At 37.8% G+C, this 64052-nt stretch overlaps 2 protein-coding genes across 2 annotated transcripts; both read right to left on the bottom strand.

Annotated features, from left to right (window-relative positions):
• Positions 1–17768: 17768 nt before the first annotated feature.
• On the bottom strand, positions 17769–20893 carry LOC144371306 (uncharacterized). Its single transcript, XM_078033696.1, is given in 2 exon segments — positions 17769–19318; positions 20854–20893. Coding segments are annotated over 2 exon segments (1590 nt in total).
• A 40785-nt stretch (positions 20894–61678) lies between these two features.
• Positions 61679–62554, bottom strand: LOC144371305 (uncharacterized). Its single transcript, XM_078033694.1, has one exon. It carries the CDS (start codon positions 62552–62554, stop codon positions 61679–61681), a length of 876 nt encoding a protein of 291 aa, XP_077889820.1.
• Positions 62555–64052: the final 1498 nt, after the last annotated feature.

Here is a 64052-nt window from a genome sequence, read left to right as displayed (position 1 = left end):
TGAATAATGTCCCCATTTTCTGAGTAGAAGGTAGAGGCCACAATGAGAGAAAATGTCTATTCTTATCCTTGGAAGAGGAACATCTACTGTGGATTCACCTGCAACTTAGTATATGAGGATTTCCCAGATATTAAAAATATAAGCAAAAGAGACATGAGGTCAAGGCTCTGAGGAAGGGGGACTAGGTATTTCAAATTGTGAGGCATCAGACTGAGAAAAACAAAGCTAATGTAGCTGGGTATGGAGAATAGTGTCCCTCACATTTAACTGTAGGATCCCAGAAGATATAGAAGAAAACAAACCATTTACTGGGTACGTTTTAAAAAGATGATCATGGGTAGGACTTGGTCAGAAGCCATCATTATCACACCCCACACACATGCCCACACACATTACTTCCCTTTTACCTCTTCCCCACTTTAGCAGTCAAGTCAACATCCACTGCTCAAGGTGCATCCTTGCATGAAGAGAAAGGACTGAGCCACAGTACCCTGGGGATCACAATGGGCACATCTTTGCCTAGCTTATGGCAGAAACTAGCAAAGGAATGGCAGAGTTCAGGAACATCTCTCTTTTCTCTCACAAACAAATAACTAGAGATTTCAATTATAAATTGATGGATGAAGTGAACTTGGGAGTATTGGGACAAATATTTGGAACACTGAAAATATAAATGTTCAGCAGCCTAATGTCTTATTTCTTTATCTTTGTTTTTGTTTTTAATGCTGTGGATTGAGCCCAGGGGCACTGAACCGCTCAGCAACATTCCTGATCTTTTTTTTGTAATTTAGTTAGAGACAGGGTTTCACTGAATTGCTTAGTCCTTTCCTAATTGTTGAGGCTGGTTTTGTATCAGCCTCCAGAGACACTGGGATTACAATCATGCACCACCACACCTGGCTAAGGTTTTATTTCATGAATTGCACAAGAGCAGTTTTTCATGTAATATAACCTACTGAATGCTCTCAGAATATTGCACTTTGTGAAAGATTCAAAGAGAGAGGTTATTAACTTTATATTAACAAACTTAAAGAATATGATTTTTCTTATGCCTTGGCTTCTTTTCACTTGATAAAATCAGGCTAGGACATAGTTTTCTGGTTTCTTTATTTTTTTTGGGGGGGGGGTATACTAGGGATAGGTCCCAGTATCACTCAACGACAAAGCCACTGCCCCAGTCATGTTTAATTTTTTTTAGAAACAGGGTCTCACTGAGTTGTATAGGTCCCTATTAATTTGCTGAGTCTATCTTTGAACTCGTGAATTTCCTGCCTCAGCCTCCCAAGCCATTGGGATTGCAGGTATGTGCCCCCACTCCCAGTTTCTTCATTCTTTTGTAGTTGTTGCTTTCTTTTGTTACATAAATTCAAGTTGAATAACAGTATGTTTAACAATACAGATATAGAGAAAAGCCAGTGATGCAGGTAAGCAATTGAACATATCAATCAGAAAGTACATTATATATTCCATGGTGTATTACTCAGCCATCAATACAAACTCCTCTAACGGTCAGCAAAATGGATGGAATTGGATGATGTCATGCTAAGGGAAGACATACACAATAGTGTCACATCTCATATGTTAACTAATATAATATCATGTGCAAGTACAATAATGGTTAGTATGGCTGAGAAGTGTGTGGGGGGCATCAAGGGCAGAAGAGGGTGTTTGGATATTATGAATACATGTATCTGCATATGTATAAACATCACACTGCATCCCATGAGTATGTCAATTGCTATGTGATGATAAAACCCACCATCTCTCATAATTATCCAATTCTGCACTAAGAACACAATCCTACTGTCTTTTGGAATTTGCAGTATATGATGCGATATTATTGATGATGCTCCCTGATAACCACCAGGCTCTTCCTACACATCCATTCTATTTTCTTCCAGGCTCTGAACATAGAGTATACAATGTATTTCTGCATCTGGATCATCTCACTTAGCCTAAAGTCCTCCAGCTTGTCTGTGTTATTGGAGAATATTCTTTTGTTTCTGGGGTTTGGACCCAGGGTTGCCTTAACTGTGACAGAGATCCACCATCATTATCTTTTTCAGTTTTAAGACAGAATGTTACCAAACTACTAAGGTTGGCCTTCAAATTTTGGCAACACTGCCATATACACCATCCTTATTTTACAGTTGAGTAATAAGTGAATTTTGGAGGCACATTTCTTTTGTCATGCTAGGGACTCGATAGGCTGAGGGAGGAGAATCATGATCTTGGAGCCAGCTTCACATCTTGGTGACACCCACTGCACCTTAAAAGACCTTGTCTCGAAATAATTTTTAAAAAGTTGAAAAGGTTATATATGCATGTTGATACATTTGTGTGTAAACACAATGATAAATCTCTCTTTCACTATTATCTGTAATATACCACAGATTCTTCTTCCTGAGTTACTCTTTGGAAATTGAGGTTGTGGATTGTAAGCAGTTAACTTGGGAGGGTCGATATTCCTAACGATGGATTTTATTTCCTTCAGTTGTTGAAGTGGTTAATGGCAGCTGTCCATTTGAGTGGATTGAGATACCCAGAGAATTGGTGTGGAAGATCTCTGCGGGTGTCTGTGAGTGTGCTCCAGAAGGCTGAGTCAGAAAGCCTGGGGGATACCTGTAATGAACATATATATTGGTGTTCAATAGATTTGATTTAAAAAACGCAAGAGAAGCAGTCACTCACTTATGCTCCAAGCTTCTTGAAGTCCCCTTTGGGGACTTGCACCATTGGCTCTACCTGGGTCTTTTTAAAATTTTTTATTTGTTTCAGTTATCCATGACAGTAGAATGCATTTATATACTTTGATATATCATACATAGATGGGATATAATTACTCATTTTTTCTTGAGTATACATATTGTAGAATCACATGGGTCACACAGTCACATACATACATAAGGCAATCATGACTGTTTCATTCTCTTTCTTATCCCCACATCCCCTGCCTTCCCCTCCTTTCACTTTCCTCTACCTAATGTAAGTTAATGCGATTCTTTTTTTCTTTTGCATTACAATTTTAATACACATATATACCACAATTTTTGTATCTTTTTTTATGCAACGCATGTTGACACACAATTCAAGTCTTCATACATGTATTTTGAATGTATGACACATTCTACCAACCTTGCTAATTTCTGTCCCCCTCCCTTTTCCTCCCACCCCTCTGCCCTATCTAGGATTCATCTATTCCTCCTATGCTCCCCCTGCATACTCCACTGTAAGTCAGCCCCCTTATGTCAAGGAAATATTCAGCATTTCTTTTTAGAGGGAGGGCATTGGCTAACTTCACTTATCATTATCTTCTCCAACTCCATCTATTTACATGCAAATGCCACGATTTTATTCTTTTCTTGCTGAGTAAAATTCCATTGTGTATATATGCCACATTTTTTTATCCATTCATCCACTGAAGGGCATCTATGTTGGCTCCATAGTTTAGCTATTGTGAGTTGTGGTGCCATAAACATTGATGTGGCTGTGTCCCTGTAGTATGATGTTTTTAAACCTTTGTCCTTAGACTGAGGAGAGGGATAGGTGGGTCAAATGGAGTTTCCATTCCCATATTTCCAAGGAATCTCCATTCTACTTTCCAAATTGGCTGCACCTATTTGCAGTCCCACCAGAAGTGTATGAGTGTATCTTTTCTCCACATCCTCACCAACACTTATTGTTTTTTGTCTTCATAATAGCTGCCATTCTGACTGGAGTGAGATGATATCTTAGAGTAGTTTTGATTTGCATTTCTCTGATTCCTAGAGATGATGAGAATTTTTCATATATTTATTGATTGTATATCCATCCTCTCCTGAAAAGTATCTGTTCAGGTCCTTAGCCCACTTGTTGATCAGGTTATTTGTTTTTTCATCTACCATGATCATATAAGTCCTCTATTCTGGACCACAGCTGCTTCATTTGCTTCCTCATATTGTGAAGCTTCCAGCTTCTTGGACTGAGCTGTTACCAGTTTCCCAGTGTTGCCATCCTGTAGGCAAACACTTGGTGAATATTACTCCCATGATTTTGTGAGTAAATATAATAAGCTCCCTTCTGTATACACATGTACATTTTTGTGTATTCTACTTTTATGAAGAATCTTAAATATACAGGCATATTCTCAATGTCTGGGTCATATTGCATCTCTAGTTATAATTTTTTGAAAACCCCCCTTATAGTTTTTTTAATGTCTATTAAAATTTATGTTCCTGGCAAGGATGTCCAAGTGTTTCCTTTTCTGCATATCCTCTGCAGTATGTGTTACCTACCAACATTTTGAGGATTGAGCCCACAAGTGTGTGGTTATAGCTGATTGTGATATAACCTGAAAGCATAAAAATTCCAGAAGAAAATGAGAAATTTTTTTGCCATTGGTGTTGGCAATGGTTTTAGATAGAATATGCACAGACTGGTCAAGGAAAAACAGCTGACACTATATAAAGCTAAAAATGCTTCTATACAGCAAAGAAATCAATCAATGAAATGTAAAAGTAGACTTGGTTAAAGAAAACCGGTTCTAGCCCCATGTCTGAAAAAGCTCAACATCCAAAATATAAGAAACTTACACAACTCACCAAAATTTAATATAAACCCCTCATAACCTAATTTAAATATGGTAAAATACTTGGATTCTGCTCTAAAAATTAAAAAAGTGTGTAAAGACATATGAAAGTTACTCAAGATCACGTACTAGGCCACATAAAATGATAATTTAGCTTTTCTGCTTTATTTGTCTCACAGGATTATGGTGCACACTCTCCATCCTTCACAGAGCATCTTGAGATCAATTAGCAAAATGCCAGGTTCTCATTTTCCCACATTAGGCTTTTTCCTTATTCCATCTTAATTGCCAAGAAAATCTCGAGACTGGAAAACAAAAAAATACAGATAAATTGCTAGATAATCATCAACTTTGAAAATTACTTCAGAAATCAATAAATACATTAGTAGACCCAGATGTGAAGAAATATAAAATAGACCTACTATTCGACATTTAACTTACAGCTGCTCATAATAATACTTGCAGTTATGCTGATATGGGAGCACATGCCACTAGTCTTCACTACCTCGAGGCCACAGCAGGAGGAGGATTTAGGCTAAGGAATTTGAGGCCAACCTGGCAAAAACCCAGCTCTAAAAATTGACCCACCAAAAAACCAAACAGTAATCACATTTTTAAAAAGGAGCCTTCACGGGTGATTTCTATGAAACATGTAATTAGAATCAGTAACAATAATTCATGATCACGTCTAAATGTAGAAGAAGAAAATTGACTAACTCTTTCTGTAAGGCCAGAAATATCAGCTAACACAGCATAAGAATGGAAATTGCAGACCATCTTTTTATAGATGTTGACGCAGGCATTCAAAACCCCTAGCAAACTGAGAACAACCACAAAAAGAATGATTGGACTTCATGACCAAGAGGGACATTGTCATATGAGATGTTTCCAAAAATCATTTTGATAGAGCAAACCTTTTGGCAAATCACTTATCAAATTACTGTAAAACTTATGGCCAATTATGACCAGAGAAAAATTCTTTTTCAATCCACTAAAGGGCAGCTATGAACTGTTTTCATATTTAAAGTTGTTAACTGAAGTGTTTCACAATTTAGTTTTAGAAAAAGATAAAAATGTTTGCTTTGGTGGCTTCTAAATATTGTTTGAGAATATTAAACAGGATTTTCATCAAAAATCAAATAGCATATGCAGATGATACTATTATTTTTATAATGTCTCTAAGCAATTTCCATAAACTAATGAAACATAAGAATAAGTTCAATAATGTCATGGTCAACATTAAATCATTTAAATTATGTACAGTAGCAATTAGCAGTGTTAAAATCACAAATATAGGAAAATAATCTAAATGAAAGTATTAAAAGAATTGTTCACTGCAAAGTAAAATGTAAAGGTGAAAATAAAATGCAAATTAGATCATGGAAACAAAATGGGAAAACTGTTTATATTCAATGATTAAAAGTTTGATTTGGGGTTTTAAGGGTTGAAAGTCTTTCTCCAGACTAGTGCATGGGGTGGAGCCGGACTTCCTCCTCCCTCTGGCCTGGCGCAGTGCCGAGCTTCCTCCTCCTGTCTGATATGTATTCTATAAATGTCAGTTAAGTTATTACTTGTGTTATTGAGCTCTATAGTTTCTTTATTCAACTTTTGCTTGGAAGATCTATCCAGTGGTGAGAGAGGTGTGTTAAAGTCACCCCAGATCATGTTGTGGTCAATTTGACTCTTGAACTTGAGAAGAGTTTGTTTGAACATAGGTGCCCCATTGTTTGGGGCATATATATTTATGATTGTTATGTCTTGTTGGTGTATGGTTCCCTTGAGCAGTATGAGATGTCCTTCTTTATCTATTTTGATTAACTTTGGCTTGAAGTCTAATTTATTTAATATAAGTATGGAGACCCCTGCTTGCTTTCAAGGTTCATGTGAGTGGTATGTGTTTTCCCAATCTTTCACCTTCAGTCTGTCTTTTCCTGAGTCTCCTGGAGGCAGAATATGGTTGGATTTTTTTTAAAAATCCAGACTACTAGCCTGTGTCTTTTGATTGGTGTGTTAAGCCACTAACATTTAAGGTTACTATTGAGGCATGGTTTGTATTTCCAGCCATCCTTGTTCATTTTTTCTATTTGACTTGAACTGTTAATTATTATTCAATTTTTAATTGGTATCTACATATAGGATGCAGTGTTTTAATCGAACATGTGTAGTGATCAAATCTGTGCAATTTATACCTTCTAAAATATCATTTTGATGTTTGAAACCTGTGAACTCTTTTTAGAATGTCCACAGTCTAATAATTACTTATAGAGTTCAAACTATGGGCTATAAAACCTAAGAGTTACTTTTCCCTCTTAACGGCTTTTTGGCACTTCTTGCCAACTGTCTCTAAAAACAGATATAAAAAGCTTTTCTAGTTTGTGGCTCTTTGTGATCAACTTTCTCAGCTTCAACATATGAGTGCAAACACAAGATTTGTGAAATACAAAAAATCACTAGAAAAAGAGAGTCTCCCATGGTAAATCCAGAAAAAAGAATATAAATTTAAAAATTGTAGACTATAGTCCCAGTGCCTTGGGAGGCTAAGACAGGAGGATGGTGAGTTCAAATCCAGCAACAGCAAGACCCTGAGCAACTTGGTGAGATGCTGTCTCTAAATAAAATACAAAATAGGAGTGGAGATGTGCCTCACTGGTTGAGTGCCCATGAATTTAATCCCTGTTACCCCCCCAAATATATTAGGGTTCACGTTTAATCACTAGGCCTTAGTTATTTTGGGGTGAGATCTATATATAAATGGCATATGCCAATTCTTATGCATTTATTTTATGTAAGTCAAATATTAAATATTTTTATAGTATAAGCTTAAATTGATCTATATTAGCATGTAAAAAATAACTTAAAAATGCTTTTAGGTGAGGCTGAATGCCTGCAATCCCATCGGTTCAGGAGTCAGAGGATTACAAGGCCAAAGCTCAGTAGCTTAGCAAGATTTTCTCACAATATAAAAAATGGCTGGTGAGATAGTTTAATGACTAAATGCCCTGGGTTCAATCTGGGGTACAAAGGAAAGGAGGAGGGTTTTAAAATTGACTTGTTTCAACAACAAAAAGACATGTGAAATTTAAAACCAAAAACGGCATTCCATCACTTTTCTGTGACACACAGACTCTGCTTCAATTCATTTTAAACATTTGAATCTTACACAATCTACGTTTTCTAACACTCAATAAATGACATGTTTTAGTCACGTGTGTCTCCGGGCCATTGGATGAATTTAAGGTCAGTGTAGCTGAGGAAAATGCAGTCACAAAACTGGAGTGTGCAGGTGCCATGAATTTGCAGTAATAGTCAAGAACTCATGGACGGGTTGTTCATTGCCTTGAAACTGTTGGAAAATTGTTTTTCTGATGATCAACTTCTATACTAATATTGGGAAAAACTTAGACCCTTTCCTGATAGAATGCTTCAAAGAAAGGGACACAATTTCATGCAATAATGAGAACTAATCGTCATATAGGTAGTGGCCAGGAGAAAGCACAGTCTGGTGATTCTGTTAGCTCCAGTTTTGAACCACAATCACCACTAAATGATGTGCATCAAGTATGATTAAAATTGTGTAAATGCACCATGGAAGTGTTGTGAAGAAATATCTATAGTAATGTCCCTGCTGAGGCTCCATTGTTAGGAAGCATCCTGGGGAATGGGAATGATTCATAGATGACTGAAATCCTGAGCTATGTACCTTCCCAGCTGTGCACATTATGCCTGGCACAACATAGTCCAGGAGAGCATGAGACACAATACAAGCTCTCTGACATCAAGGAGGTAATCTGAGAAACACCCCTCAACCAAGGGTCTACGGAGTGATGCTTCCAGCTTGGTCCATGGATGCCCTATTGTACTGGGCACTCATGTCCTTTATGCACTGGAGAAATCCAGCTGCCCCCCTAGAGTGGGCATTCTGTGTGGAAGGATATGTAAATCACAGGGAATCTAGCACAGATTTCTGAAATAGGTTACATTTGAAGAATTCACATATGGTAAGAAGAAGGAAAGGCCAAGTGAGGAGATGAGAAAAAACAGATCACACACGAAAAGAAATTTTCAAAAAAAATATCACAAGTTTTGTTTGTTAGAGCTGATAGTAAAGACTCCCTCTAGTATCTGGATCCAGGAAGGAGTCGTTTTAGATATGGTGCTGTCACTAAAGTCAGGGGAGGCTGTGTGACACATGCAGCATCATCCGTGTGGCAACCATCTAGTGAGGACTGCTCAGGCAGTGGACACGAGCTGGTGGTCAGGACAGAAGTAGAGAGAATTACAGGAGAAGGACACCCCGCTGCAAGTTAGGGTTATTTGGACCCTCTGGGTGGGCACATTCCATGGTGAAAGTGAGGAAGAAACATCCTTTCTCCCATATGCAGTGTGAGCACCATCCTGTTCACAACGGGAGAGGAAATAGGATCTGTCACCCCTAACAACACACATGAAGACCTACAGCTTGAGGTTGTCCTCATCTCACAGCTCAGCTTCACCACTACTGCCAACCCTCCCCATGTCCTCTTGGTATTCACTAACATAAAAACAGACAAAGGGGAGATGGAGAATTGAGACTGGTCTTGCTTCAAGCAAGAGGGCTTGGGACTGATGTCAGCCTATGCAGAAACTCTTACTTGTGGCTCTTTGTGTGCTGGGAATCTACAAAGAGCACTAGGGAGAAATGACTGACACCTGAGAGAGGGTGACACCATCACCCAGCCCCTCTGCTGCAAAACACACCCTCCAGTAACACGACGAGCAAACCCTGGGCAAAACTTGACTGAATGGCAGCTCTTTGTGAGAAGTAGATATGAGAACCATGGGTTGCTTTTGTAAATTGTCAGGGTTTGAAAATACAGCTCAGGTTTCACAGTTACATCTATTATATTTATATTGCTATTATTTAAAATTTCTCCTGAGAAAAGGAACTAGAAGCGAAATTGTTCTTTAAAGTCAAGAAAGAAGAGGCCCCAGAGGGGCTTCTCTGTGGGCACAAGTGCATGGAGTACTGCATACAGGGCATAGGTTAAGGGCGTCTGTGTGGCAGGCCACCCCCTATGCTAGGCGTGTGAGTGGCAAACTGCTTTCCCATCGCACAACTCTGGGCATGAGGCCATGTGTTGCAGTCCCACTCTTTAATTGTTCACTGCAAGGACAGTTAGCAGACATTGCATTGGTGGCTGTCTATCTTTTGCTTAGGCACTGCCTGAGTACATATACATGGTAACTGCACAATAAAATCAGGCCTGCTTCCTGCTTGGTCTCTGGAGGACTTGATTAGAGACTCCACAGCCACACTCTCCTCTACCCTGTTCTGTGGACATCCTCAGGGATGAGAGAGCCCAAGCACTTCTCTGCAGACCCCAAGCTCTCATCACTGGGAAATCCACAGGATCCTGCAGGAGGGTTCATTTTCCCAGACTGATACTGTGATGGAAGAGTCAAGAACTGCTTTCATCTTTCCTGCTTTATCTTGCTCTGTGTGTCCTGGGATCACATTTATCTGTGCATGCAAATGACATAAAAAATTGAATTTTGGAAAAAAATCTGAAAGTGACCAGGGCAGGATGTATTTCAAGTGTCCAGAATGTTCCTCTAAGCAAAATTAAATTTACAAATTTCCATTATTAGATATTACAAAATGGTTTTAGTGATTAAAACAGAATGGACTAATACATAAAAATATTCTTCCAAATTCTTGTGAATTATCAAAAGCCTATAATTTGCCAGCATGAATTGGAACTTACCAGCACATTTATTTGATTTTCTAAAAGACTTAATGTACTTCCTTTTGATCATGGTCCCTTGTTTGACATTTACCAACTGAAAGTTCTTAACCATGTGCGATTCCATTCTATAAAATGAGGTTTTGAACATAGAACCTCATTTCCCTCTAAAGATTTCAAAATGTACAATTACTCAAATCATAATGGTTCTATGAGTTATGAAGATGACCAAAGCAAGATTATCAATCACAATATTAAAACTTATTAATTCCCTGGTAATAACTATACACATTAATACTGTTTAAAATCTCTACATGACATACCATATGTAAGTTATGTCCCATGAAGTTATTAAATTGAAAAATGAAGAAGTAAAACTGACATTCCCTATAAGAAAAAATGAATCATTTTAGCAGGATCTCAAAGAAGCAAACATCTTTAGAGGACAATATCCTCATTACACCATACAGAACATGGTCCTCTGGGCTCCAACAGTTCTAATGAGGTCAGAGGACCATGTTGTGTATGGTGCAATGAGGATATTGTCTTCTATAGATATTTACTACTTTAATAAGCAAAGAAGCTACTGGAAAAGCTCACTAGTAGACCGAATTTCCTCCTCCAATGCCCTTTTCAGAATCCACACTAACTCTGCATCTGAGGACACAGAGGTACTTTGTCACCTGAATAAGCTGAGCAGAGCACAAACATTTGTAAGTTTTATGGAAAGGATGTGTTTAAGTTCTGTCTCTGCAGATTTGTAATTTTAATGTCTTTAGAAAAGCAAGAAGTTCCCACAGGAGAACACAGAACTGTGGCTTCCCCAGTGGGACATGTCATCTCTCTCAATTTTATTGTCTTCTCTGATGGATAACAGCAATCCAAGAAATCTAGGCTTCAACTCTTAAAGTTTCCTGGACACATCTGGAAAAGGATCTTGATTGAGATCATTTTCTCATGTTGATAAGGAAACTTAAATTACTCTAATTCTGGTCCTAAAATCAAATTAGTCCAACCCTGTCCCACAACTTATAATGCCTCTACTTTGATGTGAGGGACTCCTGGAACCCACATAATTTCCCTGAAGCCCTGAAGTGTGTGATGGGCCTCTCTGTTCCTAGTTTGCACATGGAGCACACCTTCTTGGGGGTAGTGATGGTTTGGTAAGTCATCTTTAGAAAGTGACAGTCCCGTGGCTCAAGCTCTAAGTGAAATAATAAAATTAAGAAAAAAAGAGGAAGAGCTATAGGTCACATGTTATAGAAATCACAGGCAGATGGAATCTAGTCAGAGCCGAGGCAGAGTCCAAGCTGGAGTCCACTCTAATAAAACTACAGGATCAACTCCACCTTCTCTGAGAGAAAACCATGTAAAAAGCAGGCTCAGTCTCCTGGGTACTGTATAAAAATATACATAAAAGCATTAAAGCACTATATTAAAAAAGGATCCCCATTATCTGGAGTCAAAAGAAAGGACAGTCATTTCAAGCAGACCCACTTATGTTCCAGTTGTAGAAATCAGAAGACAGTTCTTGAACACTGCCATTATCAACATGTGAAGGTTTAGTACAGGCATGATAATGAATGAAACATTCATTTTTTCTAGAGGTAATTGTAAACTTGGACTAAATGGAAATATATAAAATGAAAACTCATATCCCTAGTCAGAAATTCCACATGGATGGGATGAGGGAGGTTGGAAAACTGAAGAAGAAAATCACAATAATTGCCAAAGCATGAGACCTGCAAAGCCACGTGAGAGGGAAACATAAAACAGGAAAAGGGTGCAAGTCATTGAACAAGTATTTCAGCATATGAACAGTTAGGAAAGACACATCAAGGGTGGAGGAAAAGTATCCCCTCCTGCAGCCCCCATCCTGGACCAGCCACATGAAAGTTTTGTGCCTTTGGTGAATTGGGCTCTGCCTTACTCCCTGGCATAGCCCATTAATCACCAATGTGCCACCTGGAATACTGTCCCTCATACACACTCACCTCCTGGGAGGCTTCTGAATGCGCCATAGCAGAGGGTTGGCCACTACTCCCAACTTTGTAGAGCCAAGAAGAGATCTTTGGAGAGGTGGAGAATGGCAGACCACAGCTTTGTTGTAATGTGGACATGCTGTGTAATTAGATGTGGTCGAGTCCAATCTCTTTGTAACCATGATTTTTCATAGAGAGGAAAATAATTTCATCTCTAATTGTGAGGATTAGGCCAAACATACTGAACAAGTGGGTTCCAACCAGTTTAAGAAGGCTCTCTGGGGAGCTGGGCATGGTGGTATTTGCCTGTAATCTCAGCAGCTTGGAAGGCTGAGGAACAAGGGTCATGAGTTCAGAGCCAGCCTCAGTGAAAAAAATTTACTAAGCAGATCAGTGAGATCCTGTCTCTACATAAAATAAGGATAGGATGTGACTCAGGGGTTGAGTGCCCCCAAATACAACGTTCGTCATCGTACCATTCCCAAAAAAGAAGAATGTCTGGGGAGTGAATCTCATGCTTTAAATTTATAAGAGCTTTCATGGAGGTTCAAAAGTGTAGAACTAGTATAGAATAAGTCTTATGGGCCAAGCTCTGGGTTGGATGTGCATGCATTTGGATCCAGGCTTTTATATATATTTATATATATTATAGATTTGATGTTGATCTACTGATGGAATATTTCCTACACAAGGCATGGGTGTGCTTTATTTAAAGTCTGAAATAATAGATTTATATTTTAACTATCTGCAGCTACATATTGAAAAATAACCGTCATCAGAAAATCATGCATGTGAAGCTAGATCATTTCATGTCTCTTTAGAACATGTAGATCTATAAGGCAAGATAGTAAGAGAAACAATAAAAGTGAAACATTCCTGAACTTGGGATACCATTTAAAAATCTGAGGTGAATGTTGGTCCACAATCTGACTTCCATAACAAGACCCCTACAGCACAAATATTAAAAATCAAGAATAAATAAAGGGGATATATTCAAACTAAAAAAAAGCTGCTTCTCAGCAAAAGAAACAATTATGTGAAGAAAGAAACTACAGATTTTATACAAATCTTTACCACATGTAATTCAGAAAAAGCACTAATGTCTAGGGTATATAAAGAACTCAAAATTAACACAAACAACAAAAAAAATCAATTAACAAATGAACTCTATAACTGAACAGACACTTCACAGATGAAATATAAGCCATTAACAAATATATGAAAAAACAATCCATCTATCTAGCAATTAGGAAATTGTAAATCAAAATTACTTTAAGATTTTATCTCACTTCAGTCAGAATGGCAATCATTAATAATACAGGCAACAATGAATGTTGGTGAGGTTGTGGGTGAAAGGGAACACTCACACATTGCTCATGAGATTGACTCCAAATTGGTGCAACCACCATGGAAAGCAGTATGGAGACACCTTGAAAAACCAGAATGGAACCATCATTTGACTTAGCTATCCCTCTCTTTGGACTATACCCAAAGGACTTAAAAGCAGCATACTACAGGGAAACAGCTGCACCAATGTTTATAGCAGCACAATTCACAACAGTTAAACCATAGAACCAACCTATGTTTCCTTCAACAGATGAATGGATAAGTAAAATGTATATATATATATATATGTATATATATATATATATATATATATATATATATATATATATATATATATATATATATATATAATTTCCCCCACCAATGGAATATTACTTAGCTTTAAAGATGAATGAAACTATGCCATTTGGTGGTAAAAGGATAGAGTTGAAGAATATCATGCTAAGTGAAATAAGCCCCCCACACACACAAACACAAAGGCCAAATGTTCCCTCCAATAAGTGCATGCTAATTCACAATGGGGGTGAGGAAAAATAGTTTAGATTAACTAGAGAGGAGTTCAGGGAGGGGAGGGAATATGGGGATAGAAATGATAGTAGAATGAAACAGACATTACATATAATACATAATATATATAGATGCTAAAACACTCAACAAGGGGGGGAAGAATAGAAATTCAGTGGATTAGACAAAGTTGGATTGAAGGTAAGAAAAGGGAAATAGGAGTACAAATGACAGTAGAATGAATCAGACACAACTTTTCAATGTTTATATATAAATACACCACCAGGGAAGGTCCACACCATGTACACCTCAAGAATGGAATGCTAACTAAAATGAGTTTTATTCCATGTACAATATGTCAAAATTTGCTCTACTATCATGAATACCTAAAAAGAGTAAGAAATTTTAAAAATGACAAGGGAAAATTTGTATACCGAGAAGGTTTGTCAGTTAAAAACACTTCAATGAATCGTAATGTCATTAAGGTTAAATAAAAGTATAAAAGAGTACCTTGAGTCCATAGAAAACAACAATGGTAAATAGAGTTGCCCAAGCCAGTCTGCACAACTAGCTATAATCACAACATTTTTGGTTTACAACTCTTTTCTATTTGTTTTACAAACCAGCACAAGAACAATACTTACAAGTTGAGCAGAGAGGAAGCATTACACAGCAGTGTTATGAATACTATGAATAGTGCTGTGGGCACTCAAAGCATTCTCAATTTCCTCCCCCATGAAATAAAAAATCATACAGTTGAAAGTCACACTAGTTACTGATTAGATAACACATACATGTTTTTGTGACATTCAGTATGTGGGCAGCTTCTCAACTTGGCAGGTCAGATCCAATAGATAAGGAAGACACTCTCTTCACACAAGACAGTGTTTCCTTGAGTCATACTATGAAAGCAAGAGAGAAAGCAAAAGTGAAAGACACAGGCAACTGTATTGCCAGACTAGGAAAACCCAACACTGAACCTATGTACTGGGGAGTCCCAAACAGCTTTTCAGGGTCCTGACTGGGAAGTGCTGGGCAGAGCACCCTATCCACAGGTGAGAGTCTGAAGTCTTGTTCTAACTTGTACTGAAAGTGAGGCTAAATAAATACAAGTAAGAACAAAGAAAACTTCATTCCAACATCTTGCAGGACCTGGTGATCCCCTGAAGGACACCACGTCCTCCCAAGAACAGGTCAGATCCTAGAGGAGGGAGTGATAGCCTTGAGATGACTAAATAAATTGGGATTCCAATGAGTGAGCCACCGAGCCAGATGCATTGAGAAATCAGCATTCTTTAGCTGCTTCATCCAAGATTGCAGACATCATTCAATCACGAAAAGGGAAGATCTTTAGTATTTTCCTTAGACCTCTAGTAATGAATCTTCCCTCCTGGCCTTATAAACAGTTTAAACTCTCATATGTAAAATGAAGCCAGTTTTCTGCATAAAATAATGTGGAGATAAGCATGAAACCTAGAGATTTACCCTTTGGAATAACGAATGTTGTGAATATTATTCTCCTAGAACTTATCATTATATTTTAATATTTATTTTCCCAAATAAAGTTAAATGAAATGTTGGTGGGTGGTGTTTTGTTGACCCAAAGGGCTCACACATGAAGAGAATATTGTGTTTTTACTTTTTGAACAGGACTTGTAGATGAGAGTCTAGGGGTTTATTTCAATCAAAAATGTGTTCTCTCTCTCTCTGTGGTGTCATGGGCTCTTGGAGCTATAAGATCTGAGGAGGGACATGGTTAGTTTATAGTAACTTATAATTACTGGGTTGCAGAGGGTTCTGGGAGACCATGACACATGCTATCTCTCATATAATCCAATAAGTATAACAAACATTATATTGTAACTTATTAAGCAGAGCCAAAGGGTCTACAAAATGAAAATATATAATGAAATAAAAAATGTGGGGACATAAATGCTCCTATAGTATGTCTTTTTCTTTTTACAGTCATCATTTTACATGTTTCTAGTTACACTTTTTTACTGGGTATGCAAAACTAAAGAGGTGGTCCCAAATTGTGATGTTTTTCCTACACTAGATGTGAGTATAGTCACCTCAGTGATGAAGGTCATAGAATTCATGAGGAACTGCATGGTTTCTTCAGTCCAAGAGTCAGGAGGGGCCTATGGACCATGTGGATTCCCCAGGAAACATTAAGACTATTTCCCCCTTCAGCAAACCTACTTTATTGCCTGAATATGCATGTTGGCTCCTACTCTCTTGGGTCTTTCTCCTCTCCCTGATTGGGAGCTTGTATACCTCTCCAGAGTTGTAGATCCCTTAGGGAGTACTGCTACTCTATAAGGTGAAATGTTAAACTCATAATTCAAACTAGGGATATCTGGGCATTATTTTAGTATCCCTAGGTCCTTCCTATAACTGTCTTAATTTTCCCATAATTACAAACAAGAGAGTATATAATTTACATAAATAATATTCTCCAAATAAAACTTGATTAAACATATGAAATAATTAATGGAGACGTTATAGCATTATTTACCCAATAGAATGTTTTACTATTGCATCGATCCATTAGCAAAGTGAATAGTGGGAGATGTGTGACCTAATAACATCATTAAATGCATGACAAGGTTAACATTAAGAAATTCACACTTTATTTAGCAACAAATTACATCTGTTATGAAATATAAGTAAAAACGCTCTGTAAAACTGGCATGGTGGACCATGCTTTGACCCTAGGGATGTGAGAAGCTTTGCAAGTTCAAAGTCAGGCTCCATAACTTAGTGAGGACCTATGCAACTTAGCAAACCCTATCTCTAAATAAAAAAAGAAAAAAAATCTGAGGATGTGGTCTACTGATTAAGTGCCCCTAACTTTAAGGAGCTCTGAAAATTTTAAATTTTAAATTTCATATAAATCTTAAGAGACTTCTGAAATAATCAACTCTGAGAATTATTATTTCTCCAGAAAAATGAGACTCTTTAGTAATTGTTGATTTATACTAAAATTATATCCTTTTAGGGATGCACAATTCTATACTTGTATTTCCTTATTTCTATCATATCACCTAAAGATGTTAAGAAAAATTTCAGCAAATGTCCAAAGCGATTACCCATTTTCTACATTTAAATGATTTTTTCCCTCCTAAATCCCAAATACTTCAAGGGATGGGCTATAGTTATGAAACTTACTACCATCTTTATATTTGTCAAGGTGTTTTTGTAAATATTTTGCTGTTATCTAAGGTACACACTTTGAACAGATGCTACTCCACATTTGCTACAGATATGAGGTCAGTAATTAAAAAATGTCGGAAATTTGAATACAGTCTTGGACACATTCTTTGGGTTTCTATATGCTATAAATCCTCCAGTGTTTTAAAAATGATGGATCAGTGGCCAAAAGCTTTGCAAAAATTTTTCCATACATCTTCTCACTCATATGAATTCTGAGGTGCTGAGTAGGGTGTGAACAACTATTGGAGACTCTGTCACCTATTTTATATTTATATGATTTCTGTGCTATCATATCTCTGGTGTGAAATAGTGTTGAACTACTGTGAAATAGGGTTGATTCATCCTTAAAGACATTGATGCAATGTTTTCATTGTAAAACTTCTCTCCAGTATAAAATCTATAATGTTTAGTAAGATGTGATCTTCAATATTAAAAGCTTTGCCATTCTTCACATTTATAGGACTTCTCTCTAATATGGGTTCTCTGGTGTCGAGTAAGTGATGATTGTTGATTAAAATCTTTGCCACATTCTCTACATTTGTAGGGCTTCTCTCCAGTGTGGATTCTCAGGTGCCGAGTAAGTACTATTTTTTGATTAAAACTATTGCCACATTCTTTACATTTGTAGGGCTTCTCTCCAGTGTGGATTTGCTGGTGCTGAGTAAATGATGATTTTTGATTGAAACTCTTGCCACACAATTTACATTTGTAGGGCTTCTCTCCAGTATGAATCCTTTTGTGACAATTAAGCTGTGAGATGCTATTAAAAGCTTTGCCACATTCTTTACATTTCTAGGGCTTCTCTCCAGTGTGGATTCGCTGGTGCCGAGTAAGTGATGATTTGTGACGGAAAATTTTGCCACACACTGTACACATGTAGGGCTTCTCTCCTGTGTGCATTCTCAGGTGCCGAATAAGATCTATTTTTTGATTAAAACTTTTGCCACATTCTTTACATTTGTAGGGCTTCTCTCCAGTGTGGATTCGCTGGTGCTTAGTAAGTGATGATTTTTCACTAAAACTCTTGCCACACACATTACATTTGTAGGGTTTCTCTCCAGTATGAATCCTGTTGTGGCAATCAAGATTTGAGTTTGTATTAAAACTCTTGCCACACTCTTTACATTTGTAGGGCTTCTCTCCAGTATGAATCCTTTTGTGACAATTATGCTGTGAGATGCTATTAAAAGCTTTGCCACACTCTTTACATTTGTAGGGCTTCTCTCCAGTATGAATCCTTTTGTGACAATTATGCTGTGAGATGCTATTAAAAGCTTTGCCACACTCTTTACATTTGTAGGGCTTCTCTCCAGTGTGGATTTGCTGGTGCTTAGTAAGTGATGATTTTTCACTAAAACTCTTGCCACACACATTACATTTGTAGGGCTTCTCTCCAGTATGAATTCTGTTGTGGCGATCAAGATTTGAGTTTCTATTAAAGCTCATGCCACACACTTTACATTTGTAGGGCTTCTCTCCAGTATGAATCCTTTTGTGACAATTAAGCTGTGAGATGGTATTAAAAGCTTTGCCACATTCTTTACATTTGTAGGGCTTCTCTCCAGTGTGGATTCGCTGGTGCCGAATAAGTGATGATTTGTGACGGAAAATTTTGCCACACACTGTACACATGTAGGGCTTCTCTCCAGTGTGCATTCTCAGGTGCCGAATAAGATCTATTTTTTGATTAAAACTTTTGCCACATTCTTTACATTTGTAGGGCTTCTCTCCAGTGTGGATTCGCTGGTGCTTAGTAAGTGATGATTTTTCACTAAAACTCTTGCCACACACTTTACATTTGTAGGGCTTCTCTCCAGTATGAATCCTTTTGTGACAATTACACTGTGAGATGCTATTGAAAGCTTTGGTACACTCTTTACATTTGTAGGGCTTCTCTCCAGTGTGGATTCGCTGGTGCTGAGTAAATGATGATTTTTCACTAAAACTCTTGCCACACACATTAGATTTGTAGGGTTTCTCTCCAGTATGAATCCTGTTGTGGCGATCAAAATTTGAGTTTCTATTAAAGCTCATGCCACACACTTTACATTTGTAGGGCTTCTCTCCGGTATGAATTCTCTGGTAATTTTTAAGGCTTGGGTGTTGACTGAAACCTTGGCAAAATAGTTTACATATGTGGGGCATCATTTCAGGGTTTGTCCACTGGTGACAAATAAGATTTGAGCTTTTATTAGAAGTTTTGTCACATTCTTTGCATTTGCATGGCATATCTTCTGAATGAACACTGTGATGTTGAGTAAAGTTCTTGAGTGCATTGCATTCTTCACATTGGTAGGTTTTCTCTGCAGAATAAATTTTTTGGTGTTGAGTAAGGGTTGAAAAACTTTTTAAGGCTTTCCCACACTTTTTACATTTACAGGTCTCTCCTTCAGTGTAAATCCTCTGATACTTAACAAGTTGTAACTTTTCACTAAAAGTTTTTTCACATTCTTTAAATTTGTAGAATTTATCACTGTCATACTATCTGCTGTGTTTAAAAAATATATCAAAGAATTTGCTCTCTCAATATCTTGTATACTTATAGGGCTCTCTTTCTCTATAAATTTTCTTGTATTAAGCAAGCTCTGCACTGTGGTTAAGAGCCCTTTCACATATCTTACACTTGCAGGTTTTGACTTGGATATGAATATTTTAATGAATAATAGTTTTTGATCACTGAAGCAAGACTTTCCTACATTTTTCATCTTGGTAAATTTCCTTTCGACAAGGACTAGGATTTCTCTACATTCATAATTTTTATCACCAATATAAATATACTGGTCATTACTCAGGGTAGAGACATGGCTTTTTGTGTTACTTATAGCATTATCTATATAGTGCACTTTCCACAAATCTGTATCAGAATTGTCATTGAGCAGAAGTGGGGAAGTAGAAACTTTTCTACAATTCTTAATATTATCCATTTGGGCACAAGGAGAAATTCAACTTTTGTTTCAGAAAAATGGACATTCTATAAAGAAACTCCCAAAAGGATCACTTTTAGAAACAACTTTTCTGTGCAAATGTTTGAGTGGAATTTTAAATCAGTGCTACTTTTATAATTGCCCAAGTTGAAAACTAATGCATGGACTAGATTTCAAATTTTCCACTATCCCTTTCAGTTCAAAAATGGCTGTGGATTTATTCTTAAACATATAAATCTCCTCAAAATAATTGGAATACATTGAATTTTTGTTTCAGATATTAATTGTCTGTGGTGCCTTTTGACCATAAAATTTTTATCATAAATAGGGACTACTGATTGATTTTGTCTATTATAATACAATTTTTGAACTTTACTCTCACCTATATTTTCCCATTGTTTTCTTGGTTGTATATTGTCAAAGTCACACTTTCCATATCTTCCCTCTCTCTCTTTTATTCCCTGCTCTGGTAAAATTTGTCGAGGATGATGAGAAGTCATGGCTGTAATAAATAAAAATAACAAACATGTTTACTTACTGTACTGGGCTGAGTATATTTTGAAAACCTAAGAAATTACAGCAAAAAATACCATCAGCAGGGGAGTCGATTATTAAATCCAACTCCATCATTATTGTAGAAATATACAAATCAAATAAAAATACAAACAGAAAATTATTTTGAAGATTTTCCTAATCATCTTTGTGTTCACAGTATCCAAGATGAGTACATTATTATGGAGAGTAATATAGTAGAGAAAAATACATTGTGTTACACAAAGATTTTCCTCCTTTAGAATATATTTTAAAAATCTATCAACTTTCTTCTGTCTCATTAAAATATAAAAACATAAAATATGTGAATATTTGGGGACTATTCAAAAAGGGGTTCCTGCTTACCAACAGAAAAAAAACATGGCTAAATCAACTGTAAGCAAAGTTATGAATCACTCAAAGGGAATAGTCAATTATCATTTAAAATAAGTTTACCGAACTAAACCAACACACAAAAAAACAGAATAAAATTAGTCAAGAATTGTTAATAGTAATAATCAGAAAATGTAGGTTGAAAGACTTTCTTTAGAAAACGTCTGGAAGAGTCAGGGGTGGTTGTACATAGCAACATAGGAGGTTGAGCTAGAGCATCAAAATTTGAAGGCCAGAGTAAAAAATGCAAAGTGCTAAATCGCCCTTTATTTCTCTTTCCAGTACTAATAAACACATCTCAGAAAATAGAAAATATGAAACATCCAAGCAGCTCAGTTTTCTCCAAGTTGTAAAGACTCAAAGTAGGTTTTAATCCAAGTTTAAAAACTCAGGATACTGAGAGCATCCAAGAGAAAAAGATGGGTCACCTAGAAATGTGTAACCATATAATTGTGAAATCCTTAGTCGAATCTTCACAACACAGGAAGGAATTTGAGCCTATCTATATTTAAGGGATGAAAGAATAAAATTATCAACCAAGACATTATATTCACAGCTACTACCTTTCAAAAGAGAAGGAAAATGAAGACTTTAAACATATAAAAATATACACACTATTCATCAACACTGGATCTGTTCTCCAAAAAGTACTAACGGTAATCCTTCATAATAAAATGTAAGTGCACACCATCATAAGTCATATAAAATTTTAAACATTTCTTGGCAAAAATAATTCTATTTTATTGTAATGACAGGTATCCAAACATGTAATTTTGCAATAGAATTTGAAAGAAAAAAACATACCAACAATACTGTTAATAGGCATATATACCTGTAACAAAAATATGATTTTAAAAGGACATAAATATGTTCAGTTTTTTAATAAAGTGAAGTCAAGTTGTTACTCATACAAAGTATGAGTACGAAATTCTTCATTTTTAGAGTTTTTTGTTGGCAAATGCAAGATTACAAAATTCTGATTAAAACAAAACTTGGATATCTGAATTAACTCTAAATATTGCAACTGTACATAGTCTACAGGATACTCTAAATCTAAGAACACACACATAATGAAAACAAAGGGATATAATAATAACACATACAAAAGTGATCAAACAAAACCTGGGCTGTCTAAATTATAGTACACAAAACATAGTTTAAGGCAGTTATAGGACATAGAAGACATTTTAAATTAAAAATAACTTTGAAAAGAGGCAAAAGAGAGAAAAGGACCCTTTCCATAGGTTCTGAATTAAGAGTAAATACATTTGCTACGTACTTCATACTTCCCAAACACACAAAGAAAACACCGAGAGGGTTGAGTGAAAACAAAGAATCACTGACATACTAAGAGACATCAATCCCCACTTACTGAAAAGGGAAATACAGTGAAGCAAAATGGTAATCACAAAGCATAAGACTTTGAAAATATTTTGAAACTACTATAGACTTATAGAATCTGTGTTCATAATCACAAGTGGGATATTATGCTGCTTAGATCAATTTTATATATTAAAACAAAGGTTAATAAATATTTAAGTGATAGTTATTTTGTAACCAACATGGAATAAATATTTGCAATCAAAAGTGGTAGGGATTTTCAAAAATCCCTAAATATGTGTCAGTTGATTGAACACTCTTGGGCATGCTGTTGTTCAAAATTGAAAAATTAAATTTAAAGATGTTTATATGACTTAAAGTTAACTAGAGGCTCCATGTAGTATTCGTCAACCTCCTATTGTTAAAAAAAAATTTTTGCAGAGAAATCTATCCTTTAAATTGTATAAATATCCCCCAAAATACAAATAAGACTATTTCCCTGCTAAAAAATATACTAAAAGTTACAGCATTCAATTGTAAATGCAAACACAGAGTCAGGTAAACGGAGTTCTTAGTGAGTGTGGCAATAAGCCCTCACATCAATAGCAAATAAAAACATCGCACACTAGTGTTGTTAGATTGTTATTCAACAGAGCCATCATGGGGGACACAAACCAAATATCCCTTGAGAAGAATGATGAGCAATATTGGAATATAGAAATTATAGAACTTTGAAGTCAAAGAATTTATTCTAAGTATAAATTTTACAAAATGTATGTATACTAGGTTAACTGATATGTCACAGAGAGAATACTGCAGAATTCTAGAACGTGAAAACATCTGTAAACTAAAGAAGCAGCTTTCTGAACAAAAGAGAATAGTTTTGTGATGAGATGACAGAAATGAGCCCTTGCTTTCTAGGCATTCTTTCTTTTTTTTTTTTTTTTTTGAGATGTAAACTTTGTAGAGATCTATTAATAAAAATTTAAATTAATTTTACTGAAATGTATATTTAAAATGTTGGAGACAGTTTTATGTTGTGGTTTTCGTTACAATGAAAATTAAAAGATAAAGAGAATTGCAACATTTCTCAAAGCTACATTTCAAATAATGTGGTCTTTATCCTATAAATAAGAACAAGCTCATCCATATACAAATGATGAGCATGCATGTAATCTCAGCTACTAGGAAGTCTGAGGCAAGTGAATTGCAAATTCAAGACATCCTCAATAACTTAGTGAGAACCTCTCTCCAAATATGAGGTAAAAGGAGCTTGGGGTATAGTTCAGCATGAGAGTATCACTGCCATCAATCCCCATTACACTTATGCATAGAAAACTTCAGTTTCTACATACATGGGCAGAATCAAAAGCCAATCAAGATAAAATACAAAAGTCATGGACAAAAGAGGCTTAATATTTATACAAGCAAAAGCACATATAATATTATTGGCAATACAAACATTAATCATACATATCTTAGTTTGTGAAGCAATTAACTGATATGAGGAAACCCAGTCCTTAACAGGGAACCTACTGTATACAATTAAAAAAAAGAAAAAAAAAACAAGCAATTTGTAAATATCTACCAATGTATTATTTTACAAATACTCTAACTCAAATAAAACTTACACCATCTCTCAAAACAGCAGTCTTTGTCCAACTTGACATTCATTCCATGGCAGATAATTTCACAGAAAATCCATTACACACATCAGAAAAAACACTGATAAGGAAATTTTAGTGAAAAAATGTACAAATAAGATTAGAGAAACTGACTTACGATAGTAATGTATTACAATAGGTGGACCTAGAGGTCTCCAGAAATGTGCAAAACTTTCCTGCAAATAATGGAAGAAGGGCTGGAGTTGTAGAGTAGTGTTAGAGAGCTTGCCTAGCACGTGTGAGGCCCTGGGTTCAATTCTCAGCACCATATATGGATAAATAGGAAATTCATTAACAACAAAAAATATTTTTAAAAGAATCTGAAGAGCTGTCAGATAATATTGACACTCACAAGGCAAGGGGAATGTTTTGTTGTTAATTTGAATGTATGGAGACATTACTGGAGGAAAAGCAGGATACTACATAATTTTAAAGCACAAAACACAGGACAGGTTTTTCTGATAACAAGAGAAAGAATTCAAAGCTTCTCAAAAATATTTTCTGCTGGATAATGTCTCAATGAACATTTTTGATTATAGGCTTCCTCCCCTACCTCAACTATGTCCTCTGCTATATGCGGGCCACAGGAGTTGACATCACTGCATTCCTCTAAATCAACCATATTTCAAGTGAAAGATATATATCATGCCACCAATGGAAAACATTAAGAATTAAAGGAAACATCGTTAACATTTTCTTGTCAGCACCAAGAACTACACCATCTTCTTTATTGAAAGCATAAATCTGCAACACATTCTTGTGGAGAAGTTCCCAAAAGATATACTTTAAGGGAAGAAAATTAAATAATGATAATTAGGAATTTTGAAGGAAAGTTATGCTCACCCACAAAGACTAGGTTGCTGTAGTTCTCCAACATCACTTCTCTATATAAATTCTGCTGAGCAGGATCCAGGCATTCCCATTCCTCCTTAGAGAAATCAATAGCCACATCCTCGAATGTCAATGGCTCCTGAAATAAAAATTGTTAGATAAGTAGAACATGGACCAAACCACTATTCAGTTTTTAATTTGAATTAAGAGTTAGTTAACTGACTGTCATGTAGGAGAGTGACTTTAATTATGTAATAAGATACTTTGCATTATCTAATTCAGAGGAAAATACATAAGTCCAAAAAAAGTATATATATATATATTCCATATCAGAGTGAAGTTAAGGATATATACCGTAATTTAAGCAATGAATAAAAGCCCAACTCCTAACTTTTCTGCCATCAGTGAATGTGAAATTTGGCAGAAATTCCAGATGCAGATTAGACTTGTCAGAGATATTCTCATCAGGTGATTGTGCACAAGGGAGACAAAAAGACTGGTAAAAAAGCTTTTGAAGACAGTCTGGTTGCTATTCTCTCTGCTTTCTATCCATGAGATAGATTGAGATCCCCAATACAATTAGTTTCAAGTATCATCCATGAAACATTCCCAATGTGTAAAATATTCATAAAATATTAATGTTTGGAGACAGGTAAAGTGACACTTCCACCTCGTGAAAAGACAAACTTGAATTATTTCAAGTTCTATAAGCAGTTCAACGAGTGAATCCATTTGGTACAATAGAATGAACAATGGTTTACAAAAGACTTCAAGGAGGAGATTAAAAAATTCTTAGAGGTAAACAAGAACACAGACACAACATATCAAAATCACTTGGAAACTATGAAAGCAGTACTAAGAGTAAACTTCATTGCACGGAGTTCATTCCTTAAAAGAATAAAAAGTCAATAATTGATCTCATACTTCATCTCAAAGCCCTAGAAGAACAAATCAACAGCAAAAGCAGTAGAAGGCAAGAAATAATTAAAATTAGAATTGAAATTGAATTAAAAGAAACAATTAAACCTTGACAAAAAGTTGGTTCTCTGACAGACCCCTAGCTATGCTAATGAAAAGAAGGAGAGAGAAAATTCAAATTACCAGCATACATAATGAAAAAGGTATTATCCCAACAGACACCTCAGCAATAGAGAGGATATTCAGAAATTATCTTGAAAATGTATACCCCAACAAAATAGAAGACATTGAAGGCATCAACAAATTACTTAAGTCATATGATATGCCCAGATTGAATCAGGAAATATACACAATTTAAACAGACCAATATTAAATGATAAAATACAAGATTCTATCAGAAGCTTATCAACCAAGAAAAGCCCAGGCCCAGATGGATACAATGCGGAGTTAAACAAGACCTTTAAAGAAGAAATTCAAAATACCAATATTCTTCAATTTATTTCAGAAAATACAGAAAGAAGCAGCACTTCCAAACTAATTCAATGAGGCCAATATCACCCTGATCCCCAAACCAGGCAGGGACAAATGAAAGAAAGAAAACTTCAGGCCAATATCTCTAATGAACATAGACGCAAAAATTCTGAATAAAATTCTGCCAAATTAAACACAAAAACATATTAAAAAGGGCGTGCACCAAGATCAAGTGGGGTTTGTCCAGGAATATAGGGTTCGTTCAACATATAGAAATCAATAAAGGTAATTCTTCACATCAATAGACTTAAAAATAAGAATCATATGATCATCTCAAGAGACACAGAAAAGCCATTTGACAAAAAACAGCACCTTTTCATGTTCAAAATTTAGAAAAACTTGAGATAACAAGAACATACCTCAACATCATACTGGCCCTTTACATTAAGCCTAAGGCCAACATCATTCTAAAGGGAGAAAAACTAAAGGCATTCCCTCTAAAAACTGAAACAAGACAGGGGTGCTCTCTCTCACCATTTCTATTCAACATATTTCTTGAAACTCTGGCCAAAGCAATTAGACAGATGAAAGAAATTAAAGGAATAACTACAGGAAAAGAACTTAAATTAGCACTATTTGCTGAAAATACGATTCTATGCCTAGAAGACCCCAAAAGCACCACCAGAAAACTTCTAGAACTAAAAATGAATTCAGCAAAGCAGCAGGATATAAAATTAAAACACATTTAAAAAAGTCATTTCTGTATGTCAGTGGCAAAGCCTCAAGGAGGAAATAAGAAAACCTACCCCATTTACAGTAACTTCAAAAAAGAAAACATAAGATACTTGGGAAACAACTTAACGAAAGAGGTGAAAGATCTATACAAGGAAACCTACAGAACCCTAAAGAAAGAAATCAAAGAAGACCTTACAAGATGGAAAATCTACCTTCCTCTTGCATAGGCAGAATAAATATTATCAAAACGACCATACAACCAAAAACACTATACTGATTGAATGCAATTATGAACAAAATCTCAATGACATTTCTCATAGAAATAGAAAAAGCAATCATGAAATTCATCTGGAAAAATAAGAATCCCAGAATAGCTAAAGCAGTAATAAGCAGGAAGAGCAAAGCAGGTGGTATCACTATACCAGACCTTAAACTATACTACAAAGCAATAGTAACAAAAACAGCATGGTAATGGCACTAAAACAGGCCAGTATACCAATGGTACAGAATAGAGGGCACATAGACTAACTCACAAAATTACAATTATCTTATATTAGACAAAGGTGCCAAGAACATGCATTGGAGAAATGATAGCCTCTTCAACAAACGGTGCTGCGAAAACTGGAAATCCATTTTCAAAAAATGAAATTAAAACCCCATCTCTCACCATGCACAAAACTCAACTCAAAGTGGATCAAGGACCTAGGATTTAAACCAGAGACTCGGAATCTAATAGATGAAAAAGTAAGCCATAATCTTCATCACATGGGGCAAGGCCACCACAACTTCCTTAATAAGATGCCTATAGCACAAGAATTAAAACCAAGAATCAACAAATGGGATAGATTCAAATTAAAAACATTCTTCTCAGAAAATAAAATCTGAGGTGAACAGAGAGCCTACATCCTGGGAGTAGATTTTTACCCCTCACACACCAGATAGAGAACTAATATCTAGTATATAAAGAACTCAAAATGCTAAGCACCAAAAAAACCCAATAATCCAACCAACAAATTGGCCAAGGATCTGAACAGACGCTTCTCAGAAAAGGATGTAGAATCAATCAACAAATATTTTAAAAAATGTTCATCATCTCTTGCAAGTAGAGAAATGCAAATCAAAACCACTCTAAGATATCTTCTCACTCCAGTCAGAATGGCAGCTATCATAAAGACAAACAACTAGTGTTGGCAAGGTTGTGGGGGAAAAGGCACACTCATACACTGCTGGTGGGACTGTAAATTGGTGAAAACAACATGGAAAACTATATAGAGATTCCTTGGAAATCTGGGAATGAAAAAACTATTTCACCCAGCTATTCCTCTTCTCGGAAGATAATCAGAAATTATTTTGAATCCTTATACTCCAATAAAATAGAAGATAGTGAAGGCATCGATAAATTTCTTAAGTCATATAATCTGCCCAGATTGAGTCAGGAGGATATAGAAAACCTAAACAGACCAATATCAACTGAGGAAACAGAAGAAACCATCAAAAGATTACCATCTAAGAAAATACCACGACCGGATGGGTATACAGCAGAGTTTTACAAAACCTTTAAAGAGGAACTAATATCAATACTTTTCAAGCTATTTCAGGAAATAGAAAAAGAGGGAGAACTTCCAAATTCATTCTACGAGGCCAACATCACCCTGATTCCGAAACCAGAGACACTTCAAAGAAAGAAAACTACAGACCAATATCTCTAATGAACCTAGATGCAAAAATCCTCCATAAAATTCTGGCGAATAAGATACAAAAACATATCAAAAAAATTGTGCACCATGATCAAGTAGGATTCATCCCTGGTATGCAAGGCTGGTTCAATATACGGAAATCAATAAATGTTATTCACCACATCAATAGACTTAAAAATAAGAACCATATGGCCATCTCGATAGATGCAGAAAAAGCATTCGACAAAGTACAGCATCCCTTTATGTTCAAAACTCTCAAAAAACTAGGGATAACAGGAACTTACCTCAACATTGTAAAAGCTATCTATGCTAAGCCTCAGGCTAGCATCATTCTGAATGGAGAAAAATTGAAGGCATTCCCTCTAAAATCTGGAACAAGACAGGGATGCCGTCTCTCACCACTTCTGTTCAACATAGTTCTTGAAACACTGGCCAGAGCAATTAGACAGACGAAAGAAATTAAAGGCATAAAAATAGGAAAAGAAGAACTTAAATTATCACTATTTGCAGATGATATGATTTTATACCTAGCAGACCCAAAAGGGTCTACAAAGAAACTATTAGAGCTAATAAATAAATTCAGCAAAGTGGCAGGATATAAAATCAACACGCATAAATTAAAGGCATCCCTGTATATCAGCGACAAATCCTCTGAAATGGAAATGAGGACAACCACTCCATTCACAATATCCTCAAAAAAAATAAAATACTTGGGAATCAACCTAACAAAAGAGGTGAAAGACTTATACAATGTAAACTACAGAACCCTAAAGAGAGAAATTGAGGAAGATCTTAGAAGATGGAAAAATATACCCTGTTCATGGATAGGCAGAACTAACATCATCAAAATGGCGATATTACCAAAAGTTCTCTATAGGTTTAATGCAATGCCAATCAAAATCCCAACGGCATTTCTTGTACAAATAGATAAAGCAATCATGAAATTCATATGGGAGAATAAAAGACCCAGAATAGCAAAAACAATGCTAAGCAGGAAGTGTGAATCGGGTGATATAGCGATACCAGATTTCAAACTATACTACAGAGCAATAGTAACAAAAACAGCATGGTACTGGTACCAAAACAGGCGAGTGGACCAATGGTACTGAATAGAGAACACAGAAACCAACCCACAAAACTACAACTTTCTTATATTTGATAAAGGGGCTAAAAGCATGCAATGGAGGAAGGATAGCATCTTCAACAAATGGTGCTAGGAAAACTGGAAATCCATATGCAACAAAATGAAACTGAAGTCCCTTTCTCTCGTCATGCACAAAAGTTAACTCAAAATGGATCAAGGTGCTTGATATCAAATCAGGGACATGGCATCTGATAGAAGAAAAAGTTGGCTACGATCTACATACTGTGGGGTTGGGCTCCAAATTCCTCAATAGGACACCCATAGCACAAGAGTTAACATCTAGAATCAACAAATGGGACTCAAACTAAAAAGTTTTTTCTCAGCAAGAGAAACAATAAGAGAGGTAAATAGGGAGCCTACATCATGGGAACAAATCTTTACTCCTCACACTTCAGATAGAGCCCTAATATCCAGAGTATACAAAGAACTCAAAAAATTAGACAATAAGATAACAAATAACCCAATCAACAAATGGGCCAAGGATCTGAACAGACACTTCTCAGAGGAGGACATACAATCAATCAACAAGTACATGGAAAAATGCTCACCATCTCTAGCAGTCAGAGAAATGCAAATCAAAACCACCCTAAGATACCATCTCACTCCAGTAAGATTGGCAGCCATTATGAAGTCCAACAACAACAAGTGCTGGCGAGGATGTGGGGAAAAGGGTACTCTTGTTCATTGTTGGTGGGACTGCAAACTGGTGCAGCCAATTTGGAAAGCAGTATGGAGATTTCTTGGAAAGCTGGGAATGGAACCACCATTTGACCCAGCTATTCCCCTTCTCGGTCTATTCCCTAAAGACCTAAAAAGGGCATGCTACAGGGACACTGTTGCATCAATGTTCATAGCAGCACAATTCACAATAGCAAGACTGTGGAACCAACCTAGATGCCCTTCAATAGACGAATGGATAAAAAAAAATGTGGCATTTATACACAATGGAGTATTACTCTGCATTAACAAATGACAAAATCATAGAATTTGGAGGGAAATGGATGGCATTAGAGCAGATTATGCTAAGTGAAGCTAGCCAATCCCTAAAAAACAAATGCCAAATGTCTTCTTTGATATAAGGAGAGTAATTAAGAACAGACTAGGGAAGAAGAGCACGAGAAGAAGACCAACATTAAACAAGGAGGAGAGGTGGGAGGGAAAGGGAGAGAGAAGGGAAATTGCATGGAAATGGAAGGAGACCCTCAGGGTTATACAAAATTACATACAAGAGGAAGTGAGGGGAAAAGGAAAAATAATTCAAGGGGGAGGAATTAATTACAGTAGAGGGGGTAGAGAGAGAAGAGGGGAGAGGAGGGGAGGGGGGATAGTAGAGGATAGGAAAGGCAGCAGAATACAACAGACATGAGTATGTCAATATGTAAATCAATGGAAGTGTAACTGATGTGATGCTGCAAGCTGTATACAGGGTAAAAATGGGAGTTCATAACCCACTTGAATCAAAGTGTGAAATAGATATATCAAGAACTATGTAATGTTTTGAACAACCAACAATAAAATAAAAAAATTTATTATATGACTATAAAAAAACCAATAGAATAGAGAGCCTACTTTCTGGGAGCAATTTTTTACCCCTCATACATCAGATAGAGCACTAATATCTAGGGTATATAAAGAACTCAAACGTCTTAACACCAAAAAATAATCCAATCAATAAATGGGCCAAGAACCTGAAAAAACACTTCTGAGAAGAGGATATACAATCAATCAACAATTATATAAAAAAAATGTTCATCATCTCTAGCAATCAGAGAAATTCAAATTAAAACCACCCTAAGATACCATCTCACTCCAGTCAGAAGGGCAGATATTATGAAGACAAACAACAATAGGTGTTGGCGAGGATGTGGGGGAAAGGTACACTCATACATTGCTGGTGGGACTGCAAACTGGTGCAGCCAATTTGGAAATCGGTATGGAGATTCCTTGGAAATCTGTGAATGGAACCACCATTTGACCCAACTATTTCTCTTCTCGGACTATACCAAGAAAAAAAAAGAGCACACTACAGGGACACAGCCAGGTCAATGTTTATAGCAGGACAATTCACAATAGCTAAACTATGGAGTCAACCTAGATGCCCTTCAGTGGATGACTGAATAAAATAAAATGTGGCTTATATACACAATGGAATATTACTCATCATTAAAAAAGAACAAAATCATAGCACTTGCATGTAAATGGATGGAGTTGGAGAAGATAATGCTGAGTGAAGTCAGCCTGTCTCCCCCCCCCAAAAAAAAATGCCGAACGTTTTCTCTGATATAAGGAGGCTGAATCATAGTGGGTTAGGGAGGGGGATCATAGGAGGAATAGATGAACTCTAAATAGGGCCGAGGGGTGGAAGGGAAAGGGAGGGCACAGGGGATTAGCAAGGATGATGGAATGTGATGGACATCTTTATACAAAGTTCATGAAAATTTGAAATATGAAAAATTGTGCTCTATGTGAAATAAGGATTGTAATGCATTCCACTGTTGTCATGTATTCAAAAAATAATAAAAACCATAAAAATCATGATCTAAAAAACATCTAGAAAAAAGAAAGAGGAAAAAGAAAGAAAGAAAGAAAGAAAGAAAGAAAGAAAGAAAGAAAGAAAGAAAGAAAGAAAGAAAGAAAGAAAGAAAGAAAGAAACTAACTGAGACAGGATGCATTTGGTGCTACATACCTGATATATCCAGTGGTCTGGAGGCTGAGGCAGGGGGATCACAATTGTGAAGCTTACCCTAGCAACTGAGTGAAACCCTGTCTAAATTTAAAAATAAATAGGCAGTAGCAATTTTTAAAAATTAAAAAAAAAATTAAATTTTTTTAAACAAAAATTTTAAAAGGACTGAGGATAGTGTTCAGTAACAGGGCACCCTGGTTCCAATCCCCAGTTTCACAAAAGGAAAAAATGAATGAAAAATAGTTCTTTTCAAAGTTACAGAAAAAATATTTTTAATCTTATAAATTGTATATATGAAAACTAAAATTCTATTCCTCAAATGACTCCATTAAAGAGAACAAGGAGAAGTGACAGATGAAAGAAACCAATTGCCTCACCTTTAACCAAACTCTTCTAAGAAAGGAGAACAGAGACTACAAGAGAAACGCAGGCAAGAGCCGTGAACAGCCCCTTCAAATGGCAGGTATCTAAATGTCCCTTCATCACAAAGCAATCAACGTCTTTAGAAAGGAGGGACTGCACCATAAAGTCACAATGAACACAAATTGAGACAGTGTTGAAGAACATGTGGGGTTATCATGAAGGCCCCCAGAAACAGATGTGGACCCTACAGCACCTGTCCATATGGGGACACAGCACGCTCCTCCAGAGTCGAGACCCAGGGCCTGGTGACAGAGGATGTGCATTTGGTAATAGATAAATAATAAACTATGAAAAATAACCATTTCTGGCAATCAGCCACATTTTGTTTGCCATATTGCATACAGTTTGACAAATGCTATGAAACACCATGTCAGTTTTATATAGCTGTCACATAAATGTCACATTTCACATATAAGCATACTTACATAGTACATCTGCAGAATTTGAAAAATACAAATACAGATCAGCACATAACAGACTGAATTACACATCCTGGCTATAGATAATAAAACTCCTCATTATAAACAGGACAGCTTCCCTCAGGTTCATCTATGATAACACCCATGAAAATTTCACCATGATTTCCTTTTCATTGAAGAAGAGACCAAAGCAAACAGTGTGAAAATTCTCCTGGAAGGTTGAATTGATATGAAATGAGCCAAGAATTCTGAACTCTAAGAGCAAAAGCAGGAGCTATTTTTACCAGGCACTAATGCATGCTATAAAATTATCATATTGCAATAATTTGAGGACCAAAAAAAATCACAATGCAGAAATTTCATAGATGACTCCATATGTACGTAAATGTCATTTTTATTATGAAGTGCATTGAAAAGGCCTAGATAAATGCAACCATCTCTGGAAGAGGGTTTCATGTGAATGAACAAGGCAACCCAATGTGAAGGGAGGTGTGGGAACTGGAGGCGCAGAGCACTGGTAGGGCTTGGGTGCAGGACGTGCGTGGTACTGGATTACACTCCAGCATCCCAAAGAAGCACATATTGAGGAGGATTATATTTCAAAATTATACCAGAATAGGAGGCTCCTGGATTCCCTTCACACATGGATACAGCAAATAAACACCTACTTCTGTTTTGAGTCCCTCTTAAATAAAGTTGTAATGGACTGAGAGACCTATGCATTGGACCACTCAGAAAATCTCTGCCATCCAAAGGGCAGGCAAAGTTGGGGGACACGTGGGCATTAGTCCTGCCTTGAGCAATGTGCCACATAATTCAGACAGAATACCCCCATCCAGTGGCACCCAGAGTAGAGGAAAACTGAATTGGGGTAAGAAATGGAGCACATGGGACACGAAATGACTTGTAGCTGGAAAAGCAATTTGTCTGGTGCTCATAGAAGAAAGAGCTGGATATACACAAGTATCAGGACAAGAGAAAATGGAGTGCTTTTCTATGGCTGTGGAGGGTCATGAGCTTTATCCATGGGACCAGGGCAGAAGGGGAGTGAGGTCAAGTCCCAGTTTATCCCTAGAAGGGATCTGCAGCATGATCTGCAAACTGTGGCTGCTAACAGTTGAGCTTCTCTCTAGCCAGTCCCTAAGAATAGACAGGACAAATGCAGTCCACCCAGCAGCTAGCCTGAGCCCTCTCCCCACTACCTCAGTAATAACTCCAGGTCTAACCAGTTCTTTCTGGAAGGAGTATATCCAGGCACTCAGGATCCCAACATTTTTCCCATCTCATGGACTCCATCCTAACCCACCAAGCTCTGGAAGCAGTGACAACTGTGCATGTGCATATCTCCCTGGATCACAAAGAAGGGGCTTCACATTGGTGTCTGAGTATTTCCCTGTGCTACAATCCACACCAGGAGTGCAGCAAAAGGTTCAAAACCCTGTTTCTTTCTAGAATAGGCTCGCACCACCTTCCTGCAGTTAGCACAGGCAGCCTGGGTTCTAACAAATTGCATCAGAAATTCAGTCACCAGCCAAGTAGGAGAGTTTCTGCAGCCCAACTCCAGTTGTGGGAAAGGCTCCTATCAAATAGGCGAAGGAACTAGTCCTCCAACGACGTGGGTATGGAGAAAGAGACCCGCTCCCATGGGGCTAGAATATCAGTTTGGTGCAGCCATTTTAAAAAATAGCATGGGGTACTTTAAAAGCTAACGACCACTCTGGATGCATTTCCAAAGGAACTTGAACCAGTGTGTTCATAAATGGCTGCATGCCCACTGATGTTCAAGTATCCACAGGAGTCAGGACAGGGAACTTCTGAAGTGGCTTCTGGATAAGGAGACTCCTCCCAGTCACAGGGACATCTCCTACTCCCCTGAGAAACTACTTCCCCTAAATGCACCTGCTCATAGGTCCACAGGTGGCTGATATGCACCAGACGCTCAGGAGACCTCAGATGAGCCAGGTGTGGGATCCTCGTGTCAGGCAGAGACAAAACAAGACCAGGAAAATCTCAGAGGGCTTGAGAACCCCTAGGATATGCAGTCCACAGCGGGGACACTCAGCCCAAAGACATTCTGACAAGGTGTCTGGCCTGGGAGAGGAGGGGAGATTCACACACACACACACATGCACTCACATATTTGTACTGGAAATGGGGACAGGGGACTTGAATTTGAGGGATTCATTGATACATGTGTACAGGTTTCATCTGGGAGATGGGCTTCTGGATCTGACATTTTGCTTCCATTATATTTAGAACATATAGGGGGACCCAGGCAGGAGGGCACACACCTGTAATCCCAGCCAGTCAGGAGGCTGAGGCCCAAGTTCAAGGCCAGTCTCAGCCTCTGTCTCAAGATAAATGATAAAAAGTACGAGGGATGTAGCTCAGTGGGAAAGGGGCTCTGCGTTCAATACACTATGCCCCATGCCCCCCCCCCAAAAGAGAGAAAAGCTCAGGGGGAAGAAAAACCTGAGACCCCTGCAGAACCCAGCCCCTTGGGTAGGAAAGAGCCCACGGAGTTGTGGTTCTCACGGTCCCAAGACTCTGAAATCCACCACAGAAGAAATTCAGAGAGGAGACTTGAGCTGCCAATTTGTAGAGGAGATACCCGTGTGTTCCATAATGAGAATAAAGAGTCCAACATCTTTAAAACCTGAGAAATGTGAAATAAACACCTATCAAAGAGAAAATTAAACAGTATCAATGAAGATAGGAAACAAAAGAATTCTAATAAACTCAAAGAATTTAAGTGCTTCTTAATTATTTGTGGAAAGTGTTTTGCCATTAAAGACAAGATAGCCCTCGCCACAGGGAGTTGCTGAAATCAGTTCATAGGAACAGGATAATACATTAATAGTCATGGGATATTCAGCTTAAAAATAGTGTTAAATACCATGGGTAAGTTCTACACGGGTGCCATATGCAGGTGGTATTATGTGTAACTCTGATGCACTAATAAACAATCCAGCATGCTTTACTCTTAATAGAAGCACCCAATCCTAAAATTCATCCACAAAGTTAAATATATGTAAACTTAACCAAGAAACTTTTGAAGTATAAGAACAAAAAATTATAAGAGAAAAAAATAATAAGAAGAAGTTATTACCTAACACGTGCATTGTGAAGCTGTTCTGTTACAATTGTCATCAAGGAATCACGACGTCAACAGAGTCCACCCACGAAACCACGTGGTTGTAAAAATCATGCACTTAATTGCAACAGAAAAGTCATTATCAATCCAACCCTAACCAGGCCAATCTCAGCAACTTAGCTAGACCAGCGGGCAGAATAAAAACTAAAAACTACCAGGGAGAGAGCTCAGTGGTAAAGCAACCTTCTGTTAACTACCAAAACACAACAACCACCAAAATAATAATAATAATAATAAATAAACTCCACAAAACTAGCTTAGGAATAGGCAAGGTCCCTGTTCACCGCAACTTCCCTCCTGCAGGAAAATGGTGTTTGGAAATTTGATTTTTTTTTTTGGGGGGGGGGGTGCCGGGCATTGAACTCAGGGGCACTCCACCACTGAGCCCCATCCTCAGCCCTATTTTGCATTTGATTTCGAGGCAGGGTCTCCCTGAGTCTCTAAGTGCCTCACCCACTTGTGGAGGCTGGCCTTCACCTCGAAATCCTCCTGCATCAGCCCGCACCCCCAGCCTCTGGGAATGACAGGTGTGCGCCATCGCCTGGCTTGAAATTGGATTCTTCTAGTGCTGCCACCTGTCAATCACCACAGCCCGGGAAGACGCCAGGCTGCCTCCCTCACCTGCCAGAGAGATAGGACTTGAGCAGGGGCTGAGGCTGCCCCAGGGGATGGGGAGGCTGCCAGGAGTCTCCGCCACTATCAAATTCTCCACCCGGCTAGCCAGGGGGACAGAGGGGCACTGTCCCCAATGGGCTCAGGCCTGTGGTTGCAGAGAGCCCTCAGAGTCAGGGTCCGCCAACTCGGGTTCCCCACACAGCGGGTCCCGCCAGATGGACTCCCTGCCCCGCCTCCCTCCTGAGCCTCCCTGTCCAGGCACCAGGTGCCACTGCACACTCACCATCCCCTGGTGCCCAGCCCCCAAGCCTGCCCTGGGGAGCTTCGGCTCCTGCATGGCAGAGCCACCCGGGATCCTGGGCACGAGCGAAGCCTGAGTCCAACTGCAGGAATCTGAGTGGAACCGCGGACCACGGAGAAATAAATCCCATTCCGAGCGCGGAGGCCCGCCCCCTGCTGCTGGCTACGCTCAGGATTGGACAGCGCTCAGCACGGGGGCTTCTGATTGGACAGGGAACCAGTCAGTCTCCGCTCTCTACAGCCTGAGCCCAGAGAGCCTTCTTTTTGAGTGACAGGGGGGTGATATCTGCTCAGGGCGAGGAGGAAACAAGAATGGCAGGGTTTGGGTGCAACATTTTTCTTTTCCTTTTGAGGTCTGGGCATTGGGTTAGGGTCAGGGTGACCAGAATTCTAAGTTCTGTTGGGTTTTGATGTTAGGAAATTGAAGTCATTTCTTGAAAGTTTCACCACCTGGGCCTCCTCCTATAATAAGACCTCCCAGAGCGTCTTTGGGTGCTGACTTGTCCTCTGTCCATCTGTGCAAAATTCTCCAAGCAGAACTGGCCTTTCGCCCCTTGGGAACTGCCCAGTGGTGGAGGCTCTGGACTGGGCATGGCAGGCGCCCTGGAGGAGGCTCCGACCAGGTTGGCAGCATGAGCGCTGATGTTCCTCCAGCTGAGTTGAATCTATCTGGAGCCCACGTTGAGGCTGGAGGCAGAGTAAAGAGATCAGCATAGAAGAGACCCTGAGAGCGCAGACCTGGGTAAACCCCAGCTGCACCCGGGCTCCCACACTCTCTGGACACTGGGCGTTGAATTCAGAGGACTTGACCTCTGAGCCCCATCCCCAGCCCTAGTTTGAATATTGTTTAGAGAGACAGGGTCTCACTGAGTTGCTTAGCACCTTGCTTTTGCTGAGGCTGCCTTTGAATTCCCCATCCTCCTGCCTCAGCCTCCCTAGCCGCTGCAATGACAGGCATATGCCACTTTTGTTTTCTTTCTTTTTGAGAGAAATACCTGCAGTGGCCACAGGATAACAGTCTTGCACAGATCAAGGCCATCCTGGGTGCTCTCCCTGGTTCCCAGGCAATGGGATCCTGCCTCCTCCAAAAACCAGAGACACCCTGTCCAGGTGTGCATCCTTAGTATCAGCTGAATATGCTGCACTTATCAAGAAAAAAAAGAGAGAGACCCTACCTGCTTGTCTTGATGCAAACAAAGCTGATGTGTTTCCAAAGAGAGCTCTGGTCTTGTCCCACCAGTTCAGTGGTGCAAAAAGTCACATAATACAGAGAAGACTTCTCCTTAAGAGGGGCGCAAGGGTCTCTCTCTTAACGAAAAACAATTTGCGTTTGACTGGGAGTCCAGGAAAGACAACTCCAGATTTTCCTAATTTGGAAAATAACTCTATAGACTCAATGCACCCTGCTCCTCTCTGCCTTAGTTAACCATGGAGGCCTCGAGGTTACCTGCCCCCTGGGACACCTGCAGATGAAGGGGGGGTGGTCCTTTCTTCTCCCTGCAGCACCCTGAACCTCCACCTTCCCACAGGCTCCAACACCTTTCACAGCATCCAATGGGGGAGCGGTTTAGAAAATTCTGGAATGTACCTAAAGACATTTCCTCATCCGACTATGATGCTATCAATTTGGTCCCATGGTCCTTTTCAGTACTGTTTATCTTCTTCTGTTTTATTGGTTCATCTTAGATATACATGACCATAGAGTCCATTGTGGTAAACTTCTCCAAACATAAAAATATACCTTATTCTCCTTAGGACCCCATTCGTGTGGGTGGCAGGATGGGTGGATTCACTTAGGTATTTTCATACAATTAAATAGAAACTTTATGGTCACTTCATGCTACTCTCTTTCCTGTTCTTATGTCCCCTCCCTTCCTGTTGCTCCCCCTTTCTCACATCTAGTGAACTTCTCTTCTGGACCCCCATTCCTTGTGAGGTAGATAACACATATCAGGGAAAACATGTGCCCTTTGGTTTTGGGGGATTGCCTTATTTTACTTTAGCATGATAATCTCCAGATCCATTCATTTACTGGCCAGTGTTATGAAGTCATCCTTTTTTAAAGCTGAGTAATATTCCACCATGTATACACCCCACAATTCCTTTATCTATTCATCTGTTGGTGGGCATTTAGGCTGGCTCCATAGCTTAGCTAGTGTGAGTTGTGCTACCATGAACATTAATGTGGCTGTGTCCCTGTAGTATGCTGATTTTAAATCCTCTGGACATATTCTGTGGAGAGGTATAACTGAGTAGGAGGGTGGTTCCAGTCCTAGTTTCTTGAGGAATCTCCATCCTGCTTTCCAGAGGGGTTGCACCAATGTGCAGTGCCTCCAACACGGTGTGAGCATTTTCTGTCCCCCACATCCTCACCAATTTATTGTTACTGTATTCTTGATAATTGCCATTCTGACTAGAGTGAAAGAGAATCTCAGTGTAGTTTTAATTTGCATTTCTCTAATTGCTAGAATATGATGCCTTTTCAGTATTTTAAAAAAATCTTTTCTATTGGAGTCGGACACAATGCATTTATTCTATCCGTTTATTTTTCTGTGGTGCTGAGGATGGAACCCAGTGCCTGCACATGCTAGGTGAGCACTCTATAGCTGAGCCCCAGCCCCAGCCCTCATTTTCAGTATTTTTTACTTTTACTTGTCAGTAACAGCAGCCCAGGTATTTGGGGACCAGTTTTGCTGCTTTTGTGAAATGGGAACATTTCTCTTGAAGGAAGACTGGGAAGGTCAAGGCACATGCCCAGGATTCCAGGGATGAGCAGTACATGGTTGTCTTGTCCAGGATGAGGAGAAGATTATGTGGCTGAGAAGAGGGAAAGAGCTGGGGACACCCTGAGGCCAGAACCCTTCCTTCCCCCATGAGGGAAATGGTTAATTATTCTTGCTGTTACTATTCTTCACCAAAATGTGAAATTTCCCTAAACTACCAGTTCCACTAAATTTAGGTCCCTGGATGGAGCTCAGATCTGTTTTGAGAGGCAAGGAAAAGTGAATAACCCACCCAGTGGTTCCAATAACCTACAACCTAGACCTTGGGCTCCTTGGGGAAAAAACCCTGGGGTTTACCCAATAATTAACAATCCAACAGCACCCGACACCCAATTAATGGGGGATGGAGAATTGGATCAGTGGGTGTGGGGGTCTGTGGGTGGCCAGCTGCAGGAGCTTGCCTCTGGGGTGCATTCCTTGCATCTGGGAGGTTTTTCAACACCAATGAGATAAACAAAGTGGTGAGAACACTGGCAAAACCCTCTGCAATATTCTAGCCAGAAAAATTCATGAGCACTTTAAAAGCATCTTAATGTTTACGCTCAGTCAAATGTGCCTCAATCCAAATGAAACCATTTGAAAAGAGTTGTCACCATGAAAAGTTTCTGAAATCTGCTGGTTTGTGGATCACTGCAAATCCATATGAGTCCATGGCTAAATACATAAGTAAAAATAGAAATCTAATAATGAGCATTCTCTTAAGACTTCCATCCTGAAAACACTGCCCTATGTGCTTTGATAACTAAATGACCATTTAATCATTCCTCTAGCAACACTTGAGGTCCATAAAGAACTGTGGAACACGTCTGGTTGGGGCAGAAATGTTGAGACACCAAAAAGAAAGTTACCCTGAACCTCAAAGGAAAAGATTCATAAATCACCACAATGCAGGAATGCCCACAAAATATTTGAAATTAAAAACAAGGGACTGGGGTTGGGGCTCAGTGACAGAGCACCTGCCTAGCACCTGTGAGGCACTGGGTTCAATCCTCAGCACCACATTAAAGAGAAATATGCAAAATAAAGCTATCCTGTCCAACTAAAAACTATTTTTAAAAATAAAGATCAGATTTATAAAAAAGCAACTCCCTGCAATGCAGCATTTCTCCTAGACCAGCTTCCTGTACCCCCAAATACTAGCATGATATGAGCAAGCTTAGAAAAATGGGGGAGAAATTGCAGAACTCTGCTCTGGCCCCATCTTTAGTCCAGCCTCACTTAAATGTCCCTCTCCAAATAGCAACACCTCAGACCATGTATTTACTGTCTCTCTCTTTAGGGTTTTCTCACATTTTTTTCCTTTCTTTCTTCTTGTGGTGCTGGGGATTGAACCTAGGACCTTGTGCATGCAGGGCAAGCACACTACCAACCTCACTGAATCCCCGGCTCCTCACGTTCTTTCCTGAATGTGCATCTGTTTTCTAAATAGGTCTGTTCACGCACCTGACAATGATGAAGTTGTTTTCTGCTTTGAAAACCAAGGAACCTACTTTTTCTGAGCTGATGTCCCTCTCTCTCCCTGAAATCCCTTCCCGCTACACAACCTCACACAGCAAAAGTCAGACTTGAGCTTTGTAATTGTGTGGGGTCTTTTATTGTTTGGGGTCTGATATCACATATATCACTGTAGGGAGGTAACCAGCAGCCATGCAGTTTTTTAAATAAGCAAAGGACAAGGTTTGGTAGCACATGTCGTTAAGGCCAGGGATTTGGGAGGCTGCTTCAGGAGGATCTCAAGTCAGAGGCCACAGTTGGCCTCTTAGCAAGACCCTGCCTCAGAATATAATATTCAAAGTTCTGACACTGGGTGAGTCTTCATGAAAAATGAAGGGTCAGAGTTCCTGTTTCCACAGTCTCCCCTTAGGATGCTGTGTGTAGGTGTGTGACTGTGACCTTCCAACAAGACCTAGAGCTGTTGCTGGTGTCCACCTGCATTAATAAATAGATCAAATGAAGTGAGAAAATAAGTAAAGCATTCAAAGATCTGACATTGTTGCTGGTCGTGATCCCAGGGATACAAAGGTTATGTTGTGTTTCTTGGATCTTGTGTTCTTGCAAGAGTGAATTTTAGATAATACAAAAATTGTAATCAAAGTAGAGCAAAGTTTATTGGCCCAGAAATCACTATCAAGAAGGAGGGAGGAAAACAGTGAGTCTTCTCTGACATCTCTAGGCCTCACACCCCTTTGATCCTCTGGTTTATGAGAGATGCTGTGGGTGATTCCAGTGGCCTTCCCATGGACCAAGTCCTACTCTTAACTAACAGTAGGATGACATTGTGTTTGTAGGTTCCTACTCCACATGGTCTTGTCCAGAGACACCAAAGCAAAACCCGAGTGTGTGTGAGTGTGTGTGTGTGTCTTTGTGAATTTTACTATTATAAAAATTTTATTATGGCAGGTATTATAAAGACAAACAACAACAAGTGTTGGCAAGGATGTGGGGAAAATGGTACACTCATACACTGCTGGTGGAACTGGAAATTGGTGCAGCCAATATGGAAAGCAGTATGGAGATTCCTTGGAAATCTGAGAATGGAACCACCATTTTACACAGCTATCCTGTGGAGCCAACCTAGATGCCCTTCAGTGGATGAATGGATAAAAAAATTATGCATTATTTATACACAATGGAATTTTATTCAGCAATAAAAGAATAAAATCATGTGTGTGTGGGAGATTATATTCTTGTTCTCTTGGTTTCTGACTTTTGGTTTCTGACTTTTAGGGAATAGAGTTTTTCTGAGATTCTCACCAGTATCTTTGCCTTTGTCAAATGGTTATTGCAACTTACTTCTGTTTCTTGCCGTCTAACTTTTGTGGTTTTCCAATATGAGGTATGAGGTAGAAGTGGATTTTAAGTGGATATTTTTAATGTAGGGGTTCACTAATTACTATTAGAAGCAACAGATGAGCTCAGAACAGTAATAAAATTTAATATCATCAGTTATTTATGTGCATATGAAAATAAGTAGCAAACATAAAATTAAAGACAGTTCTAATGACCATAATATCAAAAGAAAAATACTTGGGAATTTTTCAAGAAATGTGAACACTTGCACATTTAACATGGCTTGTTTTTAGAAAATATACCATTATCCCTAAGCCACCTTCTTTTTTGTTGTGAGCTTAACTCATAGAAAAAAGATAGGAATTAAAAGTTTCCCCTGTGATCCTGAGGACAGGACTTAGGTATGGTCTACCAGTGAGCTCTATCATCATCCCAATCTTATTTTTCTTTGAGATATGGTCTTGCCAAGTTAGTGAGGCTAGACTCAAAGTTGTGACCCTCAAGGCTCGACTTCCAGGGTAGCTGGGGTTACATGCATGTGCGATCACAACCCTGGTAGGGATTAGTCTTTTTTGTTTTCTTTAGTTGTAGTGGACTCAGTAACTTATTTTGTATATTTATTTTTATACGATGCTGAGGATTGAACCCAGTGCCTCACATGTGCTAGGCAGGTGCTCTCACCCTGAGCCCCAACCCCAGGGATTAAATTCTTGACTTTCATATTACAGGTTGGCTCAGGATAATATCTAGGTTTGCAAACGTGTATAATGTCCCCATTTTGTGAGTAGAAGGTAGAGGCCACAATGAGAGAAAATGACTATCCTTATCCTTGGAAGAGGAACATCAAGTGTGCATTCACCTGCAACTTAGTATTTGAGGATTTCCCAGATATTAAAAATATAAGCAAAAGAGACATGAGATCAAGGCTCTGAGGAAGGGGGACTAGGTATTTCAAATTGTGAGGCACCAGACAGAAAAACAAAGCTAAGGTAGCTGGGTATGGAGAATAGGGTCCCTCACATTTAACTGTAGGATCCCAGAAGATATAGAAGAAAATAAACCATTTAGTGGGTACATTTTAAAAAGATGATCATGGCTAGGACTTGGTCAGAAGTCATCATTATCACACCCCGCCCACACGCCCACACACATTACTTCCCTTTTACCTCTTCCCCACTTTAGCAGTCAACATCCACTCCTCAAGGTGCATCCTTGCATGAAGAGAAAGGACTGAGCCACAGTACCCTGGGGATCACAATGGGCACATCTTTGCCTAGCTTATGGCAGAAACTAGCAAAGGAATGGCAGAGTTCAGGAACATCTCTGTCTCCTTTCTCTCACAAACAAATAACTAGAGATTTCAATTATAAATTGATGGATGAAGTGAAATTGGGAGTATTGGGCCAAATATTTGGAACACTGAAAATACGAATGTTCAGCAGCCTAATGTCTTATTTCTTTTTTATCTTTGTTTTTGTTTTTAATGCTGTGGATTGAGCCCAGGGGCACTCAACCTCTCAGCAATATTCCTGATCTTTTTTCGTAACTTAGTTAGAGACAGGGTTTCACTGACTTGCTTAGTCCTTTCCTAAGTTGTTGAGGCTGGCTTTGTATCAGTCTCCAGAGACACTGGGATTACAGTCATGCACCACCACACCTGGCTAAGGTTTTATTTCATTTTTTGCACAAGAGCAGTTTTTCGTGTAATATAACCTACTGAATGCTCTCAAAATATGGCACTTTGTGAAAGATTCAAAGAGAGAGCTTATTAACTTTATATTAACAAACTTAAAGAATATGATTTTTCTTATGCCTTTTCTTTTTTTCATGATATAATCAGGCTAGGACATAGTTTTCTAGTTTCTTTATTCTTTTTTGGGGGGGGGATGTATACTAGGGATCGGTCCCAGTATCACTCAACCACAAAGCCACTGCCCCAGTCATTTTAATTTTTTTTAAAAACAGGGTCTCACTGAGTTGTTTAGGTCCCTATTAATTTGCTGAGTCTGTATTTAAACTCGTGAATTTCCTGCCTCAGCCTCCAAAGCCATTGGGATTGCAGGGATGTGCCCCCACTCCCAGTTTCTCCATTCTTTTGTAGTCGTTGCTTTCTTTTGTTACATAAATTCAAGGTGAATAACAGTATGTTTAACAATACAGACATAGAGAAAAGCCAGTGATGCAGGTAAGCAATTGAACATATCCACCAGAAAGTAGATTATATATTCACCATGGTGTATTACTCAGCCATCAATACAAACTCCTCTAATGGTCAGCAAAATAGATGGAATTGGATGATGTCATGCTAAGTGAAGAAATACACAATAGTGTCACATCTCATATGTTAACTAATATAATATCATGTGCAAGTACAATAGTGATTAGTATGGCTGAGGAGTGTGTGGGGGGCATCAAGGGCAGAAGAGGGTGTTTGGATATTATGAATACATGTATGTGCATATATAAACATCACACTGAATCCCATTAGCATGTGCAATTGCTATGTGATGATAAAACCCACCATCTCTCATAATTATCCATTCTGCACTAAGAACAGAATCCTGTTTTTTGTAATTTCCAGTATATGATGCAATATTATTGATGATGCTCCCTGATAACAACCCGGCTCTCCCTGCACATCCATTCTATTTTATTCCAGGCTCTGAACATAGAATATACAATGTATTTCTGCATCTGAATCATCTCACTTAGCCTAAAGTCCTCCAGCTTGTCTGTGTTATTGGAGAATATTATTTTGTTTCCGGGGTTTGGACCCAGGGTTGCCTTACCAGTGACAGAGATCCACCATCATTTTTCTTTTTCAGTTTTAAGACAGAAAGTTACCAAACTACTAAGGCTGGCCTTCAAATTTTGGCAACACTGCCATATACATCTACCTTATTTTAAAGTTGAGTAATAAGTGAGGTGTGGAGGCACTCTTCTATTGTCATGTTAGGGACTCGATAAGTTGAGGGAGGAGAATCACTATCTTGGACCCAGCCTCGCATCATGGCGACACCCACTGCACCTTAAAATTCCTGGTCTCAAAATAATCGTTAAAAAAACTGAAAAGGTTATATATGTATGTTGATACATTTGTGTGTAAACACAATGATAAATCTCTCTTTCTCTATTATCTCTTATATACCATAGGTTCTTCTTCCTGAGTTACTCTTTGGAAATTTAGGTTGTGGATATTACTGCAGTTAACTTGGGAGGGTAGATATTCCTAAAGATGGATTTTATTTCCTTCAATTGTTGGAGTGGTTAATGTCAGCTGTGCATTTGAGTGGATTGAGATACCCAGAGAATTGGTGTGGAAGATCTCTCCAGGTGTCTGTGAGTGTGCTTCCAGAAGGCTGAGTCAGAAAGCCTGGGGAATACCAGTAATGAACATATATATTGGTGTTCAATAGGTTTGATTATGAAAAAAGCAAGAGAAGCAGTCACTCACTTATGCTCCAAGCTTCTTGAAGTCCCCTTTGGGGACTTGCACCATTGGCTCTACCTGGGCCTTTTTAAAAATTTTTATTTGTTTAAATTAGTTATCCATGACAGTAGAATGCATTTATATACTTTGATATATCATATATAGATGGGATATAATTTCTCATTTTTCTGAGTATCTATATTGTAGAATCACATGGGTCATACAGTCACATACATACATACATAAAGCAATCATGTCTGTATCATTCTCTTTCTTATTCCCACATCCCCTGCCTTCCCCTCCTTTCATTTTCCTCTACTTAATGTAAGTTAATGATAATCTTTTTCTTTTGCATTACAATTCTTAATACACATATATACCACAGTTTTTTTTATCTTTTTAATGTAACGTTATGTTGACACCCAATTCAAGTCTTCATACATGTACTTTGGATGATGTTGTCCATTACATTCTACTATCCTTGCTAATCCCGGTTTCCCTCCCTTTTTCTCCCACCCCTCCGCCCTATCTAGAATTAATTTATTCCTCCTACGCTCTCCCTGCATACTCCTCTATGAGTCAGCCCCCTTATGTCAGGGAAATATTCGACATTTGTTTTAAGTTTTTAGAGGGGGGGTGGCATTGGCTAACTTCACTTATCATTATCTTCTCCAAGTCCATATATTGACATGCAAATGGCACGATTTTATTCTTTTATTGCTGAGTAAAATTCCATTGTGTATATATGCCACATTTTTTTTATCTATTCATCCACTGAAGGGCATCTATGTTGGCTCCATAGTTTAGCTATTGTGAGTTATGGTGCCATAAACATTGATCTGGCTGTGTCCCTGTAGTATGATGTTTTTAAACCTTTATGCTTAGACTGAGAAGAGGGACAGGTGGGTCAAATGGAGGTTCCAGTCCCATATTTCCAAGGAATCTCCATACTACTTTCCAAATGGGATGCATCAATTTGCAGTCCCACCAGTAGTGTATAAGTGTACCTTTTCCCCACATCCTCACCAACACTTATTGTTGTTTGTCTTTATAATAGCTGCCATTCTGACTGGAGTGAGATGATATCTTAGAGTAGTTTTGATTTGCATTTCTTTGATTCCTAGAGATGATGAGAATTTTTTCATATATTTATTGATTGTATATCCTATCCTGACAAGTATCTGTTCAGGTCTTTAGCCCACTTCTTGATCAGGTTATTTGTTTTTTCATCTACCAGGATTATTTAAGTCCTCTGTTTTGGACCACAGCTGCTTCATTTGCTTCCTCATATTGTGAAGCTTCCAGCTTCTTGGACTGAGCTGTTACCAGTTTCCCAGTGTTGCCATCCTGCAGGCAAAAATTTGGTGACTATTACTCCCATGATTATGTGAGTGAATATAATAAGCTCCCTTCTGTATACACATGTACATTTTTCGTGTATTCTACTTTTCTGAAGAATCTTAAAAATACAGCCATATTCTCAATGTCTGGGTCATATGGCATCTCTAGTTCTAATTTTTGGAAAAAACCCCTTATAGTATTTTTAATGTCTATTCAAATTTATATTCCTGGCAAGGATATCCAAATCGTTCCTTTTCAGCATATCCTCTGCAGTATGTGTTACCTACCAACATTTTGAGGATTGAGCCACAAGCGTGTGGTTATATCTCATTGTGATATAACCTGAAAGAATAAAAATTCCAGAAGAAAATGAGAATTTTTTTGCCATTGGTGTTGGTAATGGTTTTAGATAGAATATGCAGAGACTGTGCAAGGAAAAATAGCTGACACTATATAAAACTAAAAATGCTTCTATACAGCAAAGGAATCAATCAATGAAATGTAAAGTAGACTGGGTTAAAGAAAACCGGTTCTAGCCCCATGTCTGAAAAAGCTTGACATCCAAAATATAAGAAACTTACACAACTCACCAAAATTTAATATAAACACCTCATAACCTAATTTAAATATGGTATAATACTTAGATTCTGCCCTAAAAATTAAACAAGTGTGTAAAGACTTATGAAAGTTACTCAAGATCACATATTAGGCTACATAAAATGATAATTTAGCTTTTCCTGCTTTATTTGTCTCACAGGATTATGGTACACACTCTCCATCCTTCACGGGGCATCTTGAGATCAATTAGCAAAATGCCAGGTTCTCAGTTTCCCACAGTATGCTTCCTCATTATTCCATCTTAATTGCCAAGAAAATCTCGAGCCTGGAAAACAACAAAATATAGATAAATTGCTAGATAATCATCAACTTTGAAAATTACTACAGAAATCAATAGAATACATTAGTAGACCCAGATTTGAAGAAATGTAAAATAGACCTACAAATCAACATTTAACTTTATAGCTGCTCAAAAATACATGCCATTATGCTGATATGGGAGCACTTGCCACTAGTCTTGACTACCTTGAGGCCACAGAAGGATGAGGATTTAGGCTAAGGAATTTGAGGCCAAAGTGGCAAAAACCTAGCTCTAAAAATTGACTCACATAAAAACCAAACAGTAATCACATTTTTAAAAAGGAGCCTTCACGGGTGATTTCTATGAAACATGTAATTAGGATCAGTAACAATAATTCATGATCATGTCTAAATGTAGAAGAAGAAAATTGACTAATTCTTTCTGTAAGGCCAGAAATACCAGCTAACTCAGCATAAGAATGGAAATTGCAGACCATCTTTTTATAGATGTTGACGCAGATATTAAAAACCACTACCAAACTGAGAACAACAACAAAAAGAATGATTGGACTTCATGACCAAGAGGGACATTGTCATATGGGAAGTTTCCAAAAATCATTTTGATAGAGCAAAACTCTGGCAAATCACTTACTAAATTATTGTAAAACCTATGGCCAATTATGACCAGAGGAAAATTCTTTTTCAATCCACTTAACGGCAGCTATGAACTGTTTTCATACTTAATGGTGTGAACTAAAGTATTTATCAATTTATTTTTAGGAAAAGAAAAAAAATATTTGCTTTTCTAACTTATAAATATTGTTTGAGAATATTAAATGATATTTTATACATCAAAAATCAAATAGCATATGCAGATGATACTATTATTTCTATAAAGTTTCCAAGCAATTTCCATGAACTAATGAAACATAAGAATTACTTGAATAATGTCATGGGTTGAATGGTCAACATTAAATCACTTAAATTATATACAGTAGCAATGAGCAGTGTTAAAATTGAGGCACAATCCATTCACAAATATAGGGAAAACAATCTAAATGAAAGTATTAACAAAAGAATTTTTCACTGCAAAGTAAAAAATTAAGGTGAAATTAAAATGCAAAAAAGATCATGGGAAAAAATGGGATAACTGTTAATATTCAATAATTGAAAGTTTCAGTTTGGGTTTTAAGGATTTATAGGCTTCCTCCAGATTAGCGCGTGGCATGGGGCCAGGCTTCCTCCTCCAATCTGATATGTATTATATGTATTATATATATATATATATATATATATATATATATATATATATATATATATATATATAATTGTGTTATTGAGCTCTATAGTTTCTTTATTCAACTTTTGCTTGGAAGATCTATCCAGTGGTGAGAGAGGTGTGTTAAAGTCACCCCAGATCACGTTTTGGTCAATTTGATTCTTGAACTTGAGAAGAGTTTGTTTGAACATAGGTGCCCCATGGTTTGGGGCATATATATTTATGATTGTTATGTCTTGTTGGCATATGGGTCCCTTGAGCAGTATGAGATGTCCTTCTTTATCTATTTTGATTAACTTTGGCTTGAAGTCTACTTTATTTAATATAAGTATGGAGACCCCTGCTTGCTTTCAAGGTTCATGTGAGGGGTATGTTTTTTCCCAATCTTTCACCTTAAGTCTGTCTTTTCCTGAGTCTCCTGGAGGCAGAATATTGTTGGATTTTTTAAAATCCAGGCTACTAGCCTATGTCTTTTGATTGGTGTGTTAATCCACTAGCATTTAAGGTTACTATTGAGACATGGTTTGTATTTCCAGCCATCCTTATTTATTTTTGCTACTTGACTTGAATGTTAATTATTGTTTAATTTTTAATTGGTATCTACATATAGGACCCATCATTTTAATTGAACATGTGTAGTGATCAAATCAGTGCAATTTCTACCTTCTAACATATCATTTTGGTGTTTGAAACCTGTGAACTCTTTTTAGAATGTCTACAGTCTAATAATTACTTGTCCGATTCAAACTATTTGTTATAAAACCTAAGAGTTACTTTTCCCTCTTAACTGCTTTTTGGCACTCCTTTCCATCTGTCTCTTAAAACAGATATAAAAAGCTTTTCTTGTTTGTGCTTCTTTGTGATCAACTTTTTCAGCTTCAACATGTGAATGCAAACATACAGAATTTGTGAAATATGAAAAATCACTAGAAACAGACAGTCACCCATGGTAAATCCAGAAAAAATATAAATTTTAAAATTGTAAACTATAGTCCCAGTGCCTTGGGAGGCTAAGACAGGAGGATGGTGATTTCGAATCCAGCAACAGCAAGGCCCTGAGAAACTTGGTGAGATGCTGTCTCTAAATAAAATACAAAATAGCAGTGGGGATGTGGCTCAATGGTTGAGTGCCCATGAGTTTAATCCCTGGTATCCCCCAAATATTTTAGGGTTCACATTTAATCACTAGGCCTTAGTTATTTTTTGGTGAGATCTATATACAAATGGCATATGCCAATTCTTATGAATTTATTTTATGTAAGTCAAATATAATATGAATATTTTGATAGTATAAGATTAAATTGATCTATATTAGCATATAAAGAAATAACTTAAAAATGTTTTAGGTGAGGCTGAATGCCTGCAATCCCCTTGGCTCAGGAGTCAGAGAATTACAAGGCCAAAGCTCAGTAACTAGGCAAGATTTTCTCCCAATGTAAAAAAAAAAATGGCTTGTGAGATAGTTTCATGACTAAATGCCCTTGGTTCAATCTGGGGTACAAAGGAAAGGAGGAGGGTTTAAAATTGCCTTATCTCAACAATAAAAAGGCATGTGAAACTTCAAACCAAAAACTGCATTCTATCACTTTTCTGTGACACACAGAATCTGCTTTAAATCATTTTAAACATTTGAATCTTACACAATCTAAGTTTTCTAACACTCAATAAATGACATGATTTAATCACGTGGGTCTCAAGGCCATTGGATAAATTTAAGGTCAGTGTAGCTGAGGAATCTGCAGTCATACACACTGGAGTGTGCAGGTGCCATGAATTTGCAGTAATAGTCAAGAACTCATGGACGGGTTGTTCATTGCCTTGAAACTGTTGGAAAATTGTTTTCTGAGGGTAAATTTCTGTATCAGTATTGGAAAGAACTTAGACCCTTTCCTGATATCATGCCTCAAAAAAAGGGACACAATTTCATGCAATAATGAGGAGACCTAATCTTCATACAGGTAATGGCCAGGAGAAAGAACAGTCTGGTCATTCTGCTAGCTCCAGTTTTGAACCACAATCATCACTAAATGATGTGCATCAAGTATATATGATTAAAATTGTGTAAATGCACCATGATAGTGTTGGGAAGAGATATCTATAGTAATGTCCCTTCTGAGGCTCCATTGTTGTTAGGAAGCATCCTGGAGAATGGGAATGATTCATAGAGGACTGAAATCCTGAGCTGTGTACCTTCCCAGCTGTGCACATTATACCTGGCACAATATAGTCCTGGAGATCATGAGACATAACACAAGCTCTCTGACATCAAGGAGGTAATCTGAGAAACACCCCTCAAACAAGGGTCTACAGAGTGATACTTCCAGCTTGGTCCATGATGCCCTATTGTACTGGGCACTCATGTCCTTTATGCACTGGAGAAATCAAGCTGCCCCCTAGAGTGGGCATTCTGTGTGGAAGGATATGTAAATCACAGGGAATCTAGCACAGATTTCTGAAATAGGTTACATTTGAAGAATTCACATATGGTAAGAGGAAGGAAAGGCCAAGTGAGGAGATGAGAAAAAATAGATCACACATGAAAAAGATTTTCAAAAAAATTACAAGTTTTGTTTGTTAGAGGTGATAGTAAAGACTCCCTCTAGTATCTGGATCCAGGAAGGAGTCATGTTAGATATGGTGCTCTCACTAAAGTCAGGGGAGGCTGTGTGACACATGCACCATCATCTGTGTTGCCACCATCTAGTGAGGACTGCTCAGGCAGTGGACACGAGCTGGTGGTCACGACAGAAGTAGAGAGAATTACAGGAGAAGGACACCTCACTGCAAGTTAGGGTTATTTGGACACTCTGGGTGGGCACATTCCAGGGTGAAAGTGAGAGGAAGAAGCATCTCTTCTCCCATATGCAGTGTGAGCCCCATGCTGTTCAGAACAGGAGAGGAAGTAGGATCTGTCACCCCCTAACAACACATGTGCAGACTTACAGCTTGGGGTTCATTTCTACAGTGAAGTTCAGCTTCACCACTACTGCCAACCCTCCCCATGTCCTCTTCGTATAAACTAACAGACAAAAGGGAGATGGAGAATTGAGACTGGTCTTGCTTCAAGCAAGTGAGCTTGGGACTGATGTCAGCCTTGGCAGAAACCTCTTACTTATGGCTCTTTGTGTGCTGGGAACGTATATGTATCACTAGGGAGAAATGACTGACACCCCAGAGAGTGCGACACCATCACCCAGGCCCTCTGCTGCAAAACACACCCTCCAGTAACACGACGAGCAAACCCTGGGCAATACTTGACTGAATGAATGGCAGCTCTTTGTGAGAAGTAGATATGAGAACCATGGGTTACTTTTATACAGTGTCAGGGTTTGAAAATACAGCTCAGAGTTAACACTTACATCTATAGTATTTATATTACTATTATTTTAAATTTCTCCTGAGAAAAGCAACTCAAAGAGAAATTGTTCTTTAAAGTCAAGAAAGAAGAAGCCCCAGAGGTGCTTCTCTGTGGGGACAAGTGCATGGAGTACTGCATGCAGGTCATAGGTTCAGGCCATCAGAGTGGCAGGCCACTCCCCATGCTAGGCGTGTGAGTGGCAAACTGCTTACCACATCGGCACAGCTCTGGGCAGGAGGCCATGTGTTGCAGTTTCACTCTTTAATTGTTCACTGCAAGGACAGTTAGCATACATTGCATTGGTGGCAGTCTATATTCTGCATAGGTACTGCCTGAGTACATATACATGGTAACTGCACAATAAAATCAGGCCAGCTTCCTGATTGGTCTCTGGAGGTCTTGATTAGAGACTCCACAGCCACACTCTCCTCTACTCTGTTCTGTGGACCTCCTCAGGGATGAGAGAGCCCATGCACTTCTCTACAGACCCCAAGCTCTCATTACTGGGAACCCACAGGCTCCTGCAGGAGGGTCTGATTTCCCTGACTGATATTGCAATGGAAGAATGAAGTTCTGCTTTCACATTTTCTGCTTTATCTTGTTCTGTGTGTCTTAGGGTCACATTTATCTGTGCATGCTGTGACATTAGAAATTGAATTTTGGAAAAAAATTTGGAAGTGACCGGGACAGGATGGATTTCAAGGGTCCTGATTGTTGTTCTAAGCAAAATTGAATTTACACATTTCCATTATTAGATATTACAAAAGGTTTTTAGTGATTAAAACAGAATGGACTAATACATAAAAATATTCTTCCAAATTCTTGTGAATTATATTCACAAGCCTATAATTTGGCACCATGAATTGGAACTTACCATTTATTTAATTTTCTAAAATATTTAATGCACTTCCTTCTGATCATGGTCCCTTGTTTCACATTTACCAACTGAAAGTTCTTAACCATGTGAGATTTCATTCTATAAAATGAGGATTTTAACATAGAACCTCATTTCCATCACAAGATTTCAAAATGTACAATTACTCAAACAATAATTGTTGTATGAGTTATGAAGATGACCAAAGCAAGATTATCAATCAAAATATTAAAACTTATTAATTCCCTTGTAATAACTGTACAAATTAGTAGTGTTAAAATCTCTACATGACATACCATATGTAAGTTATGTCACATGAAGTTATTAAATTGAAAAATGAAGAAGTAAAACTGACATTCCTTATAAGAAAATTTGACTCATTTTAGCAGGATCTCAAAGAAGCAAACATCTTTAGAAGACAATATCCTCATTACACCACACAGAACATGGTCCTCTGGGCTCCAACAGTTCTAATTAGCCCAAAGGACCATGTTTGGTATCCTCCAATGAGGATATTGTCTTCTAAAGATGTTTGCTTCTTTGAGAAGCAAAAAAGGTACTGGAAAAGCTCACTAGTAGATTGAGTTCCCTCCTCCAATGCCCTTTTCAGAATCCACACTAACTCTGCATCTGACGACACAGAGGTACTTTATCTCCTGAATAAGCTGAGCAGAGCACAAACACTTGTAAGTTTTATGGAAAGGATTTGTTTAAGTTCTTTCTCTGCAGATTTGTAATTTTAATGTCTGTAGAAAAGCAAGAAGTTCCCACAGGAGAATACAGAACTGTGGCTTCCCCAGTGGGACATGTCATCTCTTTTAATTTTATTGTCTTCTCTGATGGATAACAGCAATCCAAGAGATCTGGGCTTCAACTCTTAAAGTTTCCTGGACTCATCTGGAAAAGGATCTTGATTGAGATCATTTTCTCATGTTGATAAGGAAACTTAAATTACTCTAATTCTGGTCCTAAAATCAAATTAGTCCAACCCTTTCCCACAACTTATAATGCCTCTACTTTGATGTGAGGCACTCCTGGTGCCCCCATAATTTCCCTGAAGCCTGAAGTGTGTGATGGGCTCCTCTTTCCTAGTTTGCACATGGAGCACACCTTCTTGGGGTTAGTGATGGTTTGGTAGGTCATCCTTTCCAAAGTGACAGTTCTATGGCTCAAGCTCTAAGTGAAATGTTAAAATTAAAAAAAGAAGAGGAAGAGCTATAGGTCACATGTCGTAGAAATCACAGGCAGATGGAATCTAGTCAGAGCTGAGGCAGAGTCCAAGCTGGAGTCCACTCTAAGAAACCTACAGGATCAACTCCACCTTCTCTGAGAGAAAACCATGTAAAAAGCAGGCTCAGTCTTCTGGGTGCTGTATATAAATATACATAAAAGCACTAAAGTGCTATATTAAAAAGGATCCCTGTTATCTGGAGTCAAAAGAAAGGACAGTCATTTCAAGCAGACCCACTTATGTTCCAGTTGTAGAAATCAGAAGATAGTTCTTGAACACTGCCATTATCGACATGTCAAGGGTTATTACAGACATGATAATGAATGAGACATTTGTTTTTTCTAGAAATAATTGTAAACTTGGACTAAATGGAAATATATAAAATGAAAACTAATATCCACAGACACAAATTCCACATGGATGGGATGAGGGAGGTTGGAAAACTGAAGAAGAAAGTCACAATAATTGCCAAAGCATGAGACCTTCAAAGCCACATGAGAGGGAAACATAAAACAGGAAAAGGGTGCAAGTCATTGAATAAGTATTTCAGCATATGAACAGTTAGGAAAGACACATCAAGGGTGGAGGAAAAGAATCCCCTCATGCAGCCTCCATCCTGGACCAACCACAGGAAAGTTTTGTGCCTTTGGTGAATTGGGCTCTGCCTTACTCCCTGGCATAGCCCATTAATCACCAATGTGCCACCTGGAATTCTGTCCCTCATATACAATCACCTCCTGGGAGGCTTCTGAATGAGCCATGGTAGAGGGTTGGCCAGTACTCCCAACTTTGTGGAGCCAATAAAAGCTCTTTGGAGAGGTGGAGAATTGCAGACCACACCTTTGTTGTAATGTGGACATGCTGTGTAATTAGGTGTTGTTGAGTCCAATCTCATTGTAGCCATGATTTTTCATAGAGAGGAAAATAATTTCATCGTTAATTGTGAGGATTAGGCCAAAACATACTGAACAAGTGGGTTCCAACCAGTTCAAGAAGGCTCTCTGGGGAGCTGGGCATGGTGGTATTTGCCTCTAATCTCAGCAGCTTGGAAGGCTGAGGAAGGAGGTTCATGAGTTCAGAGCCAGCCTCAGTGAGAAAAATCTACTAAGCAGATCAGTGAGATCCTATCTCTACATAAAATAATGGTAGGGATGTGGATCAGGTGTTGAGTGCCCCCGAGTTCAATCTTCATCATCCTACCCCCCCAAAAAAGAAGAATCTCTGAGGAGTGAGTCTCAGGCTTTGGATTTATAAGAGCTTTCATGGAGGTTCTAGAGTGTAGAATTAGTATAGAATAAGTGTTATGGGCCACGCTCTGGGGTGGATGTGCATGCATTTGAATCCAAGCATTTATAAATATATTATAGATTTGATGTTGATCTACTGATGGAATATTTCCTACCCAAGGCAAGTATGTGCTTTAGTTAAAGTCTGAAATAGTAGATGTATAATTTAATAATCTGCAGCTACATATTGAAAAATAACAGTCATCAGAAAATCATGCATGTGAAGCTAGATCATTTCATGACTCTTTAGAACATGTAGATCTATAAGGCAAGATAGTAAGAGAAACAATAAAACTGAAACATTCATGAACTGGGATACCACATACAAAACTGAGGTGAATGTTAGTACACAATCTGACTTCCAAAACAAGACAACTACAGCACAAATATTAAAAATCAAGAATAAATAATGGGGATAGATTCAAACTAAAAAGCTGCTTCTCAGCAAAAGAAACAATAATGTGAAGAAAGAACCTACAGATTTTATACAAATCTTTACCTCATATAATTCAGAAAAAGCACTAATGTCTAGGGTATATAAAGAACTCAAAATTAACACAAACAACAACAAAAAATCAATTAACAAATGGACTCGGTAACTGAACAGACAACTTCACAGAAGAAATATAAGCCATTAACAAATATGTGAAAAAACAATCCACCTATCTAGCAATTAGGAAATTGTAAATCAAAATTACTTTAAGATTTTATCTCACTTCAGTCAGAATGGCAATCATTAATAATACAGGCAACAATAAATGTTGGTGAGGTTGTGGGAAAAAAGGAACACTCATACATTGCTCATGAGATTGACTCCAAATTGGTGCAACCACCATGGAAAGCAGTATGGAGACGCCTTGAAAAACCAGAATAAAACCATCATTTGACTTAGCTATACCTCTCTTTGGACTATACCCAAAGGACTTAAAAGCAGCATACTAGAGGGGAAACAGCTGCACCAATGTTTACAGCAGCACAATTCACAATAGTTAAACCATAGAACCAACCTATGTTTCCTTCAACAGATGAATGGATAAGTAAAATGTGATATATATATATAAATAAATATATAATTATATATATATATATATATATATATAATTTCCGCAAACAATGGAATATTACTTAGCTTTAAAGATGAATGAAACAATGCCATTTGGTAGTAAAAGGATAGAGTTGAAGAATATCATGCTAAGTGAAATAAGCCCCCCACACACACAAACACAAAGGCCAAATGTTCCCTCCAATAAGTGTATGCTAATTCACAATGGGGGTGGGGAAAATAGTTATTTAGATTAAGTAGAGATGATTGCAGGAAGGGGAGGGAAAATGGGGATAGAAATGATAGTAGAATGAAACAGACATTACATATAATACATAATATATAGAGATGCTAAAACACTGAACAAGGGCAGGGGAGAGAATAGAAATTCAGTGGATTAGACAAAGTTGGATTGAAGGGAAGAAAAGGGAAATAGGAGTACAAATGACAGTAGAATGAATCAGACACAACTTTTCAATGTTTATATATAAATACACCACCAGGGAAGGTCCACACCATGTACACCTCAAGAATGGAATGCTAACTAAAATGAGTTTGACTCCATGAATAATATGTCAAAATTTGCTCTACTATCATGTATACCTAAAAAGAGTAAGAAATTTTAAAAATGACAAGGGAAAATTAGTATACCGAGAAGGTTTGTCAGTTAAAAACACTTCAATGAATCGTAATGTCATTAAGGTTAAATAAAAGTATAAAGAGTACCTTGAGCCCATAGAAAACAAGAATGGTAAATAGAGTTTCCCAAGTCAGTCTGTGCAACTAGTTATAATCACAAAATTTTTGGTTGACAACTCTTTTCTATTTGTTTTACAAAGCAGCACAAGAACAATACTTACAAGATGAGCAGAGAGGAAACATTACATAGCAGTGTTATGAATACTATGAATAGTGCTGTGGGCACTCAAAGCATTCTCAATTTCCTCCCCCGTGCAATAAAAAATCATGCAGTTGAAAGACACACTAGTTACTGATTAGATAACACATACATGTGTTTGTGACATTCATTTTGTGGGCATCTGCTCAACTTCGCAGGTCAGATTCAATAGATAAGGAAGACACTCTCTTCACACAAGACAGTATTTCCTTGAGTAATACTATGAAAGCAAGAGAGAAAGCAAAAGTGAAAGACACAGGCAACTGTATTGCCAGACTAAGAAAACCCCAACACTGAACCTATGTACTGGGGAGTCCCAAAGAGCTTTTCAGGGTCCTGACTGGGAAGTGCTGGGCAGAGCATCCTCTCCACAGGTGAGAGTCTGAAGTCTTGTTCTAACTTGTACTGAAAGTGAGGCCAAATAAATACAAGTTAGGACAAAGAAAACTTCATTCCAACATCTTGCATAACCTAGTGATCCCCTGAAGAACACCAAGTCCTCCCAACGACAGGTCAGATCCTAGAGGAGGGAGCGATAGCCTTGAGATGACTAAATAAATTGGAATTTTAATGAGTGAGCCACCCAACCAGATGCATTCAGAAATCAGCATTCTTTAGCTGTTTCATCCAAGATTGCAGACATCATTCAATCAAGAAAAGGGAAGATCTTTAGTATTTTCCTTAGACCTCTAGGACTGAATCTTCCCTCCTGGACTTATAAACAGTTTAAACTCTCATATGTAAAATGAATCCAGTTTTATGCATAAAATAATGTGGATATAAGCATGAACCCTAGAGATTTACCCTTTGGAATAACGAATGGTGTGAATATTATTCTCCTAGAACTTATCATTATATTTCAATATTTATTTTCCCAAATAAAGTTAAATGAAATGTTGGTGGGTGGTGTTTTGTTGACCCAAAGGGCTCACACATGAAGAGAATATTGTGTTTTTACTTTTTGAACAGGACTTGTAGATGAGAGTCTAAGGTTTATTTCAATCAAAATTGTGTTTCTCTCTCTGTGGTGTCATGGGCTCTTGGAGCTATAAGATCTGAGGAGGGACATGGTTAGTTTATAGTAACTTATAATTACTGGGTTGCAGAGGGTTCTGGGAGACCATGACACATGCTATCTATCATATAATCCAATAAGTATAACAAACATTATATTGTAAATTATTAAGTAGAACCAAAGGGACTACAAAACAAAAATATATAATGAAATAAAAAATGTGGGGACATAAATGCTCCTATGGTATGTCTTTTTCTTTTTACAGTCATCATGTTACATGTTTCTAGCTACACTTTTTTACTGGGTGTGCAAAACTAAAGAAGTGGTCCCAAATTGTGATGTTTTTCCTACACTAGAGGTGAGTATAGTCACCTCAGTGATGAAAGTCATAGAATTCATGAGGAACTGCATGGTTTCTTCAGTCCAAGAGTCAGGATGGGCCTATGGACCATGTGGATTCCCCAGGAAACATTAAGACTATTTCCCCCTTCAGCAACCCTCCTTTATTGCCTGAATACGCATGTTGGCTCCTAGTCTCTTTGGTCTTTCTCCTCTCCCTGATTGGGAGCTTGTATAACTCTCCGGAGTTGTAGATCCCTTAGGGTGTACTGCTACTCTATAAGGTGAAATGTTAAACTCATAATTCAAACTAGGGATATCTGGGCATTATTTTAGTATCCCTAGGTCTTTCCTATAACTCTCTTAATTTTCCCATAATTAGAAACAAAAGAGTATATAATTTACATAAATAATATTCTCCAAATAATACTTGATTAAACATATGAAATAATTAATGGAGATGTTATAGCATTATTTACCCAATAGAAGGTTTTACTATTGAATCGATCCAGTAGCAGAGTGAATAGTGGGAGATGTGTGACCTAATAACATCATTACATGCATGACAAGGTTTACATTAAGAAATTCACACTTTATTTAGCAACAAATTACATCTGTAATGAAATATAAGTAAAAACGCTCTGTAAAATTTGCATGGTGGACCAAGCTTTGACCCTAGGGATGTGAGAAGCTTTGCAAGTTCAAAGTCAGGCTCCGTAACTTAGTGAGGACCTATGCAACTTAGCAAACCCTATCTCTAAATAGAAAAGAAAAAAATCTGAGGATGTAGTCTACTGATTAAGTGTCCCTAACTTTAAGAAGCTCTGAAAATTTTAAATTTTAAATTTCATATAAATCTTAAGAGACTCTGAAATAATCAACTCCAGTTGTGAAAAATGAGACTCTTTAGTAATTGTTGATTTATACTAAAATTATATCCTTTTAGGGATGCACAATTCTATACTTGTATTTCCTTATTTCTATCATATCACCTAAAGATGTTAAGAAAAATTTTAGCAAATGTCCAAAGTGATTACCCATTTTCTACATTTAAATGATTTTTCCCTCCTAAATCCCAAATACTTCAAGGGATGGGCTATAGATATGAAACTTACTACCATATTTATATTTGTCAAGGTGTTTTTGTAAATATTTTGCTGTTATCTAAGGTACACACTTTGAACAGATGCTTCTCCACATTTGCTACAGATATGAGGTCAGTAATTAAAAAATGTCGGAAATTTGAATACAGTCTTGGACACATTCTTTGGGTTTCCATATGCTATAAATCCTCCAGTGTTTTAAAAATGATGGATCAATGGCCAAAAGCTTTGCAAAAATTTTTCCGTACATCTTCTCACTCATATGAATTCTGAGGTGCTGAGTAGGATATGAACAATTATTGGAGACTCTGTCACCTATTTTATATTTATATGATTTCTGTGCTATTATATCTCTGGAGTGAAATAGGGTTGAACTACTGTGAAATAGGGTTGATTCATCCTTAAAGACACTGATGCAATGTTTTCATTGTAAAACTTCTCTCCAGTATAAAATCTATAATGTTTAGTAAGATGTGATCTTCAATATTAAAAGCTTTGCCATTCTTCACATTTACAGGACCTCTCTCTAGTATGGGTTCTCTGGTGTCGAGTAAGTGATGATTGTTGATTAAAATCTTTGCCACATTCTCTATATTTGTAGGGCTTCTCTCCAGTGTGGATTCGCTGGTGATAAGTATGCGATGATTTTTGACTGAAACTTTTGCCACACACTGTACATTTGTAGGGCTTCTCTCCAGTGTGGATTCTCAGGTGCCGAGTAAGTACTATTTTTTGATTAAAACATTTGCCACATTCTTTACATTTGTAGGGCTTCTCTCCAGTGTGGATTCTCTGGTGCTTAGTAAGTGATGATTTGTGACTGAAACTCTTGCCACACCCTGTACATTTGTAGGGCTTCTCTCCAGTATGAATCCTGTTGTGGTAATGGAGATGTGAGTTTCTATTAAAACTTTTGCCACACACTTTACATTTGTAGGGCTTCTCTCCAGTATGAATACTTTTGTGACAATTACGCTGTGAGATGCTATTAAAAGCTTTGCCACATTCTTCACAGCTGTAGGGCTTCTCTCCAGTGTGGATTCGCTGGTGCTGAGTAAGTGATGATTTTTCACTAAAACTCTTGCCACACGCTTTACATTTGTAGGGCTTCTCTCCAGTATGAATCCTGTTGTGGCGATCAAGATTTGAGTTTTTATTAAAACTCATGCCACACACTTTACATTTGTAGGGCTTCTCTCCAGTGTGGATTCGCTGGTGCTGAGTAACTGATGATTTTTTACTGAAACTCTTGCCACACACTGTACATTTGTAGGCCTTCTCTCCCATATGAATTCTCTGGTAATTTTTAAGGCTTGGTTTTTGACTGAAACCTTTGCAAAATTGTTTATATATGTAGGGCATCACTCCAGGGTGTTTCCACTGGTGACAAATAAGATTTGAGCTTTTATTAGAAGTTTGGTCACATTCTTTGCATTTGCATGCCATATCATCTGAATGAACACTGTGATGTTGAGTAAAGTTCTTGAGTGCTTTGCATTCTTCACATTGGTAGGTCTTCTCTGCAGAATAAATTTTTTGGTGTTCAGAAAGTTTTGAAAAACTTTTTAAGGCTTACCCACACTTTTTACATTTACAGGTCTCTCCTTCAGTATAAATCCTCTGTTACTTAACAAGTTGAAACTTTTCACTAAAATTTTTTTCAGATTCTTTAAATTTGTAGTATTTATCACTGTCATAGTATCTGCTGTGTTAAAAAAAATAGCAAAGCATTTGCTTGCTCAATATCTTCTATACTTAGAGGGCTCTCTTTCTCTATAAATTTTCTTGTATTAAGCAAGCTCTGCACTGTGGTTAAGAGCCCTTTCACATATCTTACACTTGCAGGTTTTGGCTTGGCTATGAATATTTTAATGAATACTAGTTTTTGATCACTAAAGCAAGACTTTCCTACATTTTTCATCTTGGTAAATTTCCTTCAGAAAAGGACTAGGATTTCTCTATATTCATAATTTTTATCACCAATGTAAATATACTGGTCATTACTCAGGGGAGAGACATGGCTTTTTGTGTTACTTATAGCATTATCTATATAGTGCACTTTCCACAAATCTGTATCAGAATTGTCATTGAGCAGTAGTAGTGAAGTAGAAACTTTTCTAAAATTCTTAATATTGTCCATTTGGGCACAAGGAGAAATTAATCTTTTGTTTCAGAAAAATGGACATTTTATAAAGAAACTCCCAAAAGGATCACTTTTAGAAACAACTTTTCTGTACAAATGTTTGACTTCAATTTTAACTCAGTGATACTTTTATAATTGGCCAAGTTAAAAACTGAGGCATGGACTAGATTTCAAATTTTCCACATTGCCTTTCAGTTCAAAAATGGCTGTGGATTTATTCTTAAAGACATATAAAACTCCTCAAAATAATTGGAATACATTGAATTTTTGTTTCAGATATTAATTGTCTCTGGTGTCTTTTGACCAAAAAATTTTTATCATAAATAGGGACTACTGATTGATTTTCAAATTTTTGAACTTTACTCTCACCTATATTTTCCCATTGTTTTCTTGGTTGTAGATAGTCAAAGTCATAGTTTCCATATCTTCCCTCTCTCTCTTTTATTCCCTGCTCTGGTAAAATTTGTCGAGGATGATGAGAAGTCATGGCTGAAATAAATAAAAATAACAAACATGTTTATTTACTGTACTGGGCTGAGTATATTTTGCAAACCTAAGAAATTACAGCAAATAATAACATCAGCAGGGGAGTGGATTATTAAATCCAAGTCCATCATTACTATAGAAATATATAAATCAAATAAAAATACACACAGAAAATTACTTTGAAGATTGTCCTAATCATCTTTGTGTTCACAGTATCCAAGATGAGTACAT

The sequence above is a fragment of the Ictidomys tridecemlineatus genome, chromosome 16 (genome assembly GCF_052094955.1).
Source record: "Ictidomys tridecemlineatus isolate mIctTri1 chromosome 16, mIctTri1.hap1, whole genome shotgun sequence".
NCBI lineage: Eukaryota > Metazoa > Chordata > Mammalia > Rodentia > Sciuridae > Ictidomys > Ictidomys tridecemlineatus.
The sequence above is the reverse complement of the archived record's forward strand: the minus strand, read 5'-3'. Positions and strand labels throughout refer to the sequence as shown.

Coding starts and splice junctions, on each gene's coding strand:
- LOC144371305 (XM_078033694.1), bottom strand. CDS start 62,554: ATGCCCTACATATATAAACAATTTTGCAAAGGTTTCAGTCAAAAACCA.